Source organism: Somniosus microcephalus, chromosome 6, assembly GCF_052327205.1.
Source record: "Somniosus microcephalus isolate GS21.2 chromosome 6, FLI_Smic_1.0, whole genome shotgun sequence".
NCBI classification, from domain to species: domain Eukaryota; kingdom Metazoa; phylum Chordata; class Chondrichthyes; order Squaliformes; family Somniosidae; genus Somniosus; species Somniosus microcephalus.
In genome coordinates, this window is record NC_140992.1 from 215,282,148 (window position 1) to 215,354,236 (window position 72,089).

At 47.1% G+C, this 72,089-nt stretch overlaps 1 protein-coding gene across 4 annotated transcripts in view; it reads right to left on the minus strand.

Annotated features, from left to right (window-relative positions):
- Nucleotides 1-71,615: 71,615 nt before the first annotated feature.
- Nucleotides 71,616-72,089, minus strand: part of irx6a (iroquois homeobox 6a) — a 7,137-nt gene continuing 6,663 nt past the window's right edge. For all 4 annotated transcript variants that reach the window (XM_085991392.1, XM_085991393.1, XM_085991390.1 and 1 more), the window contains one exon: nt 71,616-72,089. This exon is cut by the window's right edge and continues 204 nt beyond it. The gene's annotated coding sequence lies outside the window, so the exon portion shown is untranslated.

Below are 72,089 nucleotides of genomic sequence, written 5' to 3' on the forward strand. Positions count from 1 at the left end.
GTGGAGCAATGTGTTTGGGTGATGCAGGATGCACGAAGGATGTTCCCAATAGTGGGGGACTCCAGAACCAGGGGTCACAGTCTAAAGATAAGGGGTAAGCCATTTAGGACAGAGATGAGGAGGAATTTCTTCACCCAGAGAGTGGTGAACCTGTGGAATTCTTTACCACAAAAGGCAGTTGAGGCCAATTCATTAAATATATTCAAGAAGGAGTTAGATATGTTTCTTAAGGCTAAAGGGATCAAGGGATATGGGGAGAAAGCAGGGACAGGGTACTGAATTTGGATGATCAGCCATGATCTCATTAAATGGCGGAGCAGGCTCGAGGGGCCAAATCACCTACTCCTGCCCCTATCTTCTATGTTTCTATGTTTCTATGTGATGTGCCTGCCATAGTTGAATAGCTGTCATTGTGTGCAAGGTGTGAGATGTGGGTGTGAGTGTTGGTATGTAGAGATTGTTGGTGGGTGAGTGCTGGGGTGGGGGGGGTGGTGCTTTGGGCAGTGTGTGCAGATTGTGGTTCAGGTTGTGGTATGTAGCATTTGTTGAAGCTTTCACTCACCCTGACCGCCTGAGTGAGGTCATTAAATTTCTTCCTGCACTGTGTGTGGGTCCTGGGGACCACAGTGCTGCCCGAGACGTTCTACGCTACCTCCCTCCACATGGTGCGGAAGACTTGCAGCGAGGGCATCCTGCCACTTGTTGGCTATAGCACCGCCCTCCGTCTCTCCACAGCGAACACCAACGCCTCCAATGGTTGATCGCAGTATCTGCAGGCTCTCTCCCTAGGATGTGGATCTGCCATAAGTACAGCTGCTTCAGTCCTCTGGCTCCTTCTTCTTGTCCTACTTTTGCTTGCTGAGACAGCTGCACAGCCAGCAATGCTGAGAATGAGGTTCTACAACATCAATGAACCTCCCCTTTAAAACTGGAAAAAGCCTGTGGCAATCATGACTTGCGATTAGACTGCACCTGATATTGGTCCACCTTTTGAGTGTAAGGCCAATGAGCTTGGGCTTAAAGACTTGAATTAATGCTCCAATTATTTCTTTGAGCAGTGCGAATGAATTTTGCGTGCAGTCTAAAGCATTAGCGTCCAGCGCTAATTCTCCAACTTTTCCAATTATACCGCTCTTTTCTGGGCTATAATGAATTTCTAGCCCGATATTTTTAATGCAGAGTGTAGAACATCAACAACAACTTGCCTTTAGTAAAGAAAAATGTCACAATGTGCTTCACAATGAAGAAAAGAGGCAGATGCCAAGCTCTGCAGATGGGTTAGGTGAGGTGATCGAAAGCTTGGTCAAAGAGACATGTTTTAAAATGTGGGGAGAGAGGGCAGGATGCATAGCAGGGCAGAAGCAAAGGACTGGAGGATGCTTGAGAAGATCTAAGTCGTTAATATTGCAGATGTAATGTGGGGTGAAGCCATGGAAGAATTTTGAATATGAGCAATTGAGTGGAAAGGGGGACGTGAGAAGCCAATGTAGATCACTGAGGATGGGAGTGATGGACGTCAATGGGAATCAGGGGGAAAATTCTGCAATGGTTAGCACAAAAGAAAATGGTTATTTTTGTTGGAGGTCAACCATCTCAGCCACAGAACATCATTGCAGGAGTTCCTCAGGGCAGTGTCCTAAGCTCAGCCATTTTCAGCTGCTTCATCAATGAACTTCATAAGAACATAAGAAGTAAGAGCAGGAGTAGGCCATACGGCTGCTCAAGCCTGCTCCGTATTCAATAAGATCATGACTGATCATCGACCTCAACTCCACTTTCCCGCCCGATCTCCATATCCCTTGATTCCCCTAGAGTCCAGAAATCTATCTATCTCAGCTTTGAATATACTCAAAGACTCAGCATTCACAGCACTCTGGGGCAGAGAATTCCAAAGATTCACAACCCTCTGAGTGAAGAAATTCCTCCTCATCTCAGTCTTATATGACCTCCCCCTTATCCTGACACTATGCCCCCTAGTTCCAGACACTCCAGCCAGGGGAAACAACCTCTCAGCATCTACCCTGTCAATCCCCTTCAGAATCTTGTATGTTTCAATGAGATCACCTCTCATTCTTCTAAACTCCAGAGACTATAGGCCCATTCTACACAATCTCTCATCATAGGACAGCCCTCTCATCCCAGGAATCAATCTAGTGAACCTTCGTTGCACCGCCTCCAAGGCAAGTATATCCTTCCTTAGATAAGGAGACCAGAACTGTGCACAGCACTCCAGGTGTGGCCTCACCAAGGCCCTGTACAATTGTAGCAAGACTTCCTTACTCTTATACTCCAACCCCCTTGCAATAAAGGCCAGCATGCCATTTGCCTTCCTTACTGCTTGCTGTACCTGCATGCTAGCTTTCTGTGTTTCTTGCACGAGGACACCCAAATTTCTCTGAACACCAACATTTGTAAGTTTCTCACCATTTAAAAAATATTCTGTTTTTCTATTCTTCCTACCAAAGTGAATAACCTCACATTTCCCTACATTATACTCCACCTTACTGCCCACTCACTTAGTCTATCTATATCCCTTTGCAGACTCTTTGTGTTCTCCTCACAACTTACTGTCCCACTTAGCTCTGTAACTTCCTTCCAGCATAAGGTCAGGAGTGAGGATGTTTGCCGATGATTGCACAGTGTTCAGTTCCAATAACTCCTCAGATAATGAAACAGTCCGTGCCCGCATGCAACAAGACCTGGACAACGTTCAGGTTTAGTCTGATAAGTGGCAAGTAGCATTCGCGCTTCAGTGCCAGGCAATGACCATCCCTAACAAGAGAGAGGCTAGCCACCTCCCCTTGACATTCAATGGGATTACCATCGCCGAATGCCCCCCCATCAACATGCTGGGGGTCACCTTTGATCAGAAACTTAACTGGACCAGCCACATAAATACTGTGGCTATTGTGGCTGTGACAGGCAACAGAGAGTAGTGGTGAACAGTTATTTTTCGGACTGGAAGAAGGTATACAGTGGTGTTCCCCAGAGGTCGGTACTAGGACCACTGCTTTTCTTGATATATATTAATGAGTTGGACTTGGGTGTACAGGGCACAATTTCAAAATTTGCAGATGACACAAAACTTGGAAGTATAGTGAACAGTGAAGAGGATAGTGATAGACTTCAAGAAGACATAGACAGGCTGGTGAAATGGGTGGACACGTGGCAGATGAAATTTAACGCAGAAAAGTGTGAAGTGATACATTTTGGTAGGAAGAATGAGGAGAGGAAATATAAACTAAAGTATACAATCCTAAAGTGGGTGCATGAACAGAGAGACCTGGGGGTATATGTGCACAAATCGTTGAAGGTGGTAGGGCAGGTTGAAAAAGCAGTTAAAAAAGCATACGGGATACTGGGCTTCATAAATAGAGGCATAGAATACAAAAGCAAGGAAGTTATGCTAAACCTTTATAAAACACTGGTTCGGCCTCAACTGGAGTATTGTGTCCAATCCTGGGCACCGCACTTTAGGAAGGATGTGAAGGCCTTAGAGAAAGTGCAGAAAAGATTCATGAGAATGATTCCAGGGATGAGGGACTTCAGTTACGTGGATAGACTAGAGGAGTTTAGGTTGTTCTCCTTAGAGCAGAGAAGGTTGAGAGGAGATTTGATGGAGGTGTTCAAAATCATGAGTGGTCTATGGTGTGGAGATGCCGGTGTTGGACTGGGGTGCAAAAATGTAAGAAGTCACACAACACCAGGTTATAGTCCAACAGTTTTATTTGAAATCACAAGCTTTCGGAGCGCTGCTCCTTCGTCAGGTGAAGTGGAGAGATGCCTATAGACACAGATTATATCGTCAGAGAATAATGCCAGATGATTACAGGTAATCTTTCTAATGGCCATTTATCACACCTCGGCAGAGAGATAATCACAGCAATCAAAGGTGTGAATGGTGTCCAAACAGGTCAGTCAGGAAAACATTACATCAAAGAACAATGAGGCGGGGTCACAAGGGGTAAAATGTTGCAGATGCTGGGGTCTGTATGAAAAACAAAAAGCAAAAAACAGACAAAAAACATTTTCTTTGCTGGAAATCACAGCAGGTCCGACTGCATTTGTGTAGAGAGTGCGAGTGCGAGTCAGCAGAGAGTGCTGTGAGTTTGGGTAAGTGTGAGTTGGGTAAGTGGGGTGTTAGGTGCTCTTTTCAAACTTTAACTCTGTGGGTTGTAATTAATAAGGCCTTTCTGGTGCAGAGTGGCTGTTGGTAAACCATTTAACTGGTGTAATTAGAGGGATTGATTTAATTTCTATCCAATTAATTAAAGGGGATACTAGAATCTAAAATCGGGCAGAGGGTGTCCATAACTAACAATAAAAAATTTAATTAATTACATAAAATGGAGCAGGTGATGTGTTACTGTTGTGAGATGTGGCAGCCGGTGGACCCCATTGAGGCTCACGGTGATTACGTCTGTGACAAGTGTCTGCTGCTACAGGAATTCCAGCTCCATGTTGATGAGCTGGAGTCTGAGCTTCAGACACTGCGACACATCAGGGAGGGGGAGAAGTACCTGGACTCTGTGTATCAGGAGGTGGTCACACCTATGAAGTTAATTAATTCAGATGTAGCCCATGGTCAGGGACAGGACAGTGTGACTACGAGTGAGGCAGGTACGGGGATCCAGGAGGTAGAGCTGGAGGAGCCGCAGCCCTTGCTCTTGTCCAACAGGTTCGAGGTTCTTACTCCCTGTGGGGACAGGAGCAGGGACTGCAGGGAGGATGAGCAACCTGCCACAGCACCGTGGAACGGGGGGGCCATTCAAGAGGGGGGAGTAAATAGAAATGTTGTAGTGGTAGGGGATAGTATTATTAGGGGGATAGATAGAGTTCTCTGCAGCCGAGAGCGAGAGTCCCGAAGGCTGTGTTGCCTACCCGGTGCCAGGGTTAAGGACATCTCCTCTGGGCTGGAAAGAAACTTGCAGTGGGAGGGGGTGGATCCAGTTGTCGTGGTCCATGTTGGTACAAACGACGTAGATAGGACTAGGAAGCCGGTTCTGTTAAAGGAGTATGAGCAGCTCGGGGTCAAATTAAAAAACAGAACCTCAAGGGTAATAATCTCTGGATTATTACCTGAGCCACGAGCGAATTTGGCTAGGACAAATAAAATTAGAGAGTTAAATGCGTGGCTCAAAGACTGGTGTGGGAGAAATGGGTTTTGCTTCCTGGGACACTGGCACCAGTACTGGGGCAGGAGGGAGCTGTTCCGTTGGGACGGGCTTCACTTGGCCAGTGCTGGGACTAGAGTCCTGGCGGATCATATAACTAGGGCTGTAGAGAGGGCTTTAAACTAACTAGTGGGGGGGAGGTTCCTAGAGAGCAAATAATAAAAATGACAACAGAGAAGATCATAGACTTAGGTAGCAGTGGGGAAATTAAAAACCAGAGCGTGTCAGGAAGGGGCAGAAGGTATGGTGTAAAAGGTAAAGTAATAAAAAGGGCAAAAGCAGGAACTAAGTGTCACAAAACATCTTTGAAAGTTCTCTATCTGAATGCACGTAGCATTCGTAACAAAATAGACGAGTTAATGGCACAAATAACTACATATGGGAATGATCTTGTGGCCATTACAGAAACATGGTGACAATGCCTGGGAATTAAACATACCAGGTTATTTAATGATCAGGAAGGACAGGCAGGAAGGAAGGGGAGGTGGGGTGGCTATGTTAATAAAGGAAGGAATCACTGTAATACAGAGAAATGATATTGGGTCAAAAGATCAGGATAATGAAACAGTTTGGGTGGAGATAAGGGATAATAAGGGGAAAAAAACATTCGTGGGCGTAGCCTATAGGCCTCCGAACAGTTGCAACTCTGTTGGACGGAGTATCAATCAGGAAATAGTTGAGGCTTGTAATAAGGGAACATCTATAATTATGGGGGATTTTAACTATCATATTAATTGGACAAATCAAATTGGGCAGGGCTGCCTTGAGGATGAGTTCATTGAGTGTATTAGGGATGGGTTTCTTGAGCAGTATGTAACTGAACCGACCAGGGGGCAAGCAACCTTAGATCTGGTCCTGTGTAACGAGACAGGATTAATTAAAAATGTCCTAGTAAAGGATCCCCTTGGAATGAGTGACCATAACATGGTTGAATTCCATATTCAATTAGAGGGTGAGAAGGTTGGATCTCAAACAAGTGTGCTAAGCTTGAATAAAGGAGACTATGAAGGTATGAGAGCGGAATTGAGTAGAGTGGATTGGGAAAATAGATTAATGGGTAAGACGATACATGATCAGTGGTGTACATTTAAGGAGTTATTTTACAACTTCCAAAAAATATATATTCCACTGAGAAGAAAAGGGTGTAAAAGAAAGGACAGCCATCCGTGGCTAAGTAAAGAAATTAAGGATAGTATTCGACTAAAAACAAGGGCATATAAGGTAGCCAAATCTCGTGGGAGTATAGAGGATTGTGAAAACTTTAAAAGACAGCAAAAAATAACAAAAAGATTGATTAAGAAAGGGAAGATAGATTATGAAAGTAAATTAGCAAAAAATATAAAAACAGATAGTAAGAGTTTTTATAGTTATATAAAAAGAAAAAGGGTGGCTAAAGTAAATGTTGGTCCCTTAGAGGATGAGACCGGGAAATTAATGGTGGGAAATATGGAAATGGCAAAAACACTGAATGAATATTTTGTATCAGTCTTTACAGTAGAAGACACTAAGAATATCCCAACACTGGACAAACAGGGGGCTATGGGGGGGAGGAGCTAAACACGATCAAAATCACTAAGGAAGTGGTACTCGGTAAAATAATGGGACTCAAGGCGGATAAATCACCTGGACCTGATGGCTTACATCCTAGGGTCTTGAGGGAAGTGGCGGTAGGGATTGTGGATGCATTAGTAATAATTTTCCAAAACTCCCTGGACTCAGCAAAGGTCCCGGCAGACTGGAAAACTGCTAATGTAACACTCTTATTTAAAAAGGGCAGTAGACAGAAGGCTGGAAACTATAGACCGGTTAGCCTAACATCTGTGGTAGGTAAAATTTTGGAGTCTATTATTAAGGAGACAGTAACAGGACATTTGGATAATCATAATTTAATAGGACAAAGTCAGCATGGTTTTATGAAGGGGAAGTCATGTTTGACAAATTTGCTGGAGTTCTTTGAAGAAGTAACATATAGGGTGGATAAAGGGGAACCAGTGGACGTAGTGTATTTAGACTTCCAAAAGGCATTTGACAAGGTGCCATACAAAAGATTATTGCTTAAGATAAAAAATCACGGGATTGGGGGTAATATTCTGGCATGGATAGACGATTGGCTATCTAACAGAAGGCAGAGAGTTGGGATAAATGGTTCATTCTCAGACTGGCAATCAGTAACTAGTGGTGTTCCGCAGGGGTCAGTGCTGGGTCCCCAACTCTTTACAATCTATATTAACGATTTGGAGGAGGGGACCGAGTGTAACATATCAAAGTTTGCAGATGATACTAAGATGGGAGGGAAAGTAGTGAGTGAGGAGGACATAAAAAACCTGCAAGGGGACATAGACAGGCTAAGTAAGTGGGCAGAGATTTGGCAGATGGAATACAATACTGGAAAGTGTGAGGTTATGCGCTTTGGCAGGAAAAATCGTAGAGCAAGTTATTATCTTAATGGCAAGAAACTGGAAAGTACTGAAGTACAAAGGGATCTGGAGGTCCTGGTGCACGAAAATCAAAAGGTTAGTATGCAGGTGCAGCAAGCGATTAAGAAGGCCAATGGAATGTTGGCTTTCATTGCTAGGGGGATAGAATATAAAAATAGGGAGGTATTGCTTCAGTTGTACAAGGTATTGGTGAGACCACACCTGGTATACTGCATACAGTTTTGGTGTCCATACTTAAGAAAAGACATACATGCTCTCGAGTCAGTACAAAGAAGGTTCACTCGGTTAATCCCAGGGATGAGGGGATGGACATATGAGGAGAGGCTGAGTAGATTGGGACTCTACTCATTGGAGTTCAGAAGAATGAGAGGCGATCTTATTGAAACATATAAGATTGTGAAGGGGTTGGATCGGGTGGATGCGGGGAGGATGTTCCCGATGATGGGTGAAACTAGAACTAGGAGGCATCGTCTTAGAATAAGGGGCTGCTCTTTCAAAACTGAGATGAGGAGGAACTACTTCACTCAGAGGGTGGTAGGTCCATGGAATATGCTGCCCCAAAAAGCTGTAGAAGTTACATCATTACATAAATATAAAACAGAAATAGACAGTTTCCTAGAAGTAAAGGGAATTAAGGGTTACGGGGAGCGGGCAGGAATTTGGACATGAGTCTATGTTCGGATCGGACATGGCCCTGTGGGTAGCGGAGCGGGCCCAGGGGCTGTGTAGCCTGATCCTGCTCCTATTTCGTGTGTCTAATTCTGTTAGATTCAGGAGATGGTTCTGTGATAGTAGATTGGCGGTTAGGATCAGATCAGCCATGATCTTATTAAATGGCGGAGCAGGCTTGAGGGGCCGATTGGCCTACTCCTGCTCCTATTTCTTATGTTCTTATGTAACAAGCCAACGACGACTCGACTCTGGATGACCCTACGTCAGGTGGGGTTACATGTAGCGTGACATGAACCCAAGATCCCGGTTGAGGCCATCCTCATGAGTGTGGAACTTGGCTATCAGTTTCTGCTGTATGATTTTGCGTTGTCGTGTGCCTCGAAGGCCGCCTTGGAGAATGCTTACCCGAAGATCGGAGGCTGAATGTCCTTGACTGCTGAAGTGTTCCCCGACTGGGAGGGGCACACAAATTCTTGGACACGCGAATCTCCATCAACGACGGACACCTCAGCACTTCACTCTACCGCAAGCCCATGGACAACCTCAGGATGCTCCACTTCTCCAGCTTCCACCCTAACCACGTTAAAAAAGCCATCCCCTATGGACAAGCCCTGCGAATACACAGGATCTGCTCAGACGAGGAGGAACGCAATCGACACCTACAGACGCTGAAAGATGCCCTCGTAAGAACGGGATATGACGCTCGACTCTTCGATCAACAGTTCCGACGGGCCACAGCAAAAAATCGCATAGACCTCCTCAGAAGACAAACATGGGACACAACCAACAGAGTACCCTTCGTCATCCAGTACTTCCCCGGAGCGGAGAAAATACGCCATGTTCTTCGCAGCCTTCAACATGTAATCGCTGATGACGAAAACCTCGCTAAGGCCATCCCCACGCCTCCACTACTCACCTTCAAACAGCCGCCTAACCTCAAACAGACCATCATTCGCAGCAAATTACCCAGCTTTCAGGAGAACAGCGACCACGACACCACACAACCCTGCCACGGCAACCTCTGCAAGACATGCCAGATCATCAGCACAGATACCATCATCACACGTGAGGACACCACCCACCAGGTACATGGTACATACTCATGTGACTCGGCCAACGTTGTCTACCTCATACGTTGCAGGAAAGGATGCCCCGGAGCATGGTACATCAGCGAGACCATGCAGACACTGCGACAACGGATGAACGGACACCGTGCAACAATCGCCAGGCAGGAGTTTTCTGCAGTTTGTACCATCTACAAGATGCACTGCAGCAACTCGCCAAGGCTTCTTCGGCAGCACCTCCCAAACCCGCGATCTCTACCACCTAGAAGGACAAGGGCAGCAGGCGTATGGGAGCACCACCACCTCCAAGTTCCTCTCCAAGTCACACATCATCCTGACTTGGAAATAGATCGCAGTTCCTTCCTCGTCTCTGGGTCAAAATCCTGGAACTCCCTCCCTAACAGCACTGTGGGAGTACCTTCACCACACAGACTGCAGCGGTTCAAGAAGGCGGCTCACCACCACCTTCTCAAGGGCAATTAGGGATGGGGAATAATTGCTGGTCTTGCCAGTGACGCCCACATCCCATGAATGATTTTTTTTAAATATCCAGGTCTTTGACACGCTTATATAAATTGACTGAAATAGCAGGACTAGCTCCACAACTGCAAAGAGAAAGGCACACATCAGAATTTTACTTTCATTAAAAATTTTCCAGGCCTCAGGCTGCTGATGTCAGGATGGTTTACTGCCTTGGTGCCCACCCCCACAACTGCCTCCCCGAGTTAAAATCGGAGCTATAGTTTTAAGTATTCTACTTAATTAAGATCTAGTTCCTATTTTGTTCTTATTGATTATAATTATGGGTTAATATCAAGCACGAAAGTGATCCCTGAGGCAGCTACCATATTGAGGTGGTTATTTTGTGTGCTGCTACTGAAGGTTGGTGTTATTTTGCCTGTGTATTAATCTGTTCATTCTTTCTGATGGAGCCCTGTAATGCAGCACAGTGAGAATCGCGGGAATCATTGCAGATGTTGCATACTGCATATCCTTGCGATAAAGAAATGCTTACTGCTTTTGAAAGCTGAAGGTGATAATGGTGAAGACGAGGCGGAGAGACTTCCCTCCACACGGCATGAGGAGGGTTTGCAGGAAGGAGAGAATGGAGAACATTGACAGCCAGCAGCCAGAGAAAAGAGGAAGTAACTGATAGCCCTGTGCTTTCAATAACTAAAGGGTGTCTCACCCAATAAACTCAGTTCACACAATGTAAAAGTTCTTCACAATCAAGTTTCTTAATGAGACAAAAGTCTCCACTTTACCCGCTATCAGCCAAACCATCCAAAAGTTGAAATATGAACAGAAATAATGTCAAAAATTTATGTGCACAAGCCATGTTTACAGAACAATTCACCAAAAGGTGTGAAAAGTTCAAATCATCCTATCCACAATTAATTATCTACAATTAACACTGTGTCCATCCTTTGTGCCAGCTAATTTACTTGCTCAAGTTCCTAGTCTGCTTATCCTATGCAGGGGTTCGCAAAATCCCTCAGCCCCGAAGATACTGGAGATATTAATCCACATCGAGGACGGAGACTGTGCGTGACTTTAAATTGTCTCTGGGTTGGACAATATTTTAAAACGTGCCCAGAACCGCAAAAGGCTGTGTTGAGTTGGGCAGCACGTGGACAACACCGGAATCGAGGGACTTCGTGGAAAAATTCGCACACTTTAAGACAGCACATTTTTTTTTTTTTTAAATGTACTCTTGAGTTTTGAACTGTGTAAATTGCAAAGGGGTTTAAAAATGGCTGTCAGAAAAGCATGGCCAAGGATAAAGAGGCTTTGAAGCAGCTCATGGATGTCTGTGAAAAGTGGGAGGATCAAGCAGTGGCAGTCAGATTCTGTCAATCAAAAAAAAGGGAGTTTCCCTTCCCTACAGAGGCAATGTTTGTTTACAGGAAACTGCTGCCTTGTTGACATAAGGGATTAAACCACTTGAGACTGCAGTTTCAGTGACCACAATGAATGGGTTTCTGTTTACATAGTAATCCATCTCCATTCAAAGCCCAGCACACAATTGAGACACACCTAAACTACGGAAGAGACTTTTTTAGACTAAGAAAAGGAATGAATGGGTTTGAATCACCCATTACTCAGACAGTAGAGCAGTTGGGTCCCTTTTGTTTTAGCCAGATGAACTCCAGATGTGGGCGGGAACATTTCGGCCCCAGCATGAAGGCACATTCAAACCACCCCAAGCTTTATTCAAAACCCATTCCAGACAAAGGAAGCAGTTTGGCCACTGGGAAATAGCCCGTTTGAATCAGCCAACCATGGCCTTTCTCTTGTGTATTCGAACTTTTCGGCGCGAATTTGCACACAGACCCTTTCAGCGCTAAAACAGCAGGAGCTCACAGGATATAAAGATAGCTTCTGAGAAGCATCTCTCTCTCTCTTTTTCCTTGGACTGCAGGTGAGCTCTTCTTTTAGATATAGGTGAGCAGGTTTCTGACTCCTCAGCAACGCAATCTAGTAAGGAGTTAGAGGGGTGGTAATTTAAGGGAAATTGCTAAGATTGTAAGACTTACATTGTAGCCATTTAGCCCTCATTTTTGCCATCTGCCTTCCCCTGTTAAGCAATTATTGCTGTGATCGTGTGGTGTAGTTTCTTTATTGCTTTGATCGTGTGGTGTAGTTTCCTTTAGTTAATAAAGTTTGACTTTCTTACATCCAGATCATTTGTCCATTTTTAATATATCATTAATTATAAGATCCTCCAATCAGAACTGGAAGGGTGGGTTTAGCGATTCGAAACCGCTGTTTGGGATTGGTCTCAGTGAAGTGGGAAAAAAAGGCTGCTTGACCAGGTAAATTACCGTAAACCAGGTAAAAGATGCCCCCCTACAAATTGGAGACCGCAGCAGGACTGGAGGCAGTTTTTGACATGATAAGTGGTCTGGATCTGGAGAAAGTTTCAGCTATTGCTTTTCTTGCTTTCAGTCTGTGGGTAGCCCTGCAGAAGTTAGCGGCAGCATGTAAGCTGACCTATTATGGTATAGGTGGCTGGGTTAAGAAGGGTGAGATGAGGGTGCAGGAGGAGGTTAAAGAGGCCAAGAATCGGGAGTCAGAGTTGGAAAAATGCCAGGCGGAGGTAGAACGCCTCATAAGAGAGGTGAATGAGGCCAGAGATAGTGGGATGAGGGTGCGGGAAGAAAATGCACGCCTCACACTAGAGGTCACAAAATGCCAGGCAGAGATAGAGGCCTAGAAATTCAGTTGGTTGCGCCAGCCGTTAGCGCCTTAAGAGAAGTGAATTTCGGGCGCTATGCGTGTAGCGTCCGGGCGCAGCGCGATCTGCGCCTCGCCCCAAATTAAGTACACATTTAGCGCCGGCGCAAAGTTTAGCGCGCGCTCACCTGCGCGCGCAGAAAATGACGTCATATCCTCGTGCAATGCCCTTTGCGCGCCCCGATCCAGAACTTCAGTGGGACCGCCCCATTGTGCGGCCGGCGGCCCGCACGCTTGTTTAGTGGAACGCAACAGAGCCGACACGGGACCCGGGGAGCGTAAATTAAAGGGCACTTACCCTGCACTATAAAGGGCAGCCATTTTGCAGCAAACACTCTTGTGCAACAGATTTCTGGAGAGAGACCAAGGAAGACAGCTTTCTGGTTTGGGCCCACACTAGCTCAGGTATTTTTGGCTTCAGGCCAGAGCGTTGCAAGTGGCCTCTTGTATATTTGACTGCTTGGCAGCATATTATGGGGGCTGCATGGGGTGCCAACGCTGAGTTTCAGCGTCATGTCCGTAGGGCTCGCAGACGCGGTGTGAGAGGGGCAGCCCTGGCTAGACGCAGAGGGGGCAACAGGCGTCGGCAACATAGGCCTTACCCAGTCAGGGCATACCGCCAGCAGCGCACCTACCTCAACATGAGTGGCGCGAGATGTGTAAAAAGGCTGAGATTCCGAAAGGAGGTGGTTGCAGAGATCTGCCATCTGCTTCGCAGAGATCTGCGTCCAAAGCTCAGGAGCAGGACGTCTCTGTCGGTGGAGGCGAAGGTGACGGTGGCCTTGAACTTCTATGTCACCGGCTCCTTCCAATCCGCTGCTGGGGACATTGCTAACATATCCCAGTTCGCCGTGCATTGCTGCATCCGCCAGGTGACCGATGCCCTTTTCAGAAGGAGACGCCAATTCATCTCCTTCCCCATGGCCCTGGAGAGGCAGCATCAGCGTGCACTGGGATTTGCAAGATTCGCGGCCTTCCCCTTGGTGCAGGGCGCCATTGACTGTACGCATGTGGCTTCGCGGGCACCTGTGGAGCATGCCGAGGATTACCGCAACCGGAAGGGCTACCATTCCCTCAATGTGCAGCTGGTGTGTGACCACAAGCAGCGCATCCTAGCTGTCAATGCCCGCTTTCCAGGCAGCAGCCACGATGCCTTTATCCTGCGGCAGACAACTGTGCGTGACATGTTCGAGGCACAGCCTCCCCCAAGAGGATGGCTTCTCGGGGACAAAGGCTATCCTTTGTGTACCTGGCTCATGACACCACTCTGCGCGCCCAGGACCCCTGCTGAAGAGGCATACAACGAGAGTCATCAAGCGAGCAGGAACATAATCGAGCAAACAATTGGCGTCCTCAAGCAGCGGTTCCGCTGCCTGGATCGTTCCGGCGGATCTCTGCAGTATTCCCCGGACCGAGTGTCCCAATTCGTCGTTGTTTGCTGCATGCTGCACAACCTGGCTCTCCGCAGGACTCAGGCACTGCCACCTCACGTTGGACCACCACCTCAGGAGGAGGAGCAGGAGGAGCATGAGGAGGAGGAGCAGGAGGAGGAGGAGTACCATCCCAGGAGGGAGCGAGAAGGTCCAAGGGCCGTCCGTCGGCGGCTTATTGAACGGCGCTTCTAAGCCCCCTGTCAGGGAATGCCTTGTGGCCATGAAGGAACATGAACGCAGCCGCTCCGCAAGCCCTCAGCCGGCGAAGGCAACAAACACTTACAGCAACAAACATGGACACTCTCTGAATAAAGAGAAATCTTTATTTTAGACCAATGAAACCCCTTCACACATGAAACCCAGAAACATTAAACGGCCCCAAAAAACAGTACATCAAATGACTCACTCCCACAACCTGGGGAGCAATAACTGAACATTTGTTCAAAAATGGCCTTCATCCTCGGCCTTAACCCAAAAAACATCCCCAGAAACAAAACAACCATGGCCAAAAGAAACATAGGCATCGCCATATAAAATAACACTTGGCCACACCATCTACTTCTTGGGCCGCGAGGGCGAGACCTTGTCGAGCCTTTTGGGGCCCCTGCCCGGCCTGCTGCTCCTCCGCAAGCTCTGCCCAGTGGCTGCTGCGAGGCTGGGGAAAGGCTCCTGAGGGTTAGATGTCCTTCCGGCAGATGCCCTTGGGGGGCGGCCTAGACGGGGTTTGCCCCTCGAGGGTCCGGCTGGTGATTGGCGCAGCTGTGCCTGGCCAACATCATTCGCAGCCGCTTGCCGTTGAGGCGCCACTGGGGGAGTGGCGGTGACGGCTGGAGGAATGTGTGCAATCTGGCGCATGGTCGGCCCTGGCTGGTGATGTGCCACTCTGGCACTCGCACGGGCCCGCACTGCAGCATGCGCACCAATCTGCCGAAGGGCAGCCCGCTGTGCTGCTGCAGCGCGGCGGGTGTCCAGCCGATGCCTGGCTGACGCAACGCGTGTGGCAGCAGTCAGTGCCCCTGTTGCCCTGGTCTGCGACCGCAACAGAGCAGCCACTGTCTGGACGGCATCACTGATCAGCCGGCCACTCACGGCATGTGAGGCCCCGAACTCGCGCACACTACTAGCCAGGGACTCAATGGCCTCAGGCATCCGTGCCACTACCCCCATCAGCTCGGTGTGCCGGCGATCCGAATCCTGGGCCATTTGATCGAGGTGGCGCACCTCCTCTGAGTTGAAGGTGGCCGGACTGGAGTCCGGACTCTCCCGCTGGGGAGCAGGGGGCAGAGCTGGCCGACCCTTGCCACGTTGCCGGCGGCGACTGGGCCCAGCAACTGCACTCCCCTCCGATCCTTCCCCCCTCTGGGGGGAAGGCCGCGGACCAACCGCAGCCCTCCTGGGTTGCTGGACGCCACTGGTCCCAGCAGCTCCACTCCCCTCCGACACTTCCTCCAGGCTCTCCTCCAGGGAAGACGTGTCCACTACTTCGGCATCTGCAGCCGCACCTGACTGCTGCCCTGATGGTCCGCCTTCCTGTTCCTCCTCCTCCTCCTCCTCGGAGGGGCTGTCACTGGCAGCTTCAGGGAGCTCCTCGTCACCAGCTGAAAGCAGGAAGGCACAAGAGTACCTTTAGAGTGAGGAGAGGGCGTCAGCGAGGGAGGCATGACTGGTGGCATTCAGCGCATTGGTCGGACAATGGCAAAGGAGGTAGATCGGATGCGCAAGTGCGATGAGAGAGGTCCAAAAGGTGATGTCCATACCATTGTGGCCCAGAAGAGGGTCGGCATCTCCACAGGCGACGGGCCCAATCACCCGGGGTCCCATGAGGTGACTCACGCGCTCCTCCAGGGGAGTGAGCTCCTGGATCTGGGGGCGGCCTCCCCCGGTCTGCTCCTGGTGCCTTCGGTTGTTGGCAAGTTTAGCCTGCAAGAGAAAGGATGGCCTGTAAGTACGGTGTGTAGCCCTGATGTGGTGTGCACTGCCTCCCATGGTGGAATAGCTTGGCCAGTGTGTAGCCCTGATGTGGTGTGCGCTGCCTCCCATGGTGGAATAGCTTGGCCAGTGTGTAGCCCTGATGTGGTGTGCGCTGCCTCCCATGGTGGAATAGCTTGGCCAGTGTGTAGCCCTGATGTGGTGTGCGCTGCCTCCCATGGTGGAATAGCTTGGCCAGTGTGTAGCCCTGATGTGGTGTACGCTGCCTCCCATGGTGGAATAGCTTGGCCAGTGTGTAGCCCTGATGTGGTGTGCACTGCCTCCCATGGTGTAAAGTGCAGAATGTGCAATTGATGTTCATGACTGTCCCATAGCTGCTGGCTGAGGGCTGGCCATTAGGGCTTTCAGGTCCCTTTGCCCATCATGTCAGGTGTACATGCAAGGATGAGGAGGAGACTGGAAAGGGTACTCACCCTGACAATCCTGGTCAGGTCATTAAACTTCTTCCGGCATTGGACATTGTCCCTGGGGGCATCGCCGGTGGCCGACACCCAGCGGGCGACCTCCCTCCAGGCTTTCCTATAGACGCTGGTTGGAGGCTTCCTGCCAGTGTCCGGGAACAAGATGTGCTGTCTCTTCTCCAAGGCCCTCACCATCACCTTCAAGTCATGGGCTGAGAAGCGCAGGGCACGCTCACGGGCCTTCTGTACCGTTGCTATGGCTCCTTCTGATCACCAGCAGTGTTCAGGCCTAGCTGGAAGGCTGCAGTGTGCAGGCTGTTGCAGCAGAGCAAGTCGACCCTTCCCCCTTTAAGAGCTGGCCGGCGCCACGGTGTCTGCTGTCAATCAAGAAATGACCGCACCTGCGCTGCGCCCGGCCTCGGCGCTATCCCTCTGCACCGCCGGCTTAGCGCCTAAAGATAGGCGTGCAACGCCAGTTTTAGCGCTCAAGCAACCTCTTAGGGCGAAGCTACTGAATATCGGCGAAGTGCCATCGACTTTGTGCCGGGCGCAAACTTTAGCGCCCGCCCGGCTTTACCACCCCAAAAGTGGCTATACTGAATTTCTAGGCCAGAGTGCCTTGTGCAGGAAGTTACAGAGGCTAGGGACAGTGAGATGAGGCTACAGGAGGAAAACGCACACCTCACCCAAGAAGCTAGCGAGGGCAAAAGCCATGCGAGGCACAAGATAGAGTTCCTAAAGTGCCAGTTTACAGAAGCAAGGAGTAACGAGATGAGACTGCGGGAAGAGAATGCCCATCTCACCTCAAAAGTAACAGAGCAGGAGGAAATGGTTAGGGAGGTAAAGGCAGCTTATAAGTTGGCCTGCGACCAAAGGTTTAGTGGAGCAGATCATACCCCATGTAACCGAAAGATAGAGAGTTTGGGTATGGAGTTAAGGAGGACTAAAGGGATGGTATGTCTCATAAGTTTGAAGGGGAGTCCGTCGGACAGTACCAGCAGCCCAAATCAAACCGCCCCACAGGCAACACCCAGGGAAAGGCTGGCTAGGGAATTAGAGATCCCAAGACCGCAGCCCACAGCTCTGGGTTTTGAGGAGCTCTGGCATCAAGAAGGGGTGGACAATGGGGTGGTAGAAGAATGCCAGCAGGTCCCGCTAGGCAGGCGGGGACCAGGACCAGTGTACCCCCTCCAACAACGGAGGTACGGTCCGCCCGTGAACGATAATGACCCAGGGGCTGTTCAGCATACCTATCTGGTAGCCTATGATACCCAACAGCTCAGAGGCCTGGTGAAACATATTCCCTTGCTCTCTGAAAAGGGAGAGTCCTCAGTGCACTTCCAAGAAGTAGAACAGGCAGCCGGTGTTAACGGCTGTGATGAGGAAGAGAAAGCCAAAATGTTGCTTTTCTCTGTAGATAGTACGCTCTATCAGACCCTTTCAGATGAGGCTAAGAGAGGGAAGAAGGGTTTTGAGGACCTAAAGGAGGAAATACTGGAAGCCATGGGTGCGAACGATGGCAATCGCATAGGGAAAACACTGCAGAAGGAAGGGGAGACCCCACAGGCATTTGCAGACAGGCTGTGGCTAGTCTACAACAGCGCATGTACAGGGGGACAAGATAGGGCACAACTGAACCAGCTGAATGGCTTCATTGCCTGGTGTCCAATTGCCTGCCCCGGATAAAAGCAAAGGCTGATACCTGGCTTGACCCCCGAGACCCCCTAGCAACCGAAGAGACTGTAATCCGGCAGCTCACGGTAGCATATAGGAACGGTAAGATTAGTGGGACCCCCTAGCACAAGGGTAAGGTCCACGAGGTCAAACCTGGGGCTCAGTATAAGAAAGAGTGGCGCCAGGAGGGGAGCCGTCCCTCCCAGAACAAGGTCACTTGTTACAGGTGCGGGGAGGATGTCCACTGGCGCAGGGATTGTAAAAAGCCTGGGAGAGACGATAAAGCCAGGACCCCCGCAGCCCCAGCTCAGAAGGCAGAGACAGAAACTCCTCCTGGTACAGTCGAGTTCGTCATGGAGTCGATAAAATCTTTCCTCGGGACCAATCAGGGAAAGGTAGCAGCCATCAGTGGTGCTGCAGCCCCCTCGCCCACCTCTGCCTCCCCACAATGACTGGCCGATATGCTGGCCAAGGAGGATGCACGTGCAGGCACTTTCTGGGACCCATATGAGTCCGGGCCAGTGGCAGCGATTACAGGCAGGGATGGGATGCAGGGAAAATCAGGAAAATTGTATAAATCTGACCATACAAGTTCAAGTTCACAGGTTGTAAAGACAGGCACTGTGGCTTGTTCCAGGGGGAAAGTTGTCCAGCCCACCAATTGGGACACTTCCCCGCCCTAGTGGGACCTAAGTTTTGGCCAAAGTTTAAATTTGAACCAGTTATTTGGCTCAGAAAGAGAGAAACAGCAGCCTGAGAGAAGAAATCTGCAGGCTGCTGCCAGTTCATTCACAGAAAAGACTGCCCACGCATGCGCAGTCACTGGTCTGGAGACAGGAATTCCCCAGCCTTTTGAACAACAGGTTCGCGCAGACGCAGTCGAGTGCCTGAGGGGAGAGGTTTCCCAACACCAGGTTCGTGCAGGTGCAGTTCCCCAGCCCGTGACCCAAGCGGCTCTTCTTCAGTTTTCCCGCGCAGTCGCGCACCTGAGAGGAGAGGTTTCCCAACACCAGGTTCGCGCAGGCGCAGTTCCCCAGCCCATGCCCCAGCCCTTTGAAGAGATTGTTCGCGCAGGCGCAGTTACCTGCGGGACAACGGCGGCTCTTCTTCGGTTTTCCTGTGCAGGCGCAGTCGCGCACCTGAGGGGAGAGGTTTCCCAACACCGGGTTCGCGCAGGCGCAGTCGCGGACTTGGAACCCCCAGCGACTCCTTTTCACTGTGAGGCCACGTGCGCAGGCGCAGTCAGCCGTTTAAAGGTCCCTGCTTCTCAGTCTATATGCGCAGGTGCAGTAGCCTGCTTGGAAGACCCAGCGGTTCTTCCTACCCTTTTCAAAGAGATCGAACGCGCAGGCGCAGTTGCCTGCGGGACCCCAGCGACTCCTCCTCAGTTTCCCTGCGCAGGTCGCCTGTTTGAAGACAGAGGCTTCACAGCCTCTGCCGTGGGACTCCGGGGAGGAGGTTTGCGCAGGCGCAGTCGCCTGTTTAAAGGGACAAGCTTCCCTGCCCGCTTCTAGAGTGATTCCCCCTATGGTGTGGGACTCTGGGGAGGAAGGGATAGCAATTCCTCTTGCAGGGGAGCCGGTACCAGGTTTTGGACCTGGAGAGGAAGATTTTCAGCAATCAGCAGTGGGCGGTGAGGGGATATCTGCCCCCAGTACCAGAGTGGGTAGGGAAAAGGAGACAAACCCGGCAGGCTGCCAGGTATATTATACAGTCCGGGCTGTTTGCACCAGGGGGAGAAGGTTCCCAGCCAGCTAGGGCTGTGACCCAGGCTCAGGGTCCGTTAGTCAAAGTTTCTTTATTGCTTTGATCGTGTGTTGTAGTTTTCTTTAGTTAATAAAATTTGACTTTCTTACATCCAGATCATTTGTCCGTTTTTAATATATCATTAATTATAAGTTCCTCCAGTCAGAACTGGAAGGGTGGGTTTAGCGATTCGAAACCGCTGTTTGGGATTGGTCTCAGTGCAGTGGGAAAAAAAGGCTGCTTGACCAGGTAAATTACCGTAAACCAGGTAAAGGAAGGTAAATTACCGTAAACCAGGTAAAAGATGCCCCCTACACCTATGAGGTGCTTCCTGAGTGAGGAGGTTGAGATGATTCCCCTGGAGCCTTAGAACCCATAAGTGATTCTCATGTCAGTGAAGCTGCTGTCTTAGAGGGGCCAGCTTCCTGTAGCCATTCCTCATTCCCATGAGTGCTCAGTGCTTTACCCAGTGAAACCTTTCTGACTTGCTATCTACTTCCTGCTGAGTGGGAATTTCTGGGATGGCGCTTGTGCAGGTGGTAATGAAGTGACAAAAGCTGTAAATCTAGAAGTTCCTGGATGGTCATTAAAATGGCCGCCCTCTTCATCCAAGAAGCCTCTTATAACATATTCTTGAAGAAATAGTTGCTGGATGTAAAGGCATTTCAATACTTTGACAAAACACATAAAATGGAGACTATGCATGATGAGGCTTGCCCAGCCTTTACCAAACTTCTGTTGCCAAATCGCCTTCAACCATCCCATCTTGCACAACCTGTCCTGTCTGTCTGTCTATGATGTCTAAAATCTCTTCTTCCTTTGAACTCAGCTTTCAGTGATAGCACTCCAACCTCAACTGCATTTCTCATGTGATGCTTATGGGTGGGCTTTTCCTTCGGAGAGAGAGAAGACAACATTAAAGGCATGTGAGTGGCATGGGCACTTGAGCCATTGAGTACATGCCTCCCAAGATGATGAGAGGAGAAGGTGCATTGTCTCGTTAAATTAAATGTCTGTGAAGACTAGCAGAAGCCCACTTGGCAGGCTAGTGAGTTAATTGTTAATTAAGATGGTGCTTGCGTGTTTACAGAGGTTTCCCTTTGCATAAAGGGAATATCAGGGAAGATTGCTCAGGCTGGGGCTCTTTTCTCTAAAAAAGAGAAGACTGAGAGGTGACCTGATAGAGGTCTTCAAGAATATGAAATGGCTTGATAGGGTAGACGTAGAGAAGATGTTTCCACTTCTAGTATCCTGACTATTATGTCCGTGTGTAATTGAGACACGGACTGCAGGAGTTGGTTATAACAGGTCTTTACTGAGTGGAGACAAACTGGAACTAACTATGCAAAGTTACTACACAGGCTTATATACAGGGGTGGTCACTACTGGTACTGCAGTATACAGGGGCTGCAGAATATCGTTCCTTCTGCAAAGTACATACACTACAATTCCTCCCCTTTTAGCTAAACAGTACATAACATTCGATTAATAATTAAATAACATATTTACAATTACATTTATCATATACATTAGCTGAAGTTAAGCAATTATAAGTTCAGTCTTTGAGGAGGCTTCCTGATTCTGTCTGGATAACGCCTCTTTGGGGTATCAGGTTCTTCTGGCAGAGTTGATTCGGAATCAACGTTGTTGTTGGGTTCGTCTGCTTCCAATATTCCCGATTCTGAGGTAGATGCAATTGGTACTTCGGTTTCATCACCAGGTGTATCGGATCGTGGTGTGGAATTGACGTTTTCCAGGGACTCCAGAATCTGGTCAGCATGGCATCTTACAATGCTCTCTCCAACGTCCACGGTATACATTAGAGGTCCTTGCCGTGTGCAGATCGTTCCTGGCTGCCATTTCTCTGTGCGGTAGTCCCGGGCCAAAACTGGTTGACCTATCTTAAAACTCCTGGTCGGCCTTTCATTCATATTCTGAAACTGCCTGTTCTCCACATCTCTTCTGATGTTTGGCTTAACCAAATCCAAGTGGCATCGTAGTCTTCAATTGAAGAACATCATGGCTGGAGTTTGGTCGCATTCCGGTAGGCAAACAAGAAGTTATCCACCTTGTGTTGTAGGGGTATGTCTTCATTACACATTGCCTTGATAGCCTTCTTGAATGTTTGAACGAACCTCTCAGCCAATCCATTGGTGGCTGGATGATATGGGGCGGATGTGTAATGCTTAACACCATTGTTCTTTAAGAACCTCCGGAACTCTTCAGACACAAACTGTGGTCCGTTGTCGGAGCAAATCTGTTCAGGCAGCCCATTTCTGGCGAATATGGTTCGTAAGACTGTGATAGTTTTTTCTGTGGTGGTTGAGGACATTTTTATTACCTCTGGCCACTTTGAATGTGCATCCACCGCAATTAAAAACATCGAGTCCATAAATGGACCAGCAAAATCAATGTGCACCCTTTGCCATGGAGATGAGGGCCACTCCCATGAATGTAGAGGGGCTTGTGGTGGGGCGTTTTGGACCTGCTGGCATCCTGTACAGCTCTTGGTCATCTCTTCGATTTCTCTATCGATTCCCGGCCACCACACAAACGCTCTGGCTAAGTTCTTCATTTTTACCCCTCCCAGATGACCCTCATGAAGCTCATTGAGCACTCTATCCTTCAATTTGGGTGGAATTACTACTCTGGATCCACACATCAAGGTTCCTCTGCACACTGACAGCTGTTTTCTTCTCGGCGAGAATGCTGGCAACAGTGGTTCGCCATGTGCTGGCCATCCCTTCACCGTTAAATCATAGGCCCAGGAGAGTGTCGGGTCATTTCGTGTTTCCTTTTCTATGTTTGCATTCGTCACAGGTAGACATTCGACTTTGGTCGAGTGGAATATCTCCACTGGATCCACTGCAGGTGCTTCTTCCACCGTCGGCAACGGTAGGCGCGACAATCCATCAGCATTCCCATGCTGTTTAGTTCCTTTGTACTCTATGTCATATTGGTGTGCCCCTAGGAAAAGGGACCACCTCTGTAGCCGTTGTGCTGTCATTATCGGGACGCCCTTCTGAGGGTTGAAAATGGAGACAAGAGGTTGATGATCAGTTAGTAGAGTAAATATCTGACCGTGCAGGTAGTGATTGAACTTCTTCACCCCCCACACCAGGCTGAGGGCCTCTCTGTCAATCTGGGTGTAGTCACGCTCGGCTGAAGTTAACGAGCGTGACGCAAAAGCTATCGGCCTCTCTGAACCATCAAGGAATTTATGTGACAGTACCACTCCAATGCCGTAGGGAGACGCATCACACGCCAGTCTTATCGGTAGTGATGGGTTGTAGTGAGCCAATACTTCTCTTGAAGTGATTAGGTCTTTACTCTTCTGAAAGGCCCGCTTACATTCATCGCTCCATTTCCATGCTACTCCAGTTTGTAGTAGGGCGTTCAGTGGGTGCAGAATTGTGGACAAATTCAGCAAAAACTTATGGTAGTACTTCACCAATCCGAGGAATGACCTCAGTTGCGACACATTTTCAGGCGCTGGAGCCTTAACTACCGCTTCAATTTTGTCAGGGGACTTATGTAACCCCTCTTCATCAATCACGTGGCCACAATACGATATCTGTTTCTTAAAAACCTCGCACTTGGGGCGATTGGCTCATAGCCCATGTTCTCTTAAACTAGTGAGCACCTGCTCTAGGTTGGCAAGGTGTTCACTGTCATCTTCACCTGTCACTAGGATGTCGTCCAAGTAACACTGAGTCCCCAGAATTCCTTGCAGGACTTGTTCCATCGCTCTTTGCCATATCGCCGGAGCTGATGCTACTCCGAATACCAGTCGATTATACTGGTAAAGACCTTTGTGAGTGTTTATCGTGAGATGCTTCCTAGAGGCTTCTTCAACCTCCATCTGCAAATATGCTTGTGCTAGGTCAATTTTTGTAAAACGCTTCCCTCCAGATAGTGAGGCGAAAATATCTGCTATCCTCGGGAGAGGATATTGTACTGTGTGAAGGACTAGGTTCACCGTCACCTTGAAGCCCCCACAGATGCGAACCTTCCTTGTCTCCTCAGACTTATTGTTTAACGTTTTCTTCATGACAGGAACGATGGGTGTCGCCCACTCGCTCCAGTCTACCTTAGATAACACGCCTGCATTCTCCAGATTCTCCAGCTCTGCCTCGACGGCTGGACGAATTGCATATGGTACCGGTCTTGCTTTGAAAAACTTGGGAATTGCATTCTCTTCTATTTTTATCGAGGCGGTTACACCTTTAAGAGTTCCCAGTTCCTGTTGAAATACCTCTTTGGCGTTAGCCAAGATTTTTGACAATCGTCCAGGTGTGCCATCGTCATCCTTTTTACTAGCCACCGTCAGTGCCTGAATGGAGTGCCAGTCTAAACTTATCTTTCTGATCCATTCACGTCCCAATAACGGTGGTCCACCATCTTGCAGTATGTGCAGATACAATTTCTGTATTTCCTTGCCGTTGTATTCGACAGGCACCCTTATTTTCCCTCTGGGGTATACTTTTTGCCCCATATACGCCTTCAAGACAATGGATGTCTCTTTCAAGGGTATGTGTGAGAATAGCCGCTCGTAGTCTCGTCGATTCATGATTGTCAGGGCTGATCCTGTATCCAATTCCATTTTGACTTGGGACCCTGCTATCGTGAGGGTGACCCAAATGGTTCAGTGATCCTCTTTTGCGATTACGTTGTGAAGTTTGAGACAGCTTAGTCTCTTGTTCCCGGATTCACTATCGCTCATCTGGTCTTCGGAACTACTGTCCGTCATCTTTTGTACTTTCCTGTACTGTTCCTTAGTAGCCTTTTTGTTGTCGTTAGTCTTCTTCCCAGACCTGCAAACTCGTGCAATGTGTCCCATCTTTCCGCATTGCCTTCATATTTTGTCCTTGGACCAGCAGTCCTTCTGGTCATGGGTTGTTCTGCCGCAGCGATAACATTTTTCAAATCCCTGTGTCATTTCGTGGGTGCCGTATTCCTGTGGCTTTTGCTGTATTTCCGCAGCTCCCCTTGTGGCTGCTTCATACGATACTGCCACGCTGAAAGCCTTATCTAGCGTCAGCTCTTTCTCTGAGAGTAACCTCTTCTGGGTTCCTTTACTCAGGAGTCCACAGACAAATTTGTCCCGTAGAGTATCTGTCAGTCCTGCTCTGAACTGGCAGTGCTTTGATAGCTTGCGTAGTTCCGTAAGGTAATCAGCATTGCTCTCATCTTTATGCTGATTTCTCCTGTGGAATTTAAATCTTTCTGCTATCAGCAGCGGTGTAGGATTTAGATGTTCCTGTAGGATATCAACAATTTCGTTAAAACTCTTCGCCATCGGTTTGGCTGGAGTAATCAGGTTCCGCAATAGGCCGTACATTCTTGCGCCCATTAAGTTTAGTAGTACCGATGCCTTTTTCTCATCGGCTACTTTGTTTGCCTCGCAATATACTTCGACTCTTTCCACATACGTGGTCCAGTCTTCTATTGCATTATCGAAGGCAGTGATATTGCCAGTCTTCGGCATCTTGGAAATCTAAGATGGCGCCTCCCGCGCTTTGCCTTCTTCCCCGATTTAACAAAATGGCGCCTCCCGTGCTTTCCGTCTTCTCCGCCGCTGCTAGCGCTGTTGCTGGCGTTTTATGCCTTGATGGCGATGCCCTATGGTCTTCGCGCACTTCCCCCCCGCGCTGCTGCTAACGCCGCTCTCCGCGGTTCCCGTGGCAAACTGCAGCTCCTCGCGGCTTTCTGCACTTCTAATTTCTTTTTCCCCTGTCGTCGGAGCAACCCTACGGGACACTTTCCTCCCTCTTCTCGGGTCTGTACGCTGCCCGGCTTCATAGTACCGGCCGCGCCCTGTGTGCTCCACCCTCTCTCTCTCTCTCTCCTCTTCCCGACAACGCTGCTCGGCCCCGTTGAAAAGCCACCCAATCGAGCTCTAGCCCGCCGCAGCCCAGGAAGGATCAGTGTACTACCTGCCACCAGCCCGATTAGCTGTAACACCATCGACAGGATAACCAAGCCCCGCTCTCGACAGCCTCTCCTGCAAATCTTCAACTCCGATGAATCAGAGGCGGTTGCCCACGGTCGACGCCCGTTTCTGCTGTTTGTTTTTTTTTCTTTCTTCCTTCTGGCCTCGACCTCTGGCAACTTCGCTTCAGGGATGGATCCCCATGAGGTGGTGCAGACTGTAGGTAAGTTCGGATCTGCTCGTCGCCAGTATTATGTCTGTGTGTAATTGAGACACGGACTGCAGGAGTTGGTTATAACAGGTCTTTACTGAGTGGAGACAAACGGGAACTAACGATGCAAAGTTACTGCACAGGCTTATATACAGGGGTGGTCACTACTGGTACTGCAGTATACAGGGGCTGCAGAATATAGTTCCTTCTGCAAAGTACATACACTACACTGACCAACATTTCCACTTGCGGGTGACCAGAACTAGAGGCCATAAATATAAGATAGTCACTAATAAATTAAGTTAGGGAATTCATAAGAAATTTCTTTACCCAGACAGTGGTTTGAATGTGGAACTCGCTATCACAAGGGGTAGTTGAGGCGAATAGCATAGATGCATTCAAGCGGAAGCTACATAAGCACATGGGGGAGAAAGGTATAGAAGGATATGTTGATGGGGTTAGATGAAAAGGGATGGGAGGAGGCTCGTATGGAGCATAAACACTGGCATGGACCTGTTGGCCCAAATGGCCTGTTTCTGTGCTGTAAATACTTTGTAATACTATGCAATTGAATTTCCCTTATACCTGCTAAGAGAGAAAGAGTATGATAGATAAATTAGTTGAGTGAAGGTTGTATGAGTGGAGGGAGGGCAGATATCATCTTGAACTAAAAGTGAAAACACACCCCAAAAGTACCAATCTTTGAACCCCCACAGTTAGTCTCCTAAGGGAAACTAACCTGCAAAAGAGAGCTGCTTGAGGAAATATTCCAACAATATTCTGAAAAGAGAATCAAATTTTTATAAACTTAACTTGGAATGTGTACATGATTTGTTGTCAGATTGCACCATTTTCCAGAGCATTTGGAGCCAAATCATTCTTAAGAGGGGAAACTACCTGGTCCTTCATAATTAGAATGCTTTGTTGAATAGCGGGCTTCAAGATTTTAATCAAACAACCCATTCCAGGATTGAAGGATTTTCAAAATGGTAGTGAATTGAATATAAATCACTCAATATCCTGGTTATGGATTTAATTTATGCAATAGCCTCCCAATATAGCTGAACCATAGGACATGCAGAAATTGTTGAGGGAGCTTCTGGTATTTCCTCAAAAAACTTATCCTTGATCTCTTTGTTTTGGAAACTACCACCCCATCTCAAACCTCCCTTTTGTATCAAAAGTATTTCAATGTGTTTTTACCTCCCAGATCTATGCCCTTCTCTCCTGCAACTCCCTATTTGAATCCCTCTAATCATGTCTCTGCCTCCCTCTAACAGCACCAACATGGCCCTAACAAAAATAATGACTGTGGCCATGGTGCATTAACCCATCTTGTCCTCTTCTACATCTCTGCAGTCTTTGACACAGATGGCCACGCCATCCTTCTCCAATGCCTCGCCTCCGTTGTCCAGCTCAGTGGGAGTGCCCTCGTTTGCTTCCAATCTTACCTATCCAATCATAGCCAGAGCATTTCTAACCACCCATGCACCATCACCGCTGGAGTCCCCAAAGATTCATGCCTAGCCCCATTCTCATCCTCATTTACATGTTGCCCCTTGGTGACATCATCCACAGACATGGGATCAGTTTCCATACAGGAAAAAAGAAAGAACTTGCATCTATACAGGTTCTTTCATGATCTCAGGACTTCCCAAAGTGCTTCATAACCAATAAACTACTTTTGAAGTGCAGTCACTGTTGTAATGTAGGAAAATACTACAGCCAATTTATGCAAAGCAAGGTCCCACAAACAGCAATGAGATAAATGACCAGATAATCTATTTTAGTGATATTGATTGAGGGATAAATGTTGGTCAGGATACTAGAAGATATCCCCTGCTGATGACACCCAACGTTACCTCTCCACCACCTCTCTGAATCCCTCCAGTGCCTCCTTGCTGTAGACTGTTTGTTCAACATTCAGTCTTGGATGAGTTGCAATTTCCTCCAGCTGAACATTGGGAAAACCAAAGCCATCGTCTTTTGCCCCCACCACAAACTTTGTACCCTGACCACTGATTCCATCCCCCTCCTTGGCCACTGTCTCAGGCTGAACCAGACTGTTTGCATCCTCAATATCCTACTTCACCCCAAGCTGAGCTTCTGACCCCATATTCCCCTCATCACAAAGACTGCTTATCTCCACCTGTGTAAATGTGTCTGCCTCCACCCTTACCTTAGCCCAGCTGCTACTGAGACCATCATTCATGCCTTTTTCCAGACTCAACTATTCCAATGCTCTCCTGATCATCTCCCATCCTCCACCCACTCTAAACTGCAGCTTATCCAAAACGGTGTTGAACATATCCTATACTGCCCCAGGTTTGACTTGCCCATCACCCCTGTCCTCACTGACCTACATTGGCTCTCAGTCCTTCAACACCTCAAATTTAAAATTCTCATGCTTGCGTTTAAGTAACAAGCCTAATCAACACCTTGAGTTGTAAATTATTTAATGTGGGGTTAAATATTATGGGGCCGATTTTCCTGCAGGTGTGGGGAATTGTCGGGTTCCCCGAATGTCGGAGTTCCCACACGAATGTAAATGGGTCTGCCAGATTGATGCAATTTTCCCTCAATTGGCCAATTCATTTCCAGCGTGTGGGAACCCTTGCTAATTGACTATTTCCAGTCAGAAAGTCGCACAGTATGATGTCATCATTCGTGGTGCTTTTAAGGTCCACAGCAAGCATTGCTACCTCTGCAGGCTTCCAAACGAACCACACAGGATGGCAGAGGAGCCTGCAGCAGCTGTGGCCAGTGCCAGACCCCGAGCTGCCTGCAAATTTGACGAGGCTTCACTGCAGGCATTATTGGATGGGGTCAGGGCCCACAGGGAGGTCCTCTTCCCTAGGTCAGGGAGGAAGAGGCCTCCCACTGAGACCAAGGCTGCATGGATGCAGGTGACAGCAGATGTCAACTCGCTGGGAGTCACCAGAAGAACCTGGATACAGTGTCGGAAGCGATTCCATGACCTTCACCGTACAGGAAAAGTAAGTATGAAGTTTCCATCACCCTCAAACTGATCCCCATTGCCTTTCCCCACCAGCACTCAGCTTTAGCACTCTCTTCCTCCACATCCCACTTCCCAGTCACATCCATGCACCCTTACCCATTCCCTCTCTCTCTATGCTCACATTCACATAACTATTCCACCATGCAGCCCTCACACTCCCTCTCACTCTGATGCTTTGAGCACAACTGACAACACACAGGGAGGGCCCTTGGCCTTGCAGCCTCACACCATCTTTGTCTCCCTCTAAGTATCTATGCTATGCAATCTCTACACTCCTTCATTCTCACTCAAACTCCACTTGTCTCCCTCATTGCAGGAAAAGAGAGCTCACAACAACAGAGAGCGAGCCAGGACTGGAGGAGGCCCAACCTCAATATCCCACCTGACCCCCTGGGAGGAAGGAGTGCTGGAAATTGTCGGGGCTGATGTGGCTGCGGAAGCTGGGGAAGGAGAGACGGGGCAGTCCTGCAAGCTGGTGACAGAATAGTTTTCCATCTCTCTCATTGACATAGCATGAGTCGCTGTTATGATTCTGAAGCTACATCATTTGGACTTATGAACAGCTACAAAATCCAATGTGCATGTAACCTTGGCATCACATCTCTAACTCTTTCCTTTACTCCCCGACAAGACCATCCAGAGTCCCCGTCCCCACTGCGGAGGAGGAAGAGGCTGAGCAGCCAGACGCCTCAGAGGAAGCTCCAACCTCTGAGGGCGCAGCGTCAGCAGAATTCAGTGCACCCAGCACCAGCGCAGACACTCACACCTCGGTGGGACCTTCGCGAGATAGAGTAGTATTGTCACCTGGTGTATCACAGCTCACAAGTGAGCATCAGCAGATGGTGGAGACAGGAATAGCAGTGGAGAGTCCTCGTCGGAGGGCGCAGGACTCTGCCAGCTCAGCTCAGCTGCATGTTGACCCTCTGCCTCTGGGTCCATCCGCAAGAGAAGAGGTGATGGATCTCCATGCACAGATGCAGGAGTCTCTGGCAGGTTTTGTCTCCAGGGTCGCTGAGAGTGTGGAGTGAATGGAGGAGTCCATTGCGAACATGAGCAGAGCCTTTGTGGAGTCATTGGCGCAGGAACGCGTCACCATGGAAAGGATGGCAACCTCCGTGGAAAGGATGGCTACAGTAGAGGAGAGGATGGCTACGGCCATGGAGGAGCTAAGTCACCAGAGTGTTGAAAACATGGTGAGTGTTCAGAATAGACTGACATCTCTGGAGGAGCGATGGTCAGCAATTGACCAGAGAAACCAGACCTTCATGGCAGGCCCTCTGAGTAGGACTGCCATTGTAGAAACGGGTCCCCATGGCCCCCCTGATGTGCAGCAAGCTGCTCTCAAGCCACTTGCAGGCACTGAGGGGGACCTGACCCATGAGAGGGAGGTTGGTGGCAGACCTCAAGGAAGTGGGGGCTCCTCTCCAAGCACTCACACTTCCATGCCACTGCAGAGCCCTCGGTCAGAGCCCCGCCAGAGTCCACACCCAACGGAGATAGAGGTCTCAACCCCTGCACAGCCGCAGGAGCAGCAGACTGCTGGCGAGCCCTCACAGGTTCACCATCCCAGAGGACGCCTGCCAAAGGTGTTGAGACAGGAGCAGCAGGAAAGTGAGCAAGGGGCCTCCACATCTGCTGAAGCCACAGGGGAACCACTATGTAGGAGCACGCGTAAGAGGAAAATAAAGCACAAATAGTCACAAGGGTAGTCACTTGGGTGAAATGTGTTTATTTGAAAAATGCCATCAGCTGGTTATTGTAAATAAAATTTCTGATGGCAACTTCTGCAGTTGTGGCATGTGTCATTTCACGAATGGGGCTGGAGGTCCTCTAATGCCAAGAGGGGAAGGAAGAAAAGGCCTCCCATGCTTCTGGTGGGTGCCTCAGTTGAGGAAGCGCTGAGTGAGGGTGGCGAGAGGGGCTTCCCAGGAGCTCACACTGGAGAAGTGTGTGAGGCTCCAACCTTCCACAGCTGTGCCTAAGCCTGGAACAAGTTGCCCCAAGCCTGAAACAACAAGGTCCTGCAACCTACAAATGATGTCTGATTAAATCTCTTCTTTCCTGATTGACCTGCAGCTGATAGTCAGCAATCCGATATTGTTCACGCCTGGTTTCATCAGCGGGGTTCCCACCAGGCGTGTTTAACGTGGGAAAAGGCTGAAAATAGCAAGGGCCCCTTAAAATGACATTATAGATGCCAATCATTGGTGATTAAGGTGCCTGAAGACCAGTCCCGCCTGCTGCGGGCGGGACTGATTCAGGTCGGACAGAAACGCCTGGGTGAAAATCGGACAGGGCGGGGAATCGCGACCCCCTATTTTTGCAATTTTCCCCCCACACGCCTGAAAGCCTGCCTGATGGCTCCAGGAAAATTGGCCCCTATGTCTTGGAGCTTCAAGACGAGGATGACATGATGTTTGTGCAAAATTTAAAACATTTATTTTTGTAGTTTGAATATGCAATAAAGGATAAAAGAGAATAATCAAAAGGTTATAATCGAATTGATGGAGTTCAAATTACATCCTAAGCTGAGAGCAAAGTTTGTGCAATTTATTTTGATGCCCAAAATTAGATTACAATCTTCAAATCCCTCCCTTTTATCTGCTTTATTATTTTAGATTTTGAGAGGGGTACAGGAAGGGGAATTTCACACTCAGCTAGGTGATACCTGGTCAGTATCAGCAATGAAACATTTTACCGCTATTTGCACCCCAGTGCTTGCATGTTTTCAGATAAGCAGAAATTTGTTAGATGGAGTTTAATGTCCCTTGATCATTGACTCAATAACGTGTCTAAATTGTAGCTTCAGAGAGTATGCAGTGGAACCTATTTCCATTTCCTGTGACAATTATTCCTGTAGCTTTGCTAAATAAGATTGGTGAAGTATTATGGAATAGTTTGGTTACAAGGATTAAGACTGCCCCAACTGTTAAGATCCCCAAACGCATAGGAACACGGCGTTGTAAGTGTCCCGCAGGCTTCGGGTTTCTGCATGCGATGTGCATGCGTGAAAACTCACAACTTGCGATCTGTGAACTTTCTCCTTGACAGGTTGTATCTATGCGCTATAAATTTGCTTTCACTGGCGCAGGGTTGGGCGATTTGTCCAACTACTGTCCAGCGAATACCCACCAAACCCTTATGCTTGGTAAAAGCAGGTGTAAGGCCTTCTTTTACCAGCGTAAGGATTTAAATAAATGTTAAAATACATTTTTTTAAATGATTTAAACATTCACTTACATTTAAAAATAGTTTAGATCACTTTTGTCCCAGTTAAAAATGATTAAATATATTTTTCAAAAAATTAATTTTTAAATAAATGCTTAATTAAATGGTATTTTAATTAATTTTGAACCTATGATCATTTATTTTTATTTCAGCGTTGTGAAATTGTATTTATTAGGTGATTTCTATTATGCTTATGGGGATTCCGTACGTAAATGGAATCCTCATAAACATCATAGGAATCCCCTTTTGTCATTGGTTGGCCTGGCCCACATGATCCCAGGGATGCTTGCGAACTGCATGTGCCCCTGGGATGCGTGGGCCTTTACGCAGGTATACCTGCAGGCCCAGGACCGCAAGAGTCTGAAGCTCCGGAGCCTTCAGAGAAGTACGTACTTTTCTCGTGGTTCGGAGACGTACGCAGGCATCGAGCCTCTGACCGCAATTTCCAGGCCATGAAGTTACAGCAGATAATATTTTTAACACTTGGTTGTGCACTATAGCGTTAAAAATCAGTAATTTGATTCCAGCATGGACATGATCTATGAGCGCTGGGTTCATTTTAGGTTCTACATTGCTGAGCACATGTCTCTGCTTAACTAATAGTGGTTGCATGTACTGTCACCCAGACACTCACACATGCAGATTTGTGTTTAAAATGTAATTAGATTTTATATGTTATTTTTTGAGATGTGAAACTATTTCTGATTCATTAAGAGTATGCTTGCTCTGTTTTACTAATGAAACATGCAGAATTACAGCATTTACAACAATAACAGATGTATTTGCTGAGCAAAACTTTCTGCAATAACGTGTCCACTTATTTGCATAGAGCAACAGTTCGCCAAGAGAAATAGGATGTTGAGCTGTGCACATAGATCCCTAGAATGTACGTTCAAGGAAGTGCCATTGGCATTATTGGCACTTTGCTTTTCAATAATTTAACTTCAGTTACTTAAATAAATTGCTAGTATCAGTAATGGTGACCATGAAACTATCGGATTGTTGTAAAAACCCATCTGGTTTGCTAATGTCCTTAAGAACATAAGAAATAGGAGCAAGAGCAGGCCATTTGGCCCTTCGAGCCTGCTCCGCCATTCAATAAAATCACGGCTGAACTTCTACCAGTCTCAGCTGTGGCTCAGTTGGTAGCACTCTCTAGGTGGGAGGGGCTAGGGGTGAGCCAGGTGTTACTGGTTGCCTAATTGCAGCTGGGTGTTGGAGGGAGTTTTGTAAAAAGTTGGTGGAGGGTTTTGGGGTGTTGTTTTCCGGTTTTAGGGCCTTTTGGCCCACAAAAAACAGCCAGATGGCTGCTGAGGAGTCCGGAGTGCCGGGCCCCTCAGAGGACAATATTCCCGAGAGGAATTTTATTAGGGAAGAAACTGTGGTGGGAAGGGGAAAAAAAAGGCCCAAAGATTTGGGCCGGGACCTCAGGAGGTTTCGTAAAGAAAATACGGTGGTGGTGCAGTGTGAAGATAAGAAGATTCGAGCCTGGGATATAATCCAGGCGGTTCATGAGGACTGTGGTGAGGGAAGCTGTTTTGCCTGCAGACCAAAACCAAATGTGGGATTTGAGGTGACGGTCAGTGGCTGTGAGGAGGTGGAAAAACTGCTGCTCAGTCTGAAAGTTGGGGAGAAATTCTTGGAGGTGACTCTGCTATATTCAGAGGAGATGGTGGTTTCATTTTTAAACTTGCCTGTGTACATCGAGGATGAAGTGCTGAGCAAAAAGTTGGAGTCATGTTCCGAAATAAAGAGGAGGAACTATCTGGGAACACGGGTAGCAGACGGAACCCGGTATATAAAGGTGAGGTTCCCAGAGTGGGTGAGGTCTTTGCCTTACAGTATGAAGTTCGAGACGCTGGAAGGAGTGCAGTACTTTCGTGTGCTGCACGATAACCAAGTAAAGGTGTGTTACTATTGTCTGGGACATGACCATCTCATAAGAAACTGTCCTGATTTGTATTGTTAAAATTGCGGTGAGTCGGGACATATCGCACGGAGCTGCAAGGTTGAGAGCTGTGGGGTGTGTCGTAAAGGCCCCACCCGCTGTGAGTGTGTGGCAGAAGGGAGCGAAATGAGTGATGAGGAGATGGGAGAAGGAGCAGGAGAGGAGCATGGAACGGCCGGAGGTGCGGTGCAGTCAGAGGACACAGCCGGTAAAATGAAGGAAAAAGGAGAAGAGGCAGAGGATGGCAGAGCGGAGATCGAGATGGAGATGGCGGAAAACACGGCGAGTGCTATGGAGGGGAACAAAGACAGCAGCGGGCAGCGAGGGTCAAGTGCAGACTCGAGCCTTAGTGCAGTTCGGCTCCCCCTGGGGAGTCTGGTGTCTGCGGGGGGAGAGGAGGCAGGAGCAGGGTGTGTGGTGGAAGTGAGTACTCCGGGAAGAGGCGGGGAGTCGGATATTTTGGTGAGCGGGAGGGGGCAGGGCGGGGAGAGGGTGCAAGAGGCAGGAGCCTTAAAGGGACAGCAGAATGGGATCGGCGAGATAGAGACGTCAGAAGGGAACAATTTAGGTGCGCCATTGTCCCATGGAGTGAGGGAACAAGGTGCAAGGGTCAGAGGTGGAGACGTGGTCGAAGGGGGCGGCACAGTGGGAGAAACTGCGATAGCAGGAAGACTCTATGGGAGATGAAGTATCTGACGGGGAGCAGGATTATGTATCTGACGGGGAGCAGGCACAGGGGGTTGCAGAAGAGCTTGAGTGTGGGGAATTAGAGGGGGACAGAGACATGGAAGTCGGGGATGGGGTGGCATCATGTGGAAAGGGAAAGGTTAGTGAGGGGCAGAAGGAGGGAGAAAGGGCAGCTCCTGGGTCCAAACTTAAGGCAAGGAAGAGGCTGAAACAGCAGGGAGGGGTCAAACAGGAGGGGAAAAAGAGCCGGAGGCTGCAGGAAAAAGCAACAGCTGCCCGAAAAGTTGAGAAGGAGCATGAGAGGAGGGAAGAGCCAGAGATTAAATGATGGGGAGATTATTGGGCATACTTCCCTTCTTTGGAGCCATGATTACATTGGTCTCGATTAATGTGAACGGACTGAGGGGTGAGAAGAAATTGCAGCAGTTGTTGCAGGGTTTTAAAGGCACGGACTTGTTGTGTCTGCAAGAAACCTTTTGGGATGAGGATGTTCTAGAGAGAGTTCAGAAGGTGTGGAAGGGAGAGGTGTTTGCAAGTTGTGCAAACAATAACCGTAGAGGGGTGGCTGTTTTGGTGAGTCCGTCCATAGAAGAGAACGTTGCCTTGGTGGACAAGGACACTGAGGGGAGATTTTTACGGCTAAGGGTAAAATTGGAGGGATTTAATTGTGATCTCTTTAATATCTATGCACCGAACAACCATTGCAAGCGTCGCGAGTTTTTTCGGGGGCTATTCACTGAAGTGGCAGAGGTGGAAAATCCTTGTATAGTGGGGGATTTTAATGTATTTTTATCTTGGATGGACATTTCAGCCCAGATGACCTTTAAAGATGATAACTCCAGAGGGATGATTGTAAAAATGATGGCAAATTTAAATTTGAGAGACTTATGGAGGGACCGGAACCCCATAAAAAGGGAGTTCTCCAGAGCAGGTTGGGTGGGTGATGTTTTAAAACAGAGCCGTATAGATTTTGTGTTAATGCGGGAAGGGTTAAGTTCAGAGGTGATGGAGATTTATTATAAAAAAGTACTTTTTAGTGATCACTCGGCTTTGGTTCTTAGAATTAGGAACAGCAGAGTTAAGATCGGTTCAGGGGTGTGGATTTTAAACAATCAATACCTGAAGGAAAGGATTATTATAAATATAATAAAGAATGCTCGGAAGGAACTTTTGTTCTTGAAAGAAAGAAGAGTTTGGTGGGACAATTTCAAATATGAGGTTAAAGTTTTTTCGGTGCATTATGGGAAAAAGAGGGCGGCAGCTAACCGGCATCGAGAAGAGAATATAAACAAAAGGTTTACGGATGTCTGTAAAGCAGTTGACGGAGGGGATAAGGGAGCTGAGACTAAGTTCCAGGTGCTAAAGGGAGAGTGGGAATTATTGCAAGCTGAAAAATGCAAGGGGGCCATTCTCCGTGCAAAGGCTAGAGATGCATTGGAGGGCGAAAGATGCACTAGATATTTTCTAGAGCAAGAGAAGCTGCGACAGAGATTATCGTTAACTGAGGAGTTGAAGGTTGGGGAGAAGATCATTCATGAAAGTGAGGAGATTTTGGAGGCGGCTAGCAGCTTTTATCAAGAGCTATATACAAAAGAAGACATTTCCAATTTGGAGATGGAGAAGGTTACTGCTTTTATTGAAAAGGGTTTAAAGGAGGATGAGAGAAGCATGTGTGACAAAGAAGTAGGATTAACGGAAATAAAAATAGCAATAAGTAGAATGAAGGGGGGGAAAAGCCCAGGGTCCGATGGACTAAGTGCAGAATTTTATAAGGAATTTTTCGAGATTTTAAGTCCATTGCTCTTAGGAGTTTTTAAGGAAATTAAAATTGAGGGAAGCTTGGCCCCATCTATGAGGAAAGGTATCATAAGCTTAGCTTATATAAAAGTAAAGGGGATAGACGGGATCTGAAGAATTGGAGGCCCATCACACTATTAAATGTGGATTATAAGATCTTGGCGAGGGTTATGGCAAATCGTTTGAAGGAGGTGTTACCGGAGATAGTTTGGCCCTCTCAGTCCTATGGAGTCATAAGCCGGGACATCGCAGACTCTGTGGTCTCAATCCGAGATGCGATAGAGCTCATGGAAGAGAGTGGGAGGTGTTACGTCCGTGTATAATCAGACACAGACTGCGGAGAACGGTACAAACGGTGTTTACTCAACGTGGCTCAGACTGCAACTGATCTGTACAGATTACTACTCAACGTTATATACAGGTGTGGTCACTGCCAGTACTACAGCATACATGAGCTGTAAAAAGTAGTTCCCCCTGTTAAGTCTGTGTGTTATATTGAGAATTACTACACAGACCACAAGAGTAAACTTTAACAGGACTTTACTAGTTGAAGGTCAGGGCGGAACTGCCCAATAAATCATTACACAGCACTTATATACCGGTGTGGTCACCGTCGGTATTACAGTATACAGCAGCCAAGATAAAGTAGTGCAACTATTAAAATAGTTCTCTTAAAGGTGGAACGGTTACTAAAATAGTTCTCTTAAAGGTGGAACGGTTACATACACTACAATCCTCCCTTTTTAGCTTAACAGTATATATGTTCCCCATTAAACATAACATCATAACATATATACACAACTTCATGTAAAAACAGTTCACAGATTCAGTCTCTGAGGCGGCGCCTCCTGCGCCTCCTGACTCGGTCCGGATAATGCCTCGGTGATGTAGTAGTTTTCGGTGGTGTAGTAGGTTCTTGTTGCTGGGGTGACTCATCTAATAGTCCTTCACTGGACTTAACAGCTTGCATTTTCGTAACTTCAGAACCAGCATTGTTGACTTCTAAAGGCTCGAGTACCTTGGGAAGTTTTTCTGCTTCCAGACTGATTTGGCTCAGTTCGGAGGGACCACGTGCGTGACCTGGTAGGGGTGATAATGGTTCAGATGAATCATCATCTTCATCATCCTGGAACAACTCACATGAATATACTAGATTGCTGTCCTCCTCAGTATCTACGTCCTCCAAATGTTTTATTATTTCTATTTTTGGAGCTTCAACTGTGAGTGTGGCTGTGGTCTGTGCATTACTTGCTTTGCAGCTATATTCACCAGAGTCTTTGGGTATGAGATTTGTAATGGTAAGTTCTATCACATTCTTATTTTGTTTAAATTTGTACCGGTCAGAAGATTCGATTAAGCTCTGGTCTTTGTACCATCTGACCATCTTGGGAGTAGGTGTAAACTCACGGCTCAAGGTAGCAGAATGCTTCTCTTCCCCTGTAATGTTCGGTAGTTCTTTGACTACCTTTGACGGAGGCTCTTTAATAGTCAGCCTCGCCTCAGATTTTGATTTCCCTGCAATAAACTGCAGCAAGCCGGTCATCTTACAAGTTGTTTTTTTCAGAGTGAGACGATGAATAGTGCCACTATGCTCAATGTCCACATCTTCAGAAGCATGAAGAATTTCACCATTTAGTATCCATTTTGGAGGCTTTACGTCAGCAACTGAAAGCTCGCACTCAAGAATGGCGTCACTTGGCTCTGTCACTTCCCCATCACATATGGGTTTAATGATGGCAATTGATTGCTCTTCTACATATAACTTTGCTGGGCTTTGGTCATCTATAGCATCGCACATGTAGTTGCCTTCATCTTCAAAAGCGACATTATTAATAACGAGCTTTCTGTACACATCTTCACTCACAATCTCATATTTATTACTGGGATGAATCTCTTTGTCTTTGTAATACCACTTGACAGCAGCATTTGGCCTGGAAACCTTGCATTCGAAAATGACACGATGTTTCTCCATGCCAATCTTCTCTCTTAAGGGTTTCACAATTTTAACTGGCAATTCTTTAATTCGAAGCAAAGCTCTGGGAGTAGCGCTTTCAGCAACAAATTTGATCTCTGCAGCATCTTCAGTTTTTGCCTCTGCCACCAATTCCCTGAGTGGCTTATTACTGCTGACACTGCTCACAAAAGGGTGCTCTTTCTTCTTAGCTTTCAACTGATCGATGAATTTGACATATTCCCTTTCTTGCTCAGCTTTGATTCGTTTGGCCTCATCGCGCAGACGGTTTGTGTGTTCCTGTTCCATTTTCTCAATCAGCTGCTTCTGCTGTCTTTCCAGATTCTCCCATTCTCTGTCAAAGAACTTTTTCTTTGCATTCATCTGTTGCTCAAAATGGCGAATCATTTGTTCTAATTGCTGTTGTAGTTTGAGATTGAGTTGAGTTCGAGCCCGGTGTTCCTCAGAAATGTGCATGTCTGTAGACTGGACAGACTCAGAATTCTCTGTCACACTATGTTGTTGTTGTTCAGTGGAATTCTGTTCTGATACTTTGTTCTCTTCTGAAGCATTTATGCCCTCCTTCGTTTTTCCGTCATTAGTCTGCAAGTCCATTTTAGACTTGTCTTTTGCACATGGGCTGATCTTACCATCATCAGTTCCAGAGTCTGAGCTGATCCTGGGTAGGCGGCAATCTTCCTCGCCGTCAAAGAAACTGCATGGCTCGAGTCTTCCCTCGCGATCGGACGTGATGACAGTTCTGGTGAAATTGTAGTAGTATTCCATATCCTCGTCAGAAGACGTGCTTGGATCATCGGCTCCGTCTACCTGCTCTTGAGTTGACTGCTCTCCTCTTTTCTTCCCCGAAGGATCTCGGTAGAATGGAAAATCCTCTTCACCATATGACTTGCCACCATAAAAGGGAGTCAACCCGAAAAATGTAGTTGAGCGGGCCCGGGCACTGCGTCGGGGGTACCTCCTTTTGTTTGAATCATTATCCTGGGCTTTGTACCCATCACCATCCTCCTGTGAAGTCTGGTTTCCGCACTGCAGCACGTGCTTCTGAAACAGGTTTTTCACCCTTTGTTTGTAGACTTTGTTGCACGTTGGACACCTCAGGACTCCCCGCTCGTTTTCTGGACTTTCCGTCATTGCTTTTAGGGGGTGCCAGTCCATATTTATTTTCCTGATCCACTCCCGTCCCAGAAGTGGTGGACCTCCCTCAGGTAGTACATATATGTCCATTCCTTGGTGTTCTTTGCCCTTGTGTACCACCTTGACTTTTATCTTTCCGATGGGGTATACTCTTTGCCCCGTGTATGTCTTTAATACTATCTCCGTATCCCGTAGGGGAATATGTGTGAATAATCTTTTATAATCTTGCTTATTCATGACCGTCAACGCCGATCCGGTGTCCAATTCCATCTTCACGTGGACTCCTGCTATCTGCAGTGTGGCCCAGATAGTTTGTCGGTCAGCTTCCTTACTCACATTGTGAATTCTCAGACTACCCAGTTCCTTGCTGTTGGAGTCTGAATCCGAATTCTGTTCATCCGAACTCTTCTCAGCCACCTTATGTACCTTTCTGCACTTTTCCTGCGGTGGCTTTTTGTTGCTGGTCTTCTTTCCTGACCGGCATACTTTAGCTATGTGACCAAGCTTGCCACATTTTCTACATTCCTGGTTTTTAAACCAGCATTGGTTCTGATCGTGTGTTGTCTTTCCACAACGATAACATTTCATTGTACCCAAAGCCATTTGATCTACGCTGAGTACCGCTGCCTTCAGCTGCATTTCCGCAGTGCCTCTCGCTGCGGCTTCGTGCGATGCTGCAATAGAGACAGCCTTATCAAGTGTAAGATCATTCTCTTCAAGTAGCCGCTTTTGTGTTCCTTCTTTCGACAATACGCACACGAATTTGTCTCTCAGTGCCTCTGTCAGTCCTTCCCCAAACTGACAATATTTCGCTAGCTAAAGCAGTTCAATTAGGTACTCCGCATTGCTTTCCTCTTTCAGTTGCGTTCTGGCATAAAATTTAAATCGTTCCGCTAACATCAGCGGTGTGGGGTTCAAATGATCCTTCAGGACAGCAACAATATTAGCGAAAGTCTGATCCGCCGGTTTAGCTGGTGATATAAGATGCTTCAATAGCCCGTATGTCTTCGCACCCATTGAGTTTAGTAAGGTTAATGCTTTATCTTCATTTGATATTTTATTTGCCTTACAATATATCTCTATGCATTCTACATACGTGGCCCAATCTTCAACATCAGGATCGAAATCGTTGATGTTACCACGCTTAGGTATCCTCGCGATCTTCTTGAGAAAGAAAAGATTTTTTTTTTTTTTACAAAATGGCGGTTTCCCGCGCTTATCTTCTTCCCCTGCCTCCAAAAATGGCGGCTTCCCGCGCTCGTCTTCTTCCCCCGCCTACGAAAATGGCGGCTTCCCGCGTTTGCCTTTCTCCCCCGCTGGCTGTAATGGCGATTGCCGAATTGCTGCGTTCGCCCTCCCCAGCGGTTTTCAAATCGTGCCTCCCAGCCCCTCTTGCAGTCCGGTCCTTTCCCCCCCCGGCTGCGGCTGAGTTCTCCGCGGTTTTTTTTTTTTTTTTTAATTTTCTCCCGCGCTTACGCTGTCCCGGTCGCTGCGCCTCGCGGCCTTGGTAGCTGCCCGGCCTTTTTCACCGGTCGCGGTCGAGCTCTCTCTCGACGCTGCTGCGTCTCCCAGCCCGCTATTTTCTCCTGCGCCTTACGCTGTATTATTGAACCAGGGTTGGTCCCCTGGCTTGGTGGTAATGATAGAGTGAGGGATATGTCGGGCCATGAGGTTGCAGATTGTGATGGAATACAATTCTGCTGCTGCTGATGGCCCAGAACGCCTCACTGCGCCTCGCGGCCTCGGTAGCTGCCCGGCCTTTTTCCCCGGTCGCGGTCGAGCTCTCTCTCGACGCTGTTGCGTCTCCCAGCCCTCTTGTAGCCCGGTCTCTCACACCGGCTGCGTTCCCGCTTGTAGTCCGGTCTCTCACACCGGCTGCGTTTGCATTCACCGCGGCTTCCGTGCCCTACGCTGCCCCAGTCTCAGCGCCTCTGGCCCCGACTTCTGTCCGGCTCTTTTCCCCGGCCGTGGTCGAGTTCTCCGCCCTTATATCCTCCGTTCTTCCCTCCCCTATTTCACAGCCAACGTGGCCGACTTGCTGCTCGTCGCTGATCGGCTTACCCACCACCGTGATAGAAGGGATGATCACTGCCTGTTGCTGATGGAAGGCTTCGTGTCAGAATTATTCCTTTGCTCTGTAGACCCGAGTCTTCTCTCAGCAGAATGATGAGGGCGGATGCCTCTTCTCGACGCCCGTTAAACTGCCTTGGATGTATCTCTGCCGCAGGGTAAGATCGTACTCGTCGCCACTGTTAAGTCTGTGTGTTATATTGAGAATTACTACACAGACCACAAGAGTAAACTTTAACAGGACTTTACTAGTTGAAGGTCAGGGCGGAACTGCCCAATAAATCATTACACAGCACTTATATACCGGTGTGGTCACCGTCGGTATTACAGTATGCAGCAGCCAAGATAAAGTAGTGCAACTATTAAAATAGTTCTCTTAAATGTGGAACGGTTACTAAAATAGTTCTCTTAAAGGTGGAACGGTTACATACACTACACACCCCCCCTTAAAGGTACATACATTACAATTCCTCCCCTTTTAGATTAACAGTACCATAACACTCATTTAACAATTAAATATCAAACTAATTACAATTAACACTTTTAACATGCAACATTAGCTGAAAATAGTCTATTTATAAATTCAGTCTTTGGGGAGGCTTCCTGATCCTTTCTGGATAGCGCCTTTCCCGAGTGTCTTGCTCTTGGTGCGGAGGCGATTCTGGCCCCCTGTCGTCGGTTGGTTCATCAACTTCTGATGCTACTGTTTCTGGGGTAGATGCTACCTGTACGTCGGGTTCATCACCAGGTACGTATGGGCGAGGCATGGGGTTGACTTGTTCCTGTGACTCTAGGATCTGGTCAGCATGGCGTCTCACGATGCTCTCCCCAACATCCACTGTTTACATTAGTGGGCCCTGCCGTGTGCATATCATTCCTGGCTGCCATTTTTCTGTTCGGTAGTCGCGGGCCAAGACTGGTTGCCCGACATTGAAGCTCCTTGTTGGCTTCTCATGGGTGTGCTGGAATTGCTTACTCTCAACATCTCTTCGTACGTTTGGTTTGAGCAACACCAGGCGAGATCTTAACCTTCGGTTAAAGAACATCATGGCTGGGGCCTGGTTGGTGACTGCATGTGTCGCATTCCAGTAGGCAAACAGGAAATTGTCCACCTTGTGCTGCAGCGGAATGTTATCATTGTACATGGCCTTTATTGCCTTCTTAAAGGTTTGTATGAACCTCTCAGCCAATCCATTTGTGGCTGGATGATACGGGGTGGATGTGTAATGCCTTACCCCATTCTTTTTCAAGAACCTCCGGAACTCTTCGGACACAAACTGTGCTCCGTTGTCGGAGCAAATCTGTTCTGGCAAGCCATTCCTGGCAAAAATGGTTCGTAGGACTGCAATAGTTTTCTCCGTGGTGGTGGAGGACATTTTGATGACCTCAGGCCATTTTGAGTGCGCATCCACGGCTATTAAAAACATTGAGTCCATGTATGGACCAGCAAAATCAATATGCACCCATTGCCATGGAGATGAGGGCCACTCCCATGGGTGTAGAGGGGCCTGTGGTGGTGCATTTTGGACTTTCTGGCATCCTGAGCAGCTCTTGGTCAGGTCCTCGATTTGTTTATCGATTCCCGGCCACCACACATAAGCCCTGGCTAGGCTTTTCATTTTTACCCCTCCCAGATGACCCTCATGAAGCTCATTGAGCACTCTACCCCTTAACTTGAGTGGAATTACCACTCGGGATCCACACATCAAGGTCCCCCAGCACACTGGCAGCTGTTCTTTCCTTGTCGAGAATACTGGCAACAGTGAGTCGCCATGTGCTGGCCATCCCTTCACCGTCAAATCATATACCCGAGACAGTGTCGGGTCATTTCGGGTTTCCTTTTCGATACAAGCGTTAGTTACCGGTAGGTATTCAACTATAGTCGAATGGAATATTTCGACAGGATCCACTGCTGGTGCTTCCTCCGCAGTAGGCAGTGGCAGGCGTGATAGCCCATCAGCATTTCCATGCTGTTTCGTGCCCTTATATTCAATCTCATAGTGGTGCGCCCCTAGAAAAAGTGACCATCTTTGTAGTCGTTGCGCAGTCATCACCGGAACGCCCTTCTTTGGATTAAAAATGGAGACAAGAGGCTGGTGATCAGTCAGCAAGGTGAATTTCTGCCCGTGCAGATAGTGATTGAACTTTTTCACTCCCCACACTAGGCTGAGGGCCTCCCTGTCAATCTGGGCGTAGTTACGCTCGGCTGAGGTTAGTGATCGTGACGCAAAGGCTATTGGCCTCTCTGAGCCGTCCGAGAATTTTTGCGACAGCACCGCTCCAATGCCGTAGGGTGACGCATCACATGCCAACCGAATTGGTAATGCTGGGTTGTAATGGGCACCTCTTTCGATGTGATTAGTGTTTTGCTCTTCTGGAAAGCTCGTCTACATTCGTCACTCCACTTCCATGGCACCCCAGTTTGCAGTAGGGTGTTCAGTGGGTGTAGTATTGTAGACAAATTTGGCAAGAACTTATGGTAGTAGTTTACCAGCCCGAGGAACGACCTCAGTTGTGACACATTTTCCGGTGCTGGAGCCTTGACTACTGCCTCAATCTTCTCTGGGGACTTATGTAACCCCTCTTTATCGATAACGTGGCCACAATACGAGATCTGTTTTCTAAAAAACTCGCATTTGGGGCGGTTAGCTCAGAGCCCATATTCCTGCAATCTAGTGAGCACCTGCTCCAGGTTGGCAAGGTGATCACTGTCATTTTCGCCCATGACCAGGATGTCGTCCAAATAACACTGGGTCCCTGGGATCCCTTGCAGGACTTGTTCCATTGCCCTCTGCCAAATAGCCAGAGTTGATGCTACCCCGAATACCAGCCGGTTGTATTGGTAGAGACCTTTATGGGTGTTGATTGTGAGGTATTTTTTTGATGCTTCTTCTACCTCCATTTGCAGATACGCCTGGGCCAGATCAATCGTCGTGAAGCGTTTCCCTCCAGATAGCGAGGCGAAAATATCTTCAATCCGCAGAAGTGGATATTGTACGGTGTGAAGGACCGAGTTCACTGTTACCTTAAAGTCCCCACAGATGCGAACCTTCCTTGGTTCCCCAGGCGTGCTGCTCAACGATTTTTTCATCACAGGGATGATGGGTGTAGCCCACTCGCTCCAGTCTACCTTGGACAGTACACCTGAACATTCCAGACTCTCCAGCTCTGCTTCGATGGCTGGGCGGATCGCATAAGGTACCGGTCTGGCCTTAAAAAATTTTGGACTTGCGTTTTCTTCAATTTTAATCGTCGCTGTCATGCCTTTTAGTGTTCCGAGTCCTTGCTGGAACACTTCTTTCGCGTCAGTTAGGATGTTTGACAGTCGCCCAGGTGTGACGTTGTCATCCTTTTTGTCAGCCACAGTCAGTGCCTGTATGGAATGCCAATCCAGTTGTATTTTCCGGATCCATTCACGTCCCAGTAATGGTGGTCCTCCATCATGCAATACATACAGGTCTAGTTTTAGTGTTTCCTTACCGTTATATATAACGGTCACCCTTATTTTTCCTTTGGGGTAGACTTTTTGCCCCATGTACGTCTTCTAAATAATTTTTGTGTCTCTCAAGGGTATGTGTGAGAATAGCCGCTCGTAGTCCCGTCCGTTTATGACTGTTAGGGCTGATCCTGTGTCCAATTCCATCTTTACCTGGACTCCTGCTATCTTGAGAGTGACCCAAATGGTTCGGTGATCCTCTGTTGTGATCACATTATGTAGTTTCAGACAACTCAGTTCCCTGCTTTCGGAGTCGTTATCACTCTTTTGTTTGTCTGAACTATTCTCCGTTATCTTATGTACCTTCTTGTACTTTCCTTTGGTCTGTTTCTTATTGCTGGTTTTCTTTCCCGACCTGCAGACTCATGCTATGTGTCCTACTTTTCCACACTGTCTGCACACTTTGTCTTTGAACCAGCAATCATTCTGGTTGTGTGTTGTTCTGCCGCAGCGAAAGCACTTCTCTGTTCCATATGACATTTTGTTTGTGCCATATTCTTGCGGTCTCTGTTGTATCTCTGTATCTCTGCAGCGCCCCGTGCTGTGAAGAGAAAAAGATTAGTGAAGTCAAGCGTAGGTCCCTTACAGTCAGAATCAGGGGAATTTATAATGGGAAACAAGGAAATGGCAGACCAACTAAATACATACTTTGGTTCTGTCTTCACAAAGGAGGACACAAGTAACCTCCCAGAGATGCCGGGGAACATAGGGTCTGATGAAAGAGAGGAACTGAAAGAAATCAGTATTTGTAGGAAAATGGTGTTAGGAAAATTGATGGGACTAAAGGCCGACAAATCCCCAGGGCCTGATGGTCTACATCCCAGGGTACTTAAGGAAGTGGCCCTAGAGATAGTAGATGCATTACTGGTCATCTTCCAGAACTCGATAGACTCTGGAACGGTACCCATGGATTGGAGGGTAGCTAATGTCACCCCACTATTCAAAAAAGGTGGTAGAGAAAAAGCGGGGAATTATAGACCGGTAAGCCTGACATCGGTAGTGGGGAAAATGCTAGAGTCTATCATAAAAGATGTAATAGCAGAGCACTTAGAAAGCAGTGACAGGATCGGACAAAGTCAACATGGATTTACAAAAGGTAAATCATGCTTGACTAATCTACTGGAATTTTTTGAGGATGTAACTGGTAAAATAGATAGGGGAGAACCAGTGGATGTGGTGTATTTGGACTTTCAGAAGGCTTTCAATAAGGTCCCACACAAGAGATTAGCGTGCAAAATTAAGGCACATGGGATTGGGGGCAAGGTATTGACTTGGATAGAGAACTGGTTGGCGGACAGAAGGCAAAGAGTTGGAATAAACGGGTCGTTTTCCGAGTGGGAGGCAGTGACTAGTGGGGTACCGCAAGGATCGGTCCTAGGACCCCAGCTGTTCACAATATATATTAATGATCTGGACAAGGGAATTGGATGTAATATCTCCAAATTTGCAGACGACACAAAGCTGGGCGGGAGGGTAATCTGCGAGGAGGATGTCAGGAAACTCCAGTACGATTTGGACAGGTTGGGTGATTGGGCAGAAACATGGCAAATGCACTATAATGTGGATAAATGTGAGGTTATCCACTTTGGTGGCAAAAACAGGAAGGCAGATTATTATTTGAATGGCAATAGATTGGGAGAAGGGGAAGTGCAAAGAGACCTGGGCGTCCTTGTGCACCAGTCGCTGAAGGTAAGCATGCAGGTGCAGCAGGCGGTTAAGAAGGCAAATGGTATGTTGGCCTTCGTAGCAAGAGGGTTCGAGTACAGGAACAAGGATGTCTTGCTACAGTTGTACAGGGCCTTGGTGAGACCACACCTTGAGTATTGTGTGCAGTTTTGGTCACCTTACCTGAGGAAGGACGTTCTTGCCATGGAGGGAGTGCAGCGAAGATTCACCAGGCTGATACCTGGGATGGCAGGAATGACGTATGAGGAGAGATTGTGTCGATTGGGCTTATACTCACTGGAGTTTAGAAGATTGAGAGGGGATCTCATCGAAACCTATAAAATTCTGTCAGGTCTGGACAGACTAGATGCAGGAAGGATGTTTCTGATGGCTGGGGCGTCCAGAACCAGGGGTCATAGTCTAAGGATAAGGGGTAAGCCATTTAGGACTGAAATGAGGAGGAATTTCTTCACCCAGAGAGTGGTGAACCTGTGGAATTCTCTGCCACAGAGGGCGGTGGAGGCTAGTTCATTAAATATATTCAAGAAAGAGTTGGATATATTTCTTGAGGCTAAAGGGATCAAGGGATATGGGGAAAAGGCAGGGACAGGGTACTGAATTTGGATGATCAGCCATGATCACATTGAATGGTGGAGCAGGCTCGAAGGGCCGAATGGCCTACTCCTGCTCCTATCTTCTATGTTTCTATGTTTCATATGATACCGCAATGCTGAAAGCCTTTTCCAGCGTAAGGTCCTTTTCAGATAAAAGCCGTTTCTGGGTTCCTTCACTTTGAAGCCCACACACAAACTTGTCCCTTAAGGTATCTGCCAGTCCTGCTCCAAACTGGCAGTGTTTCGATAGTTTGCGCAGTTCTGTTAAATAATCAGCATTGCTTTCATCCTTATGCTGGTTCCGTTTGTGAAACTTGAATCTTTCTGCTATCAGCAGCGGTGTGGGGTTTAAATGTTCCTTTAGTATCATTACTATGTCTTCAAAACTCTTTTCCATTGGCTTTGTTGGGGTTACTAGATTTCGCAATAACCCATACGTCTTTGCACCCATTAAATTCAACAATACCGACGCTTTCTTGTCATCTGACACCTCATTTGCCTTGCAGTACACCTCTATTCGTTTGACATATGTAGTCCAATCTTCGACTTCATTGTCAAATGCGGTGATACTGCCACTCTTCGGCATTTTGGGTGTGGTTTAAAATGGCGTCTCCCAATGGCTTAAAATGGCATCTCCCGTGCTTTCCTTCCTCCCCCACTGCTGCTGGTTCTCGTGGCAATGGCGGCGCCCTGTAGGTTTCGCGCGCTTCTCCTGCGCTGCTGCCAACGCTGCTCTCGGTGGTCCTCGTGGCAATGGCGGTGCCTCGCGGGTTTCTGCGCGTCTCTCTCTCCCTCTCTCCGATGCTACTCGGCCCCTGAACACCGGCAGCGCCCTGTGCGCTCTGCCCTCTCGCTCTCTCCCCCGTCGACGCTGCTCGGCCCTTTGCTGTGCCGCTCGCTCGGGCTCTAGCCCGCCGCTGTCCGGGAAGGGTCTGCGCACTACCTGTTGCCAGCCCGTTTCGCTGGACCACCTCGACTGGAAAGCCAAGCCTGGCTCTCGACAGCCTCCCCCGCAATTCTCGAGTCTATGCTGGATGACTGGGCGGTTGCCTGTGGTCGACGCCCGAGTCTCTGGCCTTGACCTCCAATCCACTGATCTCCAGGAACGAATCCCCGGGAGGTGATGCAAAGTTGCAGGTAGGTTCGAACCTGCCTCGTCGCCAATGTTACGTCCGTGTATAATCAGACACAGACTGCGGAGAACGGTACAAACGGTGTTGACTCAACGTGGCTCAGACTGCAACTGATCTGTACAGATTACTACTCAACGTTATATACAGGTGTGGTCACTGCCGATACTACAGTATACATGAGCTGTAAAAAGTAGTTCGCCCCCTTAAAGGTACATACATTACAGGAGGGAGGCTTATGTATTAAAGATAGATCAAGAGAAGGCCTTTGATAGGGCCTCTCATGAGTTTTTATTGAAGGTTTTGGAAGCATTTGGTTGCAAGGAAAATTTCATTCAGTGGATAAGGATTTTTTATTCAAACATATTTAGCTGTGTTAAATGTAATGGTTTTTTATCCAAGTATTTTCCGATACAGAGATCAGTGAGACAGGGTTGTCCCCTGTCCCCATTGCTGTACACATTGGTAGCAGAACCATTAGGTTACATGATGCGAAAGAAACAAGGTGTAGTTGGGATTGTGGTACCCAGTTCTGGGCTGGTGTCGGTGATACACCAATATGCAGATGACACAACCTTAACATTGAGAAATGGGGAGTCAGTGAGGAAAGCTATGGAGGTAGTGGAGGAATATTGTAGAGCTTCAGGTGCCAGAGTGAATTATAGTAAGTCCCAATGCCTGGTTGCAGGGAGGGGTAGGGGGGAATGGTTGGGGGTATGTCCCTTTAAGGTGGTGGAGGTTTTGGAAGTTCTGGGGGTGCATATTGGGTGCAAGAAAGACAGGGAAGAAGTGGATCGATTAAATTGGGAACCGAAGGTTATGAAAATTAACAAGATTTTGGGAAGATGGGAAAGAAGGTAGTTGAAAGTGCAAGGAAGAGCGACAGTGGTGTCTGCTCTCCTGTTATCTAAGCTATGGTACTTATTGATGGTGGGGATATTCCTGAGTGGGCAGAAAAGTCCATCCGAGAGGCTTGTGTGAGGTTTTTATGGGAAGGGAAACCAGCCTTGGTGGCATACAATACCATCATTGGACGGATAAATCAGGGAGGACTCAATTTCCCAGATATTGATTTGAAGAAAAAATCCTTTAGAATCAAATGGGTGAAGAGATTTCTTCAGAAATCAAATAAAAGTTTTTGGAAGAGTTGTTTTGAGCATTTTTTTAAACGAAGTGGGATAGGAGGACAGGGGATATTGTATATGGAATACAATAATATGTTTTTGAAATCGATTAAACTTCTCCCTAGGTTTTATAAAGGGGTTGTAGAGACTTGGGCTCAATTTTTTAAAAGTGTGCAGTTTATGCCCAAGGGGGCTGAGGAATTTTTAGAACAGCCCTTATTTTTGAACAGGTGGGTCACATCGAAGGAGAGGTTTTATTTAATCAAGCTTTTATAAAAGCTGGGATTATATCTGTGAAAGATGTATTATACGAGGTGATTCCAGGTTGGTTGCCGGAAGCGATAGTGAGGGACATGGTGTGGGAGGAGGATCAGGAGGTAGAAGGAAAAGCAATAGGAATCATGTATGAGAAGATTGTGAGGGCAATGCCACAGGATTGGATGGAAGAAATAAATGCGGAAATCTCCAAAGGAAGTAAAATACGTCCTGCTTTTCCAAGCTTTGTACTGGAGAAAGGGGGAGAGTTGGTCCAATTTGACAACTGTAATACTCGAGATTTCTATGAGGTATTCAGAGAATGGAGATTCAAGACACCTGCTGGTCAGGAGTTTTGGCAGAGTATATACCCACAGCTGGACTTCAACAGGATTTGGAAGGGAGTGTGGGCAAATTTTAAATGCCCAGAATGGATTGAACTAGATTTCAAATTGGCTCATAACTGGATTTTTACCATGACGGTCTTGTGCAAGATTGGACGAGTGGAGGCGGCAACTTGCCCAGTGTGTGGGACACGGAATGAGACTCTGTCCCATTTACTGGTGTTATGTCCGCAGTTAAATGACTTTACGTACTATGTTCAACAGCTGTGTGAAGCTTTTTTGCTGGGTGGGGACCAAACAGCGAGAATGGGAATCCCGTGGGACTCAATTTTGAGATGGGAATTGCAGGAGAGTCTGCCAGAGTCTAGCGGAGCGGCAATTAATTTAATGTTCAGTTTGGCTAGATTCGTGATTGTGCAAAGAAGGAATGCTCTGTTTTTTAAGGGGAGGAGAATCAATCTAAAAGAGTATTTTAAATATAAGCTAAAAGATCATTATAAGGCTCTGTGGATGTTTTATTCAGAAAGGAATTTAAGGACAGTATTTTACAACCAATTTTTAAAGTACAATCGGTTAATATATGTTACAGGTGACAAATTAAACTTCAGGTTTTGATGTTAAAATGTGGTGGCGGAATGGCTGTGCAGGGCGGTGGATTTGATATGTATCATACAATGTAATGATCACGATGTTGTAAATGTTCTTAATGTTCAATAAAGTATATTAAAAAAAAAAAAAGTTGGTAGCACGCTTGCCTCTGGAGTCAGAAGGTTGTGGGGTCTAGCCCAACTCCAGGGACTTGAGCACAAAAGCTAGGCTGACACTCCAGTAGAGTACTGAGGGAGCGCTGCATTGTCAGAGGTGCCGCCTTTCAGGTGAGACGTTAAACCGAGGCCCCATTTGTTCTCTCAGATGGATGTAAAAGATCTCATGGCACTATTTTGAAGAAGATTGGGGGGTTATTTATCACTTTGCTGTTTGTGGGTCCTTGCTGTGCACAAATTGGCTGTAAAGTGCTTTGAGACATCCGGTCGTCATGAAAGGCACTATATAAATGCAAGTCTTTTTTTCTTTCTTATCTCCACTTTCCTGCACTATCCCCATAGCCCTTGATTCCCTTAATATTCAAAAATCTATCGATCTCTGTCTTGAATATACTCAACGACTGAGCCTCCACAGCCCTCTGGGGTAGAGAATTCCAAAGATTCGTCACCCTCTGAGTAAAGAAATTTCTCCTCATCTTAGTCCTAAATGGCCGTCCCCTTATTCTGAGACTGTGACCCCTGGTTCTAGACTCCCCAACCAGGGGAAACATCTACCCTGTCAAGTCCTGTAAGAATTTTGTATGTTTCAAAGAGATCACCACTCATTCTTCTAAACTCCAGAGAATATAGGCCTAGTCTACTCAATCTCTCCTCCTAGGACAATCCCCCCATCTCAGGAACCAATCTGGTGAACCTTCGTTGCACTCCCTCTATGGCAAGTATATCCTTCCTTAGGTAAAGAGACCAAAACTGTACACAATACTCCAGGTGTGGTCTCACCAGGGCCCTAGATAATTGCAGTAAGACGTCTTTACTCTTATACTCAAATCCTCTTGTAATAAAGGCCAACATACCATTTCCTTTCCTAATTGCTTGCTGTACCTGCATGTTAACTTTCAGTGATTCGTGCACAAGGACACCCAGGTCCCTCTGAACACCAAAATTTCCCAATCTCTCACCATTTAAAAACAAACTGCTTTTCTATTTTTCCTACCAAAGTGGATAACTTCACATTTCTCCACATTATATTCCATTTGCCATGTTCTTGCCCACTCACTTAGCCTGTCTTTATCCCCTTGAAGCCTCCTTGCATCCTTCTCACAACTTACATTCCCACCCAGCTTTGTATCATCAGCAAACTTGGATATACAGGTAGACTACCCTTTATCCGAACTTCCGAAAACCGAAACCCTCTAAAAACCGAAGGTTTTTTCGGTCAGCATAAGTCGTGCGCACGACATGACCAGAGTGGTGCACGACCTCCCGCGGACCCCCGCCGACCCCCCCGCTGACCCCGACCCCCGCCGACCCCCCCGCGGACCCCCCCGCGGACCCCCGCCGACCCCGACCCCCGCGGACCCCCGCCGACCCCGACCCCCGCGGACCCCCGCCGACCCCGACCCCCGCCGACTTATGCTGAGCAGAGGGTCAGCGTAAGTCGTGTGCACGACCCCCCGCTGACACCCCCGCGGAACCACCTGACTCTCTTCCAAAGGCTCGAAAGCAACGAGGGCTCTGAGCCCGCGGCGGTGCCGGCCCCTGTTCCGACCGAGCACGACGACCTGTTGGTGGAAATGCAGAACTTCATTGCATTCCAGGCTAGCAGCGACGGACAAGCCACGACTGCGGACCCCCCCGCGGACCCCCGCCGACCCCGACCCCCGCCGACCCCCCCGCGGACCACCCCCCCGCGGACCCCCGCTGACGCCGACCCCCCCGCGGACCCCCGCTGACCCCGACCCCCGCCGACCCCCCCGCGGACCCCCGCCGACCCCCCCCACGGACCCCCGCCGACCCCCCTGCGGACCCCCGCCGACCCACCTTCCAAAATCCGAAATTTTCCGAAAACCGAAACACGGCTGGTCCCGAGGTTTTCGGATAAAGGATAGTCTACCTGTATTACATTTGGTCCCCTCATCCAAATCATTGATGTAGATTGTGAATAGCTGAGGCCCAAGTATTGATCCTTGCAGTACCCCATGAGTTACAGCCTGCCAACCCGAATATGACCCGTTTATTCCTACTCTCTGTTTTCTGTCCGTTAACCAATCCTCAGTCCATGCTAGTATATTCCCCCAATCCCATGAGCCCTAATTTTGTTTAATAACCTCTTGTGTGGCACCTTATCGAATGCCTTCAAATAATCCAAATACACCGCATCCACTGGTTCCCCCTTATCTCTTCCTTCTTAGGCAGTCCCTCGGAACCGAGGATGACTTGCTTCCACACTAAAAATGAGTTCTTAGATGACTGATGAGTCCAATGCCGGACCTACAGTCTCTGTCACAGGTGGGGCAGACGGTGGTTGAAGGGGCAGGTGGGTGGGGGTGCTTGGGTTGATGTGCGCTCCTTCTGTTGTTTGCGCTTGGCTTCCGCTTGCTCCCGGCGAAGAGACTCGAGATGTTCGGCGCCTTCCCGAATACTTCTCCTCCACTTTGTGCGGTCTTGGGTTGGGGATTCCCAGGTGTCGGTGGGGATGTTGCACTTTTTCAAGGAGGCTTTGAGGGTGTCCTTGAAGCATTTCTCCGAGTAGAGCGCTTGTTTTGGGAGTCTCGTATTGGGCATGCGAACAATCTGACCCGTCCATCGGAGCTGATCGAGCATGGTCAAAGCTTCGATGCTGGGGATGTTGGCCTGAGCGAGAACACTGACGTTGGTGCGCTTATCCTGCCAATGGATTTGCGGGATCTTGCGGAGGCAGTGTTGGTGGTACCTCTCCAGTGCTTTGAGGTGCCTGCTGTACATGGTCCACGTCTCTGAAGCATATAGGAGGGCGGGTATCACTATTGCTCCGTAGACCATGAGCTTGGTGCTGGGTTTGAGGTCCCGGTCTTCAAACAGTCTCTTCCTCAGGTGACTGAAGGCTGCACTGGCACACTGAAGGCGGTATTGGACTTCGTCATCGACATCTGCCTTTGTTGACAGTAGGCTCCTGAGGTATGGAAAGTGGTCCATGTTGTCCAAGGCCTCATCATGGATTTTGATAATCAGGGAGCAGTACTGTGTGTGAGGGTAGGTTGGCAGAGGACCTTTGTCTTACGGATGTTCAGCATAAGGCCCATGCTCTCATATGCTTCGGTGAAGGTGTTGATGATGGTTTGGAGTTCGGCCTCAGAGTGTGCGCAGATGCAAGCATTGTCTGCATACTGTAATTCGATGACAGAGGATGGGACGACCTTGGATCTGGACTGGAGGGGATGGAGGTTGAACAGTTTCCTGTTTGTTCTGTAGATTAGCTCCACTCCAACGGGGAGCTTACTGAGGGTCAGATGGAGCATTGCAGCCAGGAAGATCGAGAAGAGCATTGGTGTGATGACACAGCCTTGCTTCACCCCGGTCTGTACGTGAATTGGGTCTGTGGTGGATCCATTGGTCAGGATCATGGCTTGCATGTCATCGTGAAGCAGGCAGAGGAGCTCTTCAGTCACTGGGAGAAGGCGATTGAGGAGGATTCTTGCAATGACTTTCCCTGTGGCAGACAGCAGGGAGACTCCTCTGTAATTATTGCAATCAGACTTGTCATCTTTCTTGAAGATGGTCATGATTACGGCATCTCTGGGATCCCCTGGCATGTTCTCCTCCTTCCAAATAAGAGAAATTAGTTCATGTATTCGCACCAATAGTGCTTCTCTGCCATGTTTTAGTGCCTCGGCGGGAATTCCATCTGCTCCTGAGGCCTTATTGTTCTTCATTTGTCAGATGGCCTTTTCAACCTTATGCCGGGCTGGGGTTGTGCTGAGGTGGTGGTGGGTAGCATGCTGCGGGGTGGAGTTGAGGACACTTGTGTCAAAGACAGAGTCTCGGTTAAGAAGATCTTCGAAGTGCTCCTTCCAACGGGCACTAAATGCCTCTCTGTCCTTGATGAGTACCCCTCCATTCTTGGCCCGCAGTGGGGTAAGACCTTGGGTGCTTGGGCCATAGGTGGTCTTGACTGCGCTAAAGAATCCATGCACGTCGTGGTTGTCGGCTCGCTGCTGGATCTCCTGCACTGTCTCCACCCACCATCTGTTCTTTAGGTCGCAAGTTTTTTGTTGGACCTCAGCCTTCAGGCGTCTGTAGAGTTGCTTTCTTGTTCTTGAGTTCTGTTGTTGTTTCCAGATCATGAATGCCTTGCACATGTGGCTTATTAGCTCCTGGACCTCCTGGTCATTCTCATCGAACCAGTCTTGGTATTTCCTGGTCAAGTGACCGAGCGTCGTACACACTGATGACCATAGCGCACCGGTTCCGGGCTAGGGTGAGCCGTAGAGTTAATTTATTCCACAAGGGGAGTCTCTGAGATGTTCAACTAGCTCATTTTTTATGGCGAAGCCTACCCCATGGAGGCGGCGTTCTTCTTCAGGTTTGCCTTTCCAGAAGAAGGTGTAACCACCGCCTTGCTCCTTGAGCTGGCCTTCCCCTGCCTGCCAGGCCTCACTTAGGGTGATGATGTCTATGTCGAAACGTCTGAGCTCCCGGGAACGTTAGCAGTACAGCATTCTGGTCCGTCGCTGTTGGGGTTGTCCATGAGGGTCCTGACGTTCCAGGTCCCGAACTTCATTTTAAAGGGTGGAAGATGCCTGTGTGTGAATTCTTTTAGCGTGGGGTGGCCGTTGCACACCAACTACCACACGGGCTTAACAGAGCAAGGTCTTGGTCCAATGGCAAGGGGATCCAAGACAATTGGAGACCAGGCACTGCTACATCGGCCTAGCACACACACACAAACATACTCCTACTGTCCTCCTCCCTCCATCCCACAGGTCCTCTCTGGGTTTCATAGGCTGCAGTGTGGTCCTCCCGACCCCGTTGCTGGTCCACGCTGCCCCACTCCTGGGCCTCAACCTCACTGCTGGCCTCGTCCTTGCTCCTGGGCCTCGACCTCGCTCCAGGGTCCCAACTTTGCTCCTGAGTCCCGTCCTCACTCCTGGGTCTCGTTCTCGCCACTGGGCCTCGACCTTGCTCCCGGGCCTCGACCTCGCTCCTGGGCCTTATACTCGCCCCGGGCCTCGACCTCGCTTCTGGGCCCCGACCTTGCTCCTGGGCATCGTCCTCGCTCCTGGGCTCCGTCCTCGCCCCTGGGCCTCGTCCTCTCCCTTGGGCCTCGTCCTCGCTCCTGGGCCTCAACCTCGCTCCTGGGTCTTGACCTCACTCCTGGGCCTCGACCTCGCTCCTGGGTCCCGACCTCCTTATAGTGTGTCTTCTTCTAGTGAGTGTGTCCTGCGGTGTCTCCTTCTAGTGAGTGTGTCCCGCGGTGTCTCCTTCCAGTGAGTATGTCCCACGGTGTCTCCTTCTAGTGAGTGTGTCCCACGGTGTCTCCTTCCAGTGAGTGTGTCCCATGGTGTCTCCTTCTAGTGAGTGTGTCCTGCGGTGTCTCCTTCTAGTGAGTGTATCTATTCTGCTAGTTACAACCTCAAAAAACTCTAGCAGATTTGTCAAACATGATTCCCCTGTTGACTCTGCCCAATCCTATTGGGGAAGGAAATCTGCTGTCCTTACCTGGTCTGGCCTATATGTGACTCCAGACCCACAGCATTGTGGTTGACTCTTAACTGCCCTCTGCAATGGCCTAGCAAGCCACTCAGTTGTAACAAACTGCTATGAAAAACAATAATAAGAATAAAACCGGATGGACCACCTGGCATCGAACTCGGCACCGGCTACGAACACGACAATGGCACAGCCAGCCCTGTCGACCCTGCAAAGTCCTCCTCACTAACATCTGGGGACTTGAGACAAAATTGGGAGAGCTGTCCCACAGACTAGTCCGGTATAGCCTGTCCCACCAACAGGACAGAGCTACCAGAAGTAGTATACAGTGGTATACAGTCGGGAGGGAGTGGCCCTGGGAGTCCTTAACTTGGACTCCAGACCCCATGCAGTCTCATGGCTTCAGGTCAAACATGGGCATGAAAATCTCCTGCTGATTACCACCTACCGCCCTTCCACAGCTGATAAAACAGTACTCCTCCATGTTGAACACCACTTGGAAGAAGCACTGAGAGTAGCAAGGGCACTAATTGTACTCTGGGTGGGAGACTTCAATGTCCATCACCAAGAATGGCTCAGTAGCACCACTACTGACTGAGCTGGCCGAGTCCTGAAGGACATAGCTGCCAGACTGGGCCTACGGCAGGTGGTAAGAGAACCAACATGAGGGAAAAGCCTACTTGGCCTTGTCCTCACCAATCTACTTGTCACAGATGCACCTGTCCAGGATAGTATTGGTAGCAGTGACCACCGCACAGTGATTGTAGAGACGAAGTCCCATCTTCACACTGAGGACACCCTCCATCATGTTGTGTGGCACTACCACCGTACTAAATGGGATAGATTCAGAACAGATCTAGCAGCTTAAAACTGGGCACCCATGAGGCGCTGTGGGCCTTCAGCAGCAGCAGAATTGCATTCCACCACAATCTGTAACCTCATGACCCGACATATCCCTCACTCTACCATTACCATCAAGCCAGGGGATCAACCCTGGTTCAATGAGGAGTGCAGAAGAACATGCCAGGAGCAGCGCCAGGCGTACCTAAAAATGAGGCGCCAACCTGGGGAAGCTGCAACACAGGACTACATGCATGCTAAACAGCAGAAGCAGCATGCTATAGACAGGACTAAGCGATCCCACAATCAACGGATCAGATCAAAGCTCCTTAGTCCTGCCACAGCCAGTCGTGAATGGTAGTGCACTATTAAACAACTAACGGGAAGAGGAGGCTCCATGAATATGCCCATCCTCAATGGTGGCAGAGTCCAGCACGTGAGTGCAAAAGACAAGGCTGAAGTGTTTGCAACCACCTTCAGCCAGAAGTGCCGAGTGGATGATTCATATTGGCCTCCCCCTGAGGTCCCCACCATCACATGTCAGTCTTCAGCCAATTCGATATCAAGAAACGGCTGAGCGCACTGGATACAGCAAAGGCTGTGGGCCCTGACAACATCCCGGCTGTCGTGGTGAAGACTTGTGTTCCAGAACTTGCTGCATCTCTAGCCAAGCTGTTCCAGTACAGCTACAACACTGGCAACACTGGAAAACTGCCCTGGTATGTCCTGTCCACCAAATGCAGGGCAAATCCAATCTGTCCAATTACCGTCCCATCAGTCTACTTTCAATCATCAGCAAAGTGATGGAAGGTGTCATCGGCAGTGCTATCAAGCGGCACTTACTCACCAATAACCTGCTCACTGATGCCCAGTTTGGGTTCCACCAGGACCACTCAGCTCCAGACCTCATTACAGCCTTGGTCCAAACATGAACAAAAGAGCTGAATTCCAGAGGTGAGGTGAGAGTGACTGCCTTTGACATCGAGGCAGTATTTGACCGAGTGTGGCATCAAGGAGCCCTAGTAAAACTGAAGTCAACGGGAATCAGAAGGAAAACTCTCCACTGGCTGGAGTCATACCTAGCACAACCTATTTAGCACCTTCTTTCTATCTATTTTTATCCTATCCAATATTTCTACTCCCCCCCCCTCCACTGCAAGATTAATTTCATCCTCTTCTGTTGTGAAGACAAATGCAAAGTCCTCATTCAGAACCTTAGCCATGCCCTCTGCCTCCACAAGAAGATTTCCATTTTTGTCCCTAATCGGCCCTACCATTCCTTTAGCTATCCTTTTACTTTTTATATGTTTGTAAAAGATTTGGGGGTTCCCTTTTATATTAACCGCTATTCTTTTCTCATACTCTCTCTTTGCCCTTCTTATATCCCTTTTCAATTTCCCCCTGCACGCTCTGTATTCTCCCTGGTTTTTCAACTGTATTCTGTACCTGTATTTGTCATAAACCTCCTTTTTCTGCTTGGCTTGTATCCAAAGTATCTCCGCCTTGAAGGCCTGCCATTGCTCATTTACTGTTTTCTTGGCCAATCTTTGTTTCCAGTCCACCTGTGTTAGATCACTTCTCAAATCATTGAAATTGGCTCTTTTCCAGTTTAGTACCTAGTACACAGATAATGGCTTAGTGAAACCATTCATAGGGAATGACATCAGTTCCTGGTTCAGCTAAGGGTACAGGGATATAGATTTGGACTATTAAGAAAATGAGAAATGTTCATTTCATGTTCTGAAGAAGCACCTGCATGAAAGAACACCCTTAATAAATTGAAATACCCTTTCTCATTCCTACATCACTATTTTCCCAAAAAACTACTGTATGGGCACCTTCTAAACCATCCAATTGTGCTTAAAGATGTTATCCCGACAGTTGTTTTGAGTATGGATGAAGTTTTGAGCCCGTTACTTCTATCTCCCTTTTTTTTTCTATTTGCTCCTCTTGGGCCTTTCTCCCTGTCTCTTTCTCTGCTCTCAAGTAATTTCCCCCCACCCCCATGCCTGTCCCAACCCATCACTATTTCTTTCCCTTCCTACTCTGCTGCTGCCATCCCAGGCTTCAATACTCCTTGATTGAGCTACCCTCTGTGCCTCTCTCGTCATTCTCCAAGGGCATATTGAAAGTAACCATTGCTACCTTCTTACGAGCAGCAACCCCATCCTCCTCTCTCTCTGACCTTTCTGTCCATTTTGTTCACTGGGAGCTAATCTCATCAAGCTCTTCCCATCATGCTCACCCCAACCTTCACTCCCCTATGGACTCTGCCAGTGGATCACTAATCACTACTCCTTCCCTCCAGGATGTCCGTTAACTCATGAACAAGGCCGTTGCCATCCACAACCTTATTGTGGACGATTATAATGACATCTTGTCTTTGATGGAAACTCAGCTTACAGGTCGGGACATTTTGCCCCTTAATGAAACCTTCCACCTGGCTATACTTACCACCATCTGCCTTACCCAAACTGCCAAGGTGTTGGTGCGGCTTTAACACCAAATCACAACTTGGTCTCACCCCCTACTCCTCTGGTACCATTATTTCCTTTAAGCACCTCACCTTGTTCCAGCCCCCTTGCCTCTTCTTTAAAATCTGTATTTTCAACCGTTCACCCAAGCCAAGCCCCACTCTGAGTTTCTCCCTGAGATATCCTCCATTATTTCCTCACTCAACATCTGCACTGAGCGGCTCCTCATCCTCTGTGATTTCAATCTCCACCTCAATTCACCTTGGCCTCTCACCTGCTGTCCTCTCTAAACCTTTCCCTCCATATAAACTCTCTTCATATTCATGCCCACCCAAACTTGCCATCTCCTATGGCCTCTCTATGTTAGCATCTTAATCACCAACAAGAGCATCTCCAACCACTGCCTTGTAGCCCTCAACAACCACATTCCCCCACCCCCTTCCAGCCCCATCTCCTTTTGCATCCACCCCAGAAAAAAACTCTCTCCCAAGTCATTTAAAACTGCACTTTCAAACTCTTAACTGTCTAACCATTGGTGCTCCATTTGCCATGATACTTCTGCAGCTGTTAATTTGCTCAACCCTCCATAAGCTTTAGTTCATCCAAAACTCTGCTACCCGTATCCATTTCCACACCAAGTCTTGCTCACCCAACACCCCTATCCTTGTTGACTGATATTAGCACCTGGACACAATACCTCCAATTTAAAATTCTCATCCTTATGTTTAAATCCCTTCATGGCCTTGCCCCTCCCTACCTCTGTAACTATCTCTCTGCAACTTCCTCCAATCCTACAACCCTCTGAGAACTCTGTCTTTGTCCCACTCTAGCTTCTTGTGCATCTCCCCCTCCCTTCACTTTATCATTGGTGATGGTGCCTTTAGCCATCTAAGCCCTACGCATTGGACACATCTCCACCTCCATCGCCTCCTTTAAGACTCACCTTAAAACGCACCTCTTTGACCTGGTGATGTGAATTGAATCAAGCTACTGCTAATTATAAAGTGTTTACATGTGGAAGTCAGAAACTGATTCCCAGCTGATGCTATCAAATGAGAAAGTCTATGTATGTGTTCCCAGTAGAGAAACAGAAAATTCTTAGTGACCCAGAAGGGGATTGATGTAAGAAAACTACTGAGCACTTGGTTTGAGTATAAAACAAGGCTTTAATCAACTGTTTCACAACCATGAGTTCTAGTTACATCACTAGTTGCTGGTTACAAAAACGTCCTGAGCAAGCTGGGCCCACGCCCGAATATTTATACTTCCCTTGGACAGCACCACCAGCTGGCCGCCCAGTGTTATCTCATGAGTCATTTCTAAATGAATGGTAAGACTCATAACATTCTTCCCGCCTGAAAAATTTGGAAGTCCGACGACTTCCTTCTAGCGGATTAGATGGACCACGAATAGTCGCAGTCTTTTAGATCTCTGTTTGTGGCTGGAAGGCATGTCTCCTCGGACCGTGTCTTGGTCCCTGGGTCGCTTGGTTCATACCAGTAGATTGACAGGGCCCGTGTCGCCTTGATCGACCTGAGGAGGACTGGGGAGATCGTGACTCCGGGTACGGGTCCCCACAGGCGCAGAGCTGGCTTCATCTTGCTCGGTAGCCGGAGATTGACCAGTGTCCTGGCTTTGGGTGGCCATCCCATGGGGAGCGCTCTGCTCCCCGAGTTGATCCGGCAGAGTAGCCGGCAGATCCCTTGATGTCCCGGGTAAGGTGGCATCCTCAAAGGAGCGCAGAGTGTCGGCATCATTACTATGGATTCCTCTATCGGTTGGGTCTGTGGGACTGGTTGGACAGGGAGCCAGATCTTGGAGTGAAACGGTAGACTCCAAGCCATCAGGGTACTGCACCTGTGCGGTATGTGGGATTAATGTCTGTTAGTTCCACCTCGTCGATGAGGGGATTGTTCTTAAAAGATCGGCCGAATCTTCGGAGCAGCACGGGGCCGGGAGCTGCCAACCATGATGGTAGGGACATCCCATGAGTGGGGGGACGCTGGAACCCGAAGAATCGTTCATGAGGAGTGACATTGGTGGACGTAGCAAGAAGAAACCTGATGGAATGCAACACATCAGGGAGCACAGTTTCCCACTGCTGGTCTGGTAGGCTGCGTGACCTCAGTGCAAGACGAACAGTGTTCCAAATGATAGCGTTGTATCTCTCAACCTGTCCGTTACCGATAGGATGATACGGTGTCATTTTACTTGTGGTGATTCCCCATTGGGAAAGATAACTTTTGAGTTCGCTTGACATGAAGGAGGGACTCCAATCAGGGTGGATGAAATTGGCCGTACCGCAAAGGGAAAAGACTTGATCAAGGCATTTGATCACTGTGGAAGTAAACATATTGGGACAGGGGAAAGCAAAGGGAAAGCATGAATATTCATCCACCATAGTAAGTAAGTAGGTGTTTCGCGTTGAGGAAGGTAATGGCTCTTTAAAGTCAATGCTGAGTCACTGCATAGGCTGTATAGCATGAGCGAGCCATCCGACGGACGGAAGAATTGCGGTTTTAATTCTGCGCAAATTCTACAAGTGGAGCATGTTCTTTTCATGTCTTCCGTCGAAAATGGGAGATTTTTAGATCACACAACGTGTAACATAAGGGTAACGCCAGGATGGCACAAGACAGTAGAAGATCCGCAAGAGTCGAAGTTGACATGGAAGAGCAGAATGCACGCATGAGGGTATACAGGGCCACATTCTCTTTGCTGGGTTGATAATGTATGGTGTGGCCAAAGGCGGCCAATTCCATCCTCCAGAGTTGTATTTTGTTATTCTTGATCTCAGTGCATTTCCGGTTATCCAGCATAAAGGCCACAGAGCGCTGATCAGTTATAAGCGTGAAATGGCGACGAGCAAGAAAATGACTCCATTTATGTACTGCTTCGATGATAGCTGTAGCCTCCTTCTCGACAGGAGGATAATGGAGCTCGCTATCCTGCAAAGCTCTGGACAGAAATACAACGGGTCAACCACCTTGATTCAAGGTAGCCGAGATCGCCACCTCCGATGCATCGCACTCGACCACGAAAGGGAGATTTTCATTGATGGAATGAAACGTGGCTTTTTCCAGTGGTCGCTTGAGGCGGTTGAAAGCTGAAATAGCCGTTGCCTCCAACGGAAATGACTTTGCGTGAAGCAGGGGCTGGACCTTGTCGGAGAAATGAGGTATCCACTTGCATAGCACCGAGTGCCCGATGAAGAGAGCTGAGATTCGTAGGAGGAAGGAGCTCCTGAAGCGGACGAAGTCGCTCCGGATCCGGTTTGATGGCACCATTGCCCACCCAGTAGCCAAGGATGTTGACTGATGGTACTGATTTCACAGATTTGGACTCATTTAAGGTTAAGTTGCGATGATGGAGAACGTCAAAAACTTTCTGGAGGTTGGCATCATGCTCCTTCTGGTCATGACCAGCAATGGTGATATTTATCCAGATATGGAAAATTGTCCGTTAAGTTCTCCTGTTTGACTAGGCAGTCCATTGCCCGTTGAAAGACGGCCACCCCATTGGAGACCACAAATGGAAGGTGACAACTGGTAAAGCCGACCGTTGGCCTCAAAGGCCATATATTTTTTGTCAGAGTCCTTTAACGGTACTTGATGGTATGCGCTCTTTAAGTCAAAATTTGAAAATACCTTGTAGTTGGCAAGTTTATTGACTATGTCATCGATGCGTGGTAGTGGGTAGGCATCCAGGTCGGTATACTGATTAATAGTTTGTGAGTAATTGATGCAAAGATGTTTCTTGTGTTGCTTCAGAGGATTTTTAACAACGACGACTTGAGCCCGCCAGGAAGATGAACATGACTCAATAATACCATCAGCTAGAAGGCGAGAGAATTTTGCCTCGATAAAGGATCGATCATCTTGGCTGAACGTCGTGATTTAGTGACTATGGGCTTACATCGGGGAGAAAGATTGGCAAACAAGGAGGACACATCGAGCGAAGCCGCCAAAAGCGCACAAAATGGTACGTGAGTCTTTTGTGTTGTTTCTGAAAATCCTGTCCCAGGAGCACATCACTGCATAGGTTCTTGAGTACCCCGAGCCGAGTGGAGAAATAAGTGCGGCCATTGAGAATAAGGTCAACAAGACAAAAGCCGGAAGAGTTGGTGGTCAGTATCATCAGGGCCATTGCAATTTCCCTGTCTGAGGGGTAAATACGCAGTTTTAACTTACTGACAGCCCGCTCACTAATGAAGCTGTCAGGGCTGCATGAGTCGATTAGTGCACTCAAAATGTGTCCATTTACTGAAACCTTTGTGGCTGCATGGGACAGGCTTTGGGGAAAAACAGCTGTGATGGGAGGAGGAGCAGTTTTACCCTTGACAGCTGTAACCTTAGTAGTGGTTCTTGGGGGAGGAGCAGTTTTATAGATAGCAGCTGTAACCTTAGTACTGGCTCTTGGGGGAGGAGCAGTTTTATAGATAGTAGCTGCAAAATTAACAGGGTCTCTCAACCGGTATACCTTAGAAAAGTGGCCCTTCTTACTAACAGAGGCTCTTGACTGGCATACCTTAGAAAAGTGACCTTTCTTACTGCAATGATTGCAGATTGTGTTACGAGCAGGACAAAATTTCCTATAGTGGAATGCACCTCCACAGAAGAAACACTTCCTTCCAGATTGCCAAGATGCCACTAGGGCAGGGTCAGCATCAGTGAAGGCTTTTAGGGTAGGGTTGTCATTCGCTAGGTTAGAGTCATCATCAGGGAGGGCCTCTGCCCGAGGCATATCAAAGGAGTCACTAAAAGTGATAGCAGCAGCCCATGCATGGGGTAAAAGACAGGTATCTGCATTCCTCTTTGCTAAGTTCAGTGAACATGCCTGGTCATAGGCAGCCTGTAACTCGAGGGTTTTATTCTCCAACAGACGCTGGCATATGAAGGGAGACACAATCCCATTAATAAAGGAATCATGAATTAACTCCTCCTGCTACTGCTCAGCTGTGACAGCTTTAAGATTACAATCCTTGCTGAGCCTGCGAAGCTTTTGAAGGAATTCATCAAGTGATTCCCCAGGTTGTTGTCGAGTTGTGGCCAGTAGATGCTGAGCAAAATTTTCGTTTGGGACCTTAACATATAGTCGCTGTAATATTAGGATAGCGGAGTCATAGTCTACACAGTCTTTGATATAGTCAAACACATGAGGAGATACATAATTAGCAAGTATCTCTAATTTATCAGGAACATTCTCACCACACACCCTGAGGAAGTGGCTGAAGGTACAATACCAGTGTTTCCATACCTTAGCAGTTGTAGGTGGATTTGGGTCCAGGTCAAGATGGGTGGGTCTGAGTAGTTTGTCCATGATGGATCGATTACTACATCGGAGTTCCCTTCTACAGTTGAAGTCGTAGCTGGCTGTTCCCGAAATCACTCAGAGCGTGGAGCCGATACACAGTTGATTAAATTGATGTAAGAAAACTACTAAGCACTTGGCTTGAGTATAAAACAAGGCATTAATCAACTGTTTCACAACCATGAGTTCTAGCTACATCACTAGTTCCTGGTTACAAAAACGTCCTGAGCAAGCTGGGCCCACACCTAAGTATTTATACTTTCCTTGGACGGTGCCACCAGTGTTATCTCATGAGTCATTTCTACATGAATGGTAAGATTCATGACAGGGATTGTGAGTCTATTCCTCTGGCATGTACATAATGTTTACATGCTGATATCATCATGCTACATGATAAGCATGCCAGACTGATTTTTATTATAACTTTGATATGAAAATTCTGACTTTGAGAATCACTGGAGAAACATGTATTACTGTAGTTTTATATAACTAGGCTATCTACTACAGCACATTTTTTTTCCTCATTGAGGATCATAACTGCTTTACAAGAAACTATTCCTTTCTATTTCAGGAGCAGAGTATAACCATAAATCCCTCACTGTCACTGGACTCTAAAATTGATAATTCTATGAGGAAGCAATTTGGACAGCACGCCACTGGTGCAGCACATTGGGTTGCAATGCCTTGTGTCATGGAGCAGCAGACACTAGTTTCATTTCAGTTATTCCTCAGGCAATGCATTCCTAATTAACAAATGGGATGGGGAGAGTACCAAATGGGGGAGCACGAAATAGGACGGAGTACCAAAATGAATCTCTTCCCTGCAAGAAGGAAGTTGCGAAAAAAATTGGCGAGCGAGTTATCTCAGTTTGCTTTCATGCAGCCCTTTGTGCATGAGGTAGATTAAAAACACATAGGAAAATAACCTGGAACAGATTATGTGACTGCAGGTTAAATTCAGGGCTTTGAGTAGAAATGATATGGGGAAGTTACATAATCTAAAAAAAAATGTTGCTTAAAAGAAAACTCTTTGGTTCAATTGTTCTCTGTCTCTTTAGATCTCCATCGCTTTGGCACAATTCTCTGTCCAAGAAGGCAGGCAAGCATGTTACCTACTCTCAGGCTTTTGTCAGCCCAGTTCTTGAGCTGGTTATGAGAACGTATTAAAGATGCCCCAAAGTTTTTCATACACTGATATCTCAACCCCCACCCCACCACCACCTCTTTTGTGTGGAAAATATGTGCCTCCATCCACCTAAGGTACAAATCATTAACTTGACATGTCAGAATCACAGATGCAAATGTGTATCTTACCTCAGTGACATCAATGCTCAGGGCTCCTCTGCCACCCATTTAACTAGTTTTGTTACAAAAATAGACTTCACAATTCTGTTGTGATTCTTGTGATGATGAAAGATAACTAAATTATATTTATTAACTTCCAGCTCCTTAATTCTGACTGGTTTAAAAAGATGATGAATATTCAGGATTTTGTTTGGCTTGTTTTTAGTGAATTTTAGCTAGTTGTTTGGAATATTCTAGTGAGTTTTGGAACTACTTGGAACACTTTGATTTGTGCCAAAAAGCACACTTAGTTGTCAGTTCAAAAATACCAAGATAATCAAAGGAAGGCCGTTACTTGTAAATTTCCAAGTTTTTTGGAAAGGGCAAGACTTTAGAAGAATAGTGACTTTATTCCTGTTTCACATCCATCTTTACCTTCAAATAATGGGTTTTAACTGCATTAACTGGTGTATCAGGAGAAATCCACCTTTAATGTCCTCACAGACAGTGTTATTCAACTACGAAGGCCTGTTTGCAGTCCCTTGAATATTAATAGTTTGGCCATACATACCAGATGACATGATGCCAGTGTATAGTGATGATCCCCTCACATCAGACTGTTTACTGCCCTCTGTTTCTTGTTTACAAGTAGTACGTAGATGATGTATGATTTTAATAGCCTATATGAAGTACAGATAGGTCACTGTAAATCTGCCTATGACTTTTTTAAAGTTCCACACTTAGCATTCTTTCCTAATTCCTTGTGTTTTCCGTAAACATGAAGTTAGCTCTCAGGTTGTGTGAAACCAATTTTGTTGTCCATGTCAATCTCACCTCACTTTCAATATAAAGCATTGCCAGCTGTTGTTGTGTACTTTACAAGGTTTGAATGGATTATTGCAGAAAGGGCCCTTTTGTCGTCTACCTCAAACAACGAGCTGCCTAGTCCATCACACTTTGAGGTGAAAATTTGATTCAGTGACACCAGGTTATTGAGACATCCATAAATTGCTTTGCCTTTCTGCAGAGCAGAAGTCCTGTTTGTTCTGGCTACACTGCAGTTGTTGTATATTCATATTGATTGACACATAGGAAGTGTAAACAATGCAGAAATGTTTACTCTAATTGCATTTTGGAGCAAGAACTTCCACCACTTTCTCTCTGATTGTTATTCCACTACAAATGTAGAAAATTCACACAGGCTATCTATTTTATTCAGTAACTTTTTTTACTTTCAAGTTCTCCTTTTAGTTTCCTATAGCTTTCCTGCTGCCTGCTGTGCTTGTCAATATTCCCTATTTCTCCAGAATGCTCAGGATGGATCCAAGGAATATCTTGGTAAATTAGTGTTTGTACCTTGACTGTTTATTGCTGATTGTTAAAGGTTTGATTGTATCCTGTTTGGACTTGTAAGGTTTTCTCCTTCCATGTTCTCTGGCATGAAGAAAGACCTAGTTTCAATTGGTGATTTAATCTGCCTTTGGCATGTAAACTAATTCTGAACACACCAAGCTACAGGTAAGTTTAAACACTGAGTGATTACAATTCAGTTCAAGCAATCGTGATTTGGTTTGAGTGGATCAGACTACTGTTGTAATATAAACTTAGATATTTATGTTGGAATCCATAGTTACCTCAGTAGGAAATCACTGGGCATCAGTCCAGGGTCAGTGGCATTTACACTGCTACAGACCTCTGAGTTTTTAAACTTAATTATGCATGTGGTGAGAGTTGACAACAGTAGTGTCCCTTTTTATCTGGAAACAAGATAGGAGGTCAAAGGCTCCCCTTAAACTGAGACCAAACACTCTTTTATTCTGCAATATGAAACCAACAGCTAAAAAGGGTGAGTTTTCACAAGATTGGAAGATGCACTGAATTATTGGGACCCTTTTCAAGGAAGCATGTGTGGGGCCCACTTGCAATTTTTGTGCTTGTAGATTAATTTACCATTTATTGTTCAGCAGAAACCATAATGCACTCAAAGAATTCAGCAGCCTGACAATCCCCAAGAACGTCTCTCTGATGAGTGTCGTAGTTATGTTGCAATAATGTTCATTTTTAGCTGATTTTGTAGATCTGTATAGGATTCCTAAAATAAATATGTGGCTTGTTTCTTAATCACAGCCCTCTAAAACTGGAGTTTACATGGTGGAATAAGGTCTGTGCTGATTCACAGTAACATGAACTTGGCAGTATAAATGGGGCATTCACTAAAATTAAATCTGTACTCTGGAGATGGGAGGATTTTGATCCTGAGCGAAATTGCTGCAGACAAGTTCCTTGAGTCTACAAGGCCACGATTAATTTAGTCCAACTGTTAATTCACTCCATGCACAACTAGCATGGCTGCAAACGGGGCAAAGACTGAGCTATCGACAAGCAAGTGCAGGGTGAACGAAACTGCCTCTCAAGTGGGAAAATCCTAATCTTGCAATTTACCCACGTGGTGCACAAATGCTCCTGCTGAACTCAGGGGGGTTGTCGATGCGCCAGGAGCAAAGATGTTTGGATGGCGCGAGAAACTTCAAACAAAATTAATCATTGCTGTAACTGGAATCTTTTTGCTTCTAAAAGCAAACAACATGCGTAAAATTTCGTATTGTTGGAAGTTTCTTGGGAATAGTTTTACACAACTAAACCCTACTGCAAACACAGGGGGAAGGGAGGCAACGAGTTCTTTGTTTTATTTATTCCATACACGTCGCCCTGTGTCAAAACCACGCAAGAACTTGCAAGAAGCCTCGGAATCAGACTAATACTCTTTATTACACGAACTAATCCCCTCCAAATCCGACTTGAAATAATGTTTATCTTTTGCCAGCTTAATTTCCCAGCCTGAAATCCCTGGGTCAGTCCCAGCATCAGCTATTGTGCCATTTCGACATCCTCTTTTAAAGATAGCTTGCCTTTTTTTAAAAAAAAAGACTATAAAAATGTTGTTAAGTTTACCCAAATTACAGCAAACCCGAAACTTATTAAATGGGTATGTGTAAAACAAGCCACTTAGAGAAAGCTCAACCCTTACACAATGGAGAAAGTGCAAATTTCTGAATCTGTGTGGATCTAAAGTTGGGAAGATATGAAATCACTTCTCTTGGCTGCATATTACTGAACATATAGTCGCCAAGGTTACTGAAAACACGCTGGGGGTTTATTACTGAGGATAAAGTAAACCGCAAGAAAAAACTAGAGTTTTCTTTAATCTTGATCAAATCCGTGCCCCTTAGCTTTTGCTTAATTCCGATTATATTTAGATTTTTAAGTGAACGTGACAATTGTTTATAATGCTTTGTTTTACTGTAACACAAAGTTGAACTTTAACTTAAGTTAATGCTGGCTTCTGGAATTGTTTTTGTTTTAAATAAGTAAGCTGTAAAATTATAACATCGAATATTTCAGAGTAAATTAAGAATAAAGCATAATTCACGTGTAACAAATACCTGCACTGTAGCGAGAAATTAAAGCCTGTACTTTTGTCATTTGAACAAATGGGTTAAAAAAAACATTAGATTCTGGAGTCTTGAAAGTAAATAGAGTAGTGTCTAGTTGGGATTCCTTACATAATGTGGGAACCCCGAACACTTTTAATCGCTGCGTCCATTAAGATGTGGGGAAAGGGGATAGTTTTGTGTAATTAAATTCTCACTGCCACACACTAGTCTTTATTGCTAACACCCTGCACTAGAATCTGGACTCTGCTGCACTGCGCTCTGAAGGTTCGCTTTAGTGTCTGATTAAACTGATCCTTTCGCTCCTGTGCCATTCACTTCAGGCGCATGTTGTTAAGGGACTGGTATGATTACAAATTGGAGAATGACTACAGCAAAGATAAAAGTGTTTGCTCTGATATGGTTTTATTCCGCAATACATCAATAAACAATTCCCACCTGGGCCCACGGATCGCTACATTTAGTTTATTGTGTAAACCTGAAACTTGAAAATATAGAATGCTGGCAAGGCTGCACAAAGGGAGTGCACTGGAGTAACATAATATGATGCTGCAACATGTTATATTATTTATTGTGAATGTCCTCTAGTGATTTAGACGTCCTCTTTAATTGTGAAGTGGATACGGGCTTTTTTTCCCTACAAAAGGTTGATGTAATTTTATTATATGACTCCAGCCCCATCTTTATTTTTTTAAATATTTCAAAAGAGGCACATCTGAAACCAGCGAAGATTTTGTACAATGAATTTCTGAAACTTCATCCGTGCTTTTTTTGTAATAAGAAGTGACAGTAACGTGGCTCGATTTCGAAGTTGTGATTTTTGTTGGAGTTTCTGATTCCAAAACAGAACGGAGTACAAAGAGTACATCCCCACTCCAGCTTTAATTATCAAGATCCTTTCTAGATTATATATATATATCAATCATCTAAAAGAATCTAAAAAGGAAAATAATATATATATACGTTCTGGTCTTAAATCTCGAAAGTAGACTTGTGTGAGCCATTTAAGTGACTATTACAAAATCTTATAATAAATGCACGCGTTAGCCCAGCAACATTGCAACTTTCTTTGCATACGGGAACAAAGGGGAATTCTTCTCCTGATTCTGTCCTGCCTCCTTTATTCTAATGAACGGTATACAAGCAGTGCTGTCAGTCCTAATTAGTAGCAAACAATATGAAAAGTTGTCGCTTTGCGTCTCTTGTATGTGAAGTGCACAATGACGGTTCATTGACTGAGCTTTAACCTGCAATGAATAACACGCCCTGCATTTCGCCAATTAAGAACATTCTGCAACATCGCAAAATGTATTTAAAAACTTCAGGAAATGGTTACTGTGGTCTAACATATATATTATAACGTATATATTGGTAAATGTTCAGCGAAATCACCCTTGCAAAATATTTTCAAATCTCTTTCAATTGGTGATGGGTATTTTGAAGATTGTGTTAAGAGTAAAAATTACAACATTGATCCTACTGTACTCACTCCTTGTCGGAGAATTCACGGCATCGCCAAAAATATTAGACATTTCTAAGTCGTTAGTCTTTCAAATGGAACTTTTTAATTTTGAACTCTGAAAACATTTCTTACAAGAACAAAATATCTATGTAACGCTTCAGCAATTTATATGATTAACTTAATTGCATAAAACATACCTTCGCTTTAAATAGGTCACCGTGAGTTTGCAGTTTTCACAATCATCACTTTACATGGGTTTGACAAGTGTAGTTTATTCACATTTCACAGCACCAACAAAAAAAGTGAATGGGGGGGGGGGGAATTCCAATGTAAACAAGTTAAATGTAAGAATCTGTGTAAAACGCAAAATAGTTTGAACCAAAGAGTAAACTGCAGCGAGACAGCGGCTTTAGAGCGTGCTCCACTTAAAATTTAAAAAAATAGAAAAATCAAATGTGCGGCAAGATGTCGAGTGCTTTAATACTTATTAGAAGGTATATATCGCATAACAGCCCAACGGCCTCCCCTGATTCTTGTACATTTTTTTCTCGAGTATATCAAAAGTTCGTGCATGGACTAA